The sequence below is a fragment of the Quercus lobata genome, chromosome 3 (assembly GCF_001633185.2).
Source record: "Quercus lobata isolate SW786 chromosome 3, ValleyOak3.0 Primary Assembly, whole genome shotgun sequence".
NCBI classification, from domain to species: domain Eukaryota; kingdom Viridiplantae; phylum Streptophyta; class Magnoliopsida; order Fagales; family Fagaceae; genus Quercus; species Quercus lobata.
Genome location: NC_044906.1, coordinates 17,726,474 through 17,798,562, shown reverse-complemented (window position 1 = coordinate 17,798,562; position 72,089 = coordinate 17,726,474). Strand labels below are relative to the sequence as shown.

General features: G+C 33.7%; 4 protein-coding genes, 3 non-coding genes and 1 pseudogene across 7 annotated transcripts in view; 3 read left to right on the top strand and 5 right to left on the bottom strand.

Moving 5' to 3' along the window:
* Positions 1 to 8,455, top strand: part of LOC115980468 (putative pentatricopeptide repeat-containing protein At1g12700, mitochondrial) — a 14,204-nt gene extending 5,749 nt beyond the window's left edge. The window contains exons 5-11 of the mRNA XM_031102711.1: positions 102 to 117; positions 245 to 425; positions 1,363 to 1,459; positions 5,988 to 6,161; positions 6,912 to 7,015; positions 7,119 to 7,415; positions 8,004 to 8,455. Coding sequence (XP_030958571.1) covers positions 102 to 117; positions 245 to 425; positions 1,363 to 1,459; positions 5,988 to 6,161; positions 6,912 to 7,015; positions 7,119 to 7,415; positions 8,004 to 8,318 — 1,184 coding nt within the window. The 3' untranslated portion in view covers positions 8,319 to 8,455. The remainder of the gene's footprint in view (positions 1 to 101; positions 118 to 244; positions 426 to 1,362; positions 1,460 to 5,987; positions 6,162 to 6,911; positions 7,016 to 7,118; positions 7,416 to 8,003) is intronic.
* Positions 8,456 to 22,127: 13,672 nt separating this feature from the next.
* Positions 22,128 to 26,949, bottom strand: LOC115982085 (ABC transporter I family member 20). Its single transcript, XM_031104592.1, has 7 exons — positions 26,641 to 26,949; positions 25,034 to 25,167; positions 24,256 to 24,375; positions 23,306 to 23,401; positions 22,986 to 23,138; positions 22,786 to 22,863; positions 22,128 to 22,639 (listed from the first exon to the last, which is right to left on the bottom strand). Exons 1-7 carry the CDS (start codon positions 26,813 to 26,815, stop codon positions 22,403 to 22,405), a joined length of 993 nt encoding a protein of 330 aa, XP_030960452.1. The 5' UTR covers positions 26,816 to 26,949; the 3' UTR covers positions 22,128 to 22,402.
* A 2,904-nt stretch (positions 26,950 to 29,853) lies between these two features.
* TRNAI-AAU lies at positions 29,854 to 29,927 on the bottom strand. Its single transcript has one exon. It is a non-coding gene; the product is annotated as a tRNA-Ile (tRNA).
* Positions 29,928 to 29,988: 61 nt separating this feature from the next.
* On the top strand, positions 29,989 to 32,771 carry LOC115979435 (trafficking protein particle complex subunit 4-like). Its single transcript, XM_031101479.1, has 3 exons — positions 29,989 to 30,251; positions 30,813 to 30,981; positions 32,335 to 32,771. Exons 1-3 carry the CDS (start codon positions 30,192 to 30,194, stop codon positions 32,529 to 32,531), a joined length of 426 nt encoding a protein of 141 aa, XP_030957339.1. The 5' UTR covers positions 29,989 to 30,191; the 3' UTR covers positions 32,532 to 32,771.
* Positions 32,772 to 48,177: 15,406 nt separating this feature from the next.
* Positions 48,178 to 48,253, bottom strand: LOC115983053. Its single transcript, XR_004089857.1, has one exon. It is a non-coding gene; the product is annotated as a small nucleolar RNA snoR31 (small nucleolar RNA).
* Positions 48,254 to 48,560: 307 nt separating this feature from the next.
* On the bottom strand, positions 48,561 to 48,667 carry LOC115983019. Its single transcript, XR_004089835.1, has one exon. It is a non-coding gene; the product is annotated as a small nucleolar RNA Z107/R87 (small nucleolar RNA).
* A 9,528-nt stretch (positions 48,668 to 58,195) lies between these two features.
* On the bottom strand, positions 58,196 to 59,889 carry LOC115980467 (annotated as a pseudogene).
* Positions 59,890 to 62,349: 2,460 nt separating this feature from the next.
* On the top strand, positions 62,350 to 63,163 carry LOC115979927 (nicotinamidase 2-like). The gene has a single exon (XM_031102045.1). It carries the CDS (start codon positions 62,415 to 62,417, stop codon positions 62,997 to 62,999), a length of 585 nt encoding a protein of 194 aa, XP_030957905.1. The 5' UTR covers positions 62,350 to 62,414; the 3' UTR covers positions 63,000 to 63,163.
* Positions 63,164 to 72,089: the final 8,926 nt, after the last annotated feature.

Sequence of the window (72,089 nt, the reverse complement as noted above, 5' to 3'; positions counted from 1 at the left end):
GCCAAAGGAAGATTCTTATGCACTAAAGAAGCAAAAAAATTATTTTGAAAAGTATATTAGCTCTCAGAAGTGATTAATTTCTGTTGTTTTACCTCTTGTAGGATTTGAGAAGGGATTGTTCAAAAGGATGAATTAGAAACGAGCTACAGAAAAAGAATCATATCTTTGGTCTGGCTCTGACATGTGACTTGAAGCGTATGGATTACGAAGATGGCAATATGCTTTTTATGTGTTTCTGGAAAAGACACCAAGGATTCTCAGCACCAACTGAAAATATGTTCCATAAATTAATTGGTCTCGGTGGTGTGCAGTTGAGCTTCCTTTACTGCTCAATAGCAGCAGCTGTTTCCTTTGCTATTGAAATTCTGTACTCATGGTGCTTAGTTGCAGAATTCCAACTCTGCAGAGATGCTGTAACAATCCAGGTAATTTTTGTTGCTTGGCTGCGGATTAAACCGCAATTTTATGGCATGTAGCCATAACGGTTTTATGCTTTGTGTGCTGGGATATCTCTTGTTACGTTGTTGTAAAGAAACAAAGTCGTGGCATGTGACCATAATGGTCTTTTAGAATGTCAGATGGCCTTATTGAAAGATCTGAAAACTTTTTTTTGGCTAAAAGGTCTTTAAAGTAATTGAATTTTTTTTTAATAGCTTTTTTATATTTTCCATGAAAGTGAAATTAAAACTTTCCTTTAATGGTTCATTAATAAATGTCCTAAGGACACATGTTAATTGGACTCTTGAACAAATATTTTCCATGATTTGTATCATTCTTGTAACTGAAAGGCATATAAAAATTTAGTTGAAAGTATAAAAAAGTATTTTCTCATTTTAACTTTGCTTTAGAGGAATTCTGAAAGGCAGAATATGAAGTTGTCATGAATTCTACGGACTCATAATTTGATTCATTTCCAACCAGGATGCCATATGGATTACTGTAGATCCATGAGGATTATAAAATTTTCAGTTGGCAAGCAGTTAAAGACTGACAAGTCCTCTCACTAATGAAGTCCAGATAGGTGAATTGCTTGATGTAGATACCAGCTGAACCTATTATGGGTGTGAAGTAAAGAATACTTTCCATTTTCCTTTGATCGCAGTGGTCAAACACTGTGTATCTACTCCAGTGAAGATCTCCTGCTTTTTTTTTTTTTTTTTTGAAATGGATCTTATGGCATTAAACCAAATAGAAAGGAGTACATCAGAAGGGAACAGCAAGCAGCTGGGACCATTACAGCAGATTAGATTAGATTAAAGATGACACAACTGGGGGTGTAATCCCTTTCCAAATAAAGGTGTTTTCATTTCTACGGGCAAAGTGAGCAAGCTCATGTGCAAGTTTATTATGGTCTCTGTTCAGGTGCTTGAAAGTGCAGTTCTGAAATGTGTCTCGAGCTTGCTGGATCTCTTGTATAATGTGGCCCAGGTCGTTTCTGCTTTATGCAAAATGAAGAGGGGTATGGCATGTGGGGGCTAATGGTGTGTACCTTAGCAAATGCAAAATCAGTGGCTAAGATCTCTGTCAAGCTTAAGCGAGAATGCTAGACACAAATTTCCTTGAATATAGTTCTCAAACATGAAGCTTACAACAATGGCAATCCTTTTTGGATGCTTGTTAAAAACCCGACCAAATAACTGAAAATTGTAACAAGACAAAATAGGATTGATTTCAGATTCGGTGGTCTGTCTTAATTGCTAGCTTACACCATGAAACTCGGTGTATTGGCAATTTGGAAAGCCCATGTTGGATCTTTGACTTATTATGCAAGAAAGTCATTATCCAAGAAAGGTCACCAAAAATGGATTATGTTTGCATTTTTCTAAAAGAAGTTATTCTCCAAGAAAGGATTTCCTAAAAAATTAAAGTTGAGAAACAAATTTCATCAAATCCAAAATGAGTTCATTATTTCAATAATAATAATAATAATAATAATAAAATAATCTTCTCTAAATAGGTTATGTTCCATACTAAGGATGCAAATAAATAAAGGATATGAATACAATGAACATGGCAAAGCCAAGTTAACAACACGCAACATGGTTCATTATCCACCCTTGCTAGGGTGCATGCGGTGTATTATTGGGATGCATTATTAGTCTGATAGGAAAATTAGTATCAGCCCTTGTATCTTATAACCCATATGAAGCTATTAGTTTAGAAAATGCAATATATGATTGAAAACGTAACTTAAATAGCTATGTCCCCACCTAGGGATGGAACCACAATTTGAAAAAAACACAAATTTTTGAATATATATTGGTATTGTTTCAAATGTGGATTTGAGGAAAATAGAACATGACACTCTCCAAATCAGAGGGTAATATTTTTGAGTTAGAACCTCATCATCTCCATTGATGCTTCTATCTTTTGTATTTACAGAAGAGAGAGTCAGAGGAAAAAGTTAAAACTGAGGAGGAGAAAAAGAGAATGGAGGCAAGTGACAGTTTTAGTTTCTAAGTTAGCCACCATTTTATTTTATGAAGCTTAGAGTGCCACGTTGATCTGAAAAACAAAAACAAAAAGCCACTACACCTTTTTATTTTATTTGATTCTATTTATAATAAGTCCATAGTTAAAATTTTTCTCTATTATTAAAAAAAAAAATTCTTTTTATCTTTTTTGTTTTTTTTTTGAGAAGCAAATTCTTTTTGTCTAATAGTTAAAGGTTGTGTATATATGATTTTTATTTATTTATGGTATTATAAATTTAAAGTATGAATTGTTACTCTTTTCAGATATATTGGTAATTTGGTATTTTCTAAATAATTTGTGATGAGAAATATAAAATAATTTGTAGTTATTAGAGATGTATATTATGTCAAATTTATTATTTTTCTTTAATCTTTAATAAGTTTAATGATTCTTTAACATACATCATATTATTAGTGACTTTTCATCTTATTAATAATTTTTCTACCTAAGCATTTACTTATATTTTTGGATAAATTGTGTTAAAAAATAGGTATATATATTTAGCAAACTTTGGTGTAGTGATGTATGATATACAAATTACATTATATTATTGAAAAAGTTGTTTTTATGGACAAATTCATAATCTTTGTGATTGAGAAAAAATAAATTTAGTTTTTTTGCATTGAAGTGTGGTACTGCTAGAACAAATAAATTTATAAATAGTAAATTTATAAAGGGAGAAAAGTATATAACGACAAAATCTGGAGATAACCCCCCCTCCCCCACCCCCCCCCCCCAATTGAAAAAGTTGGCTGTGTCCCTTCTATTTTAATTCAAATAATGGTTATCTTAAGTACTCACAATTTATTGTTTGTATTTCTATTGTATGACATGTTATGTGAGAGCTGGTGCTCCTGTTAATTATATTCACACTACTGTTTGAAACTAAGCAACAATATTCTAATCAACTTGAAGCAAGTCTAACTATATCTCAGAATTAGAAACATAAATGTATATCTGAAAGAAAGGAATATGTGAAAGAAAAAGTGAGGTTGAAATACAAGGGTTATTTTACTTTTACAATATTGCTCAAATATTCGATTTGTTTGTGAAATATAAGAAGTTGTTCATGAATGTTGAGGTGAACTTCCAGATATATGCTTACTCATTGGAATGCATTCTAGATATTGCTATTTAAGATTACCGATAAGAGTAGGTAATAGAAAATTTTGAACCTTGAAATATTCACTAAATAAGTCCTAGAAATCAAAAGAGTCTGCTCTCTAATTTTAGCACTCATTTAATAAGGAATCATGAATTTAAAAAATGCTTAGAACTGATGTGCAGATATTCTTATGCAATATTCTACGTGAAAATCTGCTTTGGTTAAACTAGAAAGGGAACACAAGAAGCAGCACAATTCCTCTCTCGAATAGCAATGACCTTTGGTCATTCAAATCCGTTTATTAAAGCAATGAACAACAGGAAAAAGGAAGCAGCACTATCAATCTATCATGCAGTGACAAACAAATGCACTCTTATATATATAATTTTTGGTGCTAGAGAGCAAACATATTCTGCATTCTACAATAGATTACTCTTGGACTCGTCACCTATACTAATGATTTTCAGTTGTTTCTCAAGTTGTTCTCAAGTGCCCTACGATTTAGCAAGTGCATGTTTGTAGTCGGTCTTTTCTGTTGACTTGAATGATTACTATAGCTCTTAAATAAAGCTCATTCTTCATACTCTCTCTCCTATTTTCGTATGTCTCTGTAAATTCTTATATTGGAAAGGATGAGGGAAAGTATAAGAGGCAAGAAGAGGGGGTGGGAAGAGAAATACAACACATTACATATCTCCTTTTCTCCTCTTACTCCAATACAAAAATAAAAAGAGGATCAGCATTATTGTCACGGCAGTAAAAAGATCGGTCAATATTAAGATTTTGTGTTTTTATTACAATGAAAAACCTATCAAATAAATAATCCAGGTTCCCACTTTACATTACAAAAAGTGCTTATATATTCATTTACCTTTTTTTCTTCTTTTAATTAAAAAAACACCACTATAGTGCTTTAACAAAAAATAAGAAGGGATTAGATCCTCTCCTATTGAATCATCCAATTTCTTCCAACTTTTATTTAGGTTTAAGACTTGTGGTATTTTAAAATTATATAAACTAGCCTCTAAACACGTGCTCATACGCGTGTTCAAAGGCTTTTTTTTTTTTTTTTTTTTTCTCTAAGGGTGGTTAAAATAAATTTTCATTCATCATAATTCGAAGTTGTTATTTTTTTAAATTATAAAAATATTCAAGGTTGTGATGAGATTTATGTGTTTTCTAGGGAAATAAATTTTTTGTCTAAATCTTAGAATTGCCAAAACATGTAATAATTATGGAATACTAGCTTCTGAGCATGCTCTCATGCACGTGCTCAAAAGCTCTTATTTTTTATTTTAAAGTTAATAGTTGTCATTCATCATAATTCAAAGTTGCTATATTTTTTAATCACAAAAATACCTAGGGGTTTGATAAGTGTTTTGCGTTTGCGGGTAAATTAAGTTTTTCATATAAACACTCATCACACCCTTAGGTATTTTTATGATTGGAAAATCTAGTAACTTTGAATTATAATGAATGTAAGCTATTAACCTTTAAAAAAAAAAATAGAAAAGCCTCTGAGCATGCACTCTAGTTTATTTAAACTCAAAAAAATTAACCCTAACACATTTGAATTCCACTCCCCACATTTTACTCCTAACAAATTGCTTGAATTCCACTCCCCCATGTTTTACTCCTAACAAACTCCTTTACTATCAAATTTAAAATTTAAACTTCTCTTTAACTTCTTTTTCTTATCCGGTTTTTATTTATTTATTTAAGTTTCACGCTATATCCTTCTTCTTTTTTAGGAAATACCAAAAAAAAAAAAAAAATTCCAGATAGTATATTACAGCACTAGAATAACAAAATACTTGATTAGCTGACTTCCAAGATTATCCGAACAAGGATATAAGCAAATATTTTCCTTTTACTTTTCCTATTTTTTAGTTTTCTTATTTCTTACATTCAATTGCCGTTTTAAAATATTGCATTTGTTTGTCTCTTGCCACATGGCAATTTCTATTTATTTGTTACTTATTTCTCTTCTTTGATGTCAAACTGTTCTTTCTTTTTTTAATTCAATAATTTCACATGTAATTTTTTGAGAAAAATATGACAAATGAGACCCTTCTTTTGGTTCCCTTCATTTATACTTTGTCATTTTGATTTTTGTTAATGCTTGTCTAGAAATTTCTTTCATTCTTTTATTTTTTCAATTTTTTATTATTTATTTATTTTGCATCCTTTCTATTTAGAATGATGTTGTTTCAAAGTGTCTCACAAAATTAACACAAAGTTTTTGTTTAAATTTGTCTGATGGTAGGTGACCAAATTATTGAATCTTTAAAAAGTTTTTAAAAAATATGCCCACTACATTGAATATTTTCTTGCCAAATCACATATTAAAAACTAAATCATTAATATGTCAAATTCTAGACTTTTATGTCTTTCATTTGCTATGCAGACATGAACTCTATGAAACTTGGAGAGGAGAACGATCAACTGGTGGTGATCGGGATAGTTGATCTTGCCAAATTGATTAAAGCTCTGAGGAATAAGGTTGGGAAGGCAGACAAAATCACTTTAGAACAAACAACAAATTACCATATCCTTATTTTGTTTGTTTACTATGAGATTGGTTTGTGCTTTCTCAAGAAAAAATTAAAGAAAAAAAAAAGAAAGAAAAGATTGGTTTGTGGGTGCTGAATTCGGTTTATTTATATATATATATATATATATATATTTTTTTTTCTAGTTCAAAGCAACATGATTTTGGTATTTGTTGGAGGTTTAGTGTCATAATCCAAAAATTGGGATAATGAAAAATCATGATACTAAACCAAAATAAAAAAAAAGAGCATCGTCCCATGCGTGAAGCATGTGTGATGAGGCTAGTATATCTGCTTATATGTGTATGTATATATGTGTTTGTATATATTTATAACTTAAATCTAGCTTTATGTTTACTTGAATTCCAATTATTGAGATGTACAAAGACTTAGATGATTTGGTCCTTTGAAATGCCATTATTAAGTTATTGGTTCATTGGATATTTTTATTGAGTTAGGATACTAGAATGTTATGCCTTTCAATCAAAATGTGTTAATTAAAAAAGTAATAATAACTATCTCGCATTCATAATGTATCAAATGTACGATGAACAATGTTATCAAAAAAAAAAAAAAAAAAATGTACGATGAACAAGTGTCAGTGTCACTAAAATTTTCGATTATGCCATCATATCTTTAAAGATATATATCACTACTTTGGGGGAACCCTTTTAAAGTTATTGACTAATTTCAAGTATTTGAAATAGCATTAATAAATAATTTGCTAGTATTTGTTAATAAGTTGACCAGATCATTTTATTTTTTATTTTTGGCTAAAGATAAAGTTTTTAGAAAGGATCTTAGCTTAGCTACTAAACTGGCAAACATCTGTCCGGCTGTCAAGGAAGCTCTCAAGGCAACAAAAACCACAGGATTTATGAAGGTTATTACTCTTCTAGCTAATGTTGAAGCAGTGGCCTTACGTCAGAATTCAAGGATTCCTAGATGGCAAATGCAAGCATTCATGAAGGATGTATGAAACAAAGGTCTTCAAATGGAAGGGATATGGTTTAGAAATTAGAATGTTGGAAAACTACAAGATAGTTGGGCATATTTTGGGAGTGGTTATCCGTGATAGTGGGTGTCATTGTATTGGGGCTACGTGTGCAAGAATAGAAGTAGGCAATGATTGGATTGAAGAACAGGCTCTAGGATTATGCAGTGCAGTGCAATTTGCAGTGGAGCTGGGGCTTCAGGATTTAGTAGTGGAGTATGAGATTAAAGGCTTTGTGGATGAACTATGTGCAAAGGGTCCCATTAATTTACGAATGGCCACTTCTCATGTACTCATGGCTTTACTTGTACAAACCGACCAGCATAGAGGCTAGCAACTGAAGCCAAAAACAGAAAAACTTCACTAATTTTATGATCTAAGGTATTGGGTGGAGGATATGTGTTTACTGGATAAATATGTACCTGGAATTCTTTAATTCATTAGTTTAATAAAAAAAATACAATATAGTTTATTCAAAAAAAGAATGGCTGGCAAGAGAGAGCTTCAAAAAAAGAAAGGCAATGCGTCTCTCTCATGAAATGTCCAACAAAGGAATGATTCCTAATGTTGTGACTTACAACACTCTTATAGGTGGCTTTTGCCAAGTAAAGAGACCCCAAGCTGCACTTGAGCTATTCCATAACATGCAGCTTTTGGCCAACATCCAAATTACCTGACCTATGCCATCTTGTTAGATGGCCTTCTTAGGAATAAACGAATCGTAGAGGCATTGGCATTGTTTCAAGAGATTGAAGACAAAGGGCTGAAGCATAATACTTTGATTTATTACAACATCTTGATTGATGGTTTTTGTAATGTCAGGAAGCTTACAACTGCAAGATAACTCTTTTATAGTCTCCCTACCAAAGGATTGCAGCCTAATGTTCCAACTTACAATATTATGATCAAGGGGCTGTGCCAAGAGGAACTAATAGATGAAGCATGTGAGTTGCTTGAGAAAATGGATGGGAATGGTTGCTTACCTAACGATCGCACATATAACAAAATTATCCAAGGGTTACTGCAACATAGTGAGACATCAAAGGCGACAAAATATCTCCAAATAATGGTTGACAAGGGATTTTCAGCAAATGTGACCACTGCAAGCATGTTAGTTGACATGGTGTCATCTAATCAAGTGGATAAGAACATTCTAGAATTTCTTCATGCCTCCCTCCCTCCCAATAGATAAAACCATCTCTATAATGGAGTTAGTTTATTGTTTTACTTTGTATTGTAATTATATTGACATATTGATAATGATTAAGAACCGACTGGGTATATTTGTTTCAAGTTTTTCTTTTATATGGTGATATTTCTTTTCTTGTATTGGCGCTAGGTTGTTGTTTTCTAAACCAGTTTTTTTTTTACTTTTTATCTTGCCTTGAAAATATGTTGAGCACTAGTGTTGTTAATTTTGGGATAATTATCTTGAGCTTTAGTTGATGCAACATAGCAAACATGGAATTAGTTTTATTTATTTATGAAATGACATAATAGTTTGTTTGCAGTTGGTGATGCTCATGTGGCAATTTAGGTGCTTGTGATAGGTCAACTGAATATCTACCAAAGACCATTGATACTAGTAGATTTTCCTTACTTACTTAGGTTATACATTCAACCTATATCGTTCTTTGTTAAACATAGATGATTTCTACCCTTGCCCCCAATTCCTCATTGACCCTTCAAACTTACATGTTGTAACAGTGTAGTGCTTGTTGTCTACATTTAAAGGATCCCGTTTTTTATGTAAATCTAAATTCTCATCCATCAATCTCTGTTGCTATTATATTTGTTTTCTAGAAAGAGTGGTCGGTTGATTTTGCAGCTTTGAACAATTGCTATTTATGGATTTTGGATTCTTTCATTGTCAAGTAATTCTGCCGTTAGTTGTGTTTTAGATTTTGGAGTTTGCTATTCTTTATCTAAATACTGTTGGAAGGCTTCAGGGAATAAGACAATAAGTCCTCAAATTTTTTTTGTGATGATGCAGACAGAGAATATAACCTGAAACTTGGAAATTCCTTTAACATTCTTTCAATAAGGCACTTCACATATTGCCTTTTGTTTTTAGTTGTTATGCTTGGACTTCTAAAATAGTAATCATTCAATATTTTCTTATTCTTTTTCCTACTTGATCAATAACATGAAACATCAAGATTTGATATCCTTGGAAGCTTTCATTCACCTCATTATCCATTTATAAGTGATTACATGATATGAAACTTGCATTCTTGACTCTATGGAAATGAAGCAGGGTTTCTGATTATGTTAAATCAGATTACTCCGGATATTGTATCCGAGGCATTTAGTGATGTTAAAATTTGCAATTTCCGGATGTTAAAATGAGGGTTTTCGTACCTCATTTTTTCTCTCACGTTCGAGGTACGCACATTGTAGTTACTCCGGATATTGTATCCGAGGTATCCGATTTTAACATCACTAAATGCCTTGGATACAATATCCGGAGTAATTTGAGGTATCCGAAGTATCCGAGAATGAAGCAAGATTTCTGATTACTTCGGATATTGTATCTGAGGCATTTAGTGATGTTAAAATTCAAGGAAGAGTAGTTGCTTAGCCAGTAGCTTATTACTGTAGCAGGTTACTTAGCCTTTTATGTAACCTCCTATGATTGTCTATAGCTTAATATTTATGGTTATGGAATTTTTTAGAAGAATTACAGGCAGACTAGCCTTAAGGTGTGTTTATAGTTTATACAGTCCTTGTGGGTTTGATACTTAATAATCCTAGTTTGTACCAGGTTCGTATATCTTCTTATTTCTCACTCTTGTTACCTTTATTATGTTCTAATCCTTATTCAAAGCTTAGCTGTCACAGAAAGCTAGTTTGCCAATTCAGTTGTGACCATTCATAGGCCACAATTGTTTGTTAATAATGGGGCATATGGCCCAATCCACATGTGACTATTTAGCTTGGTCCTTATATGCTAAAGACCCAATATTTGTTTGTCAAATGGGCAATTGCCATGTGGCACAAAAATAAAAAATCCCTGAACAGCTATTATGTGAATGTAGCTTAAAATGGAAATAGTTTGATGTATTTATGAAATGAAAGATTAGTTTGCATGTAATTGGCGATACTTACAGCAGTGGAGGATAAAACCGATAAATGGGGGTTAATGATAATCTTAAGAAATATCTTGATTTTTCATTAATTTTTGCAGGGGAAGTTGTAAAACCTGTGGTATTTCAGGAACAAATCTGTTTTTTAGTGAATGCTCATCAATGTTGAGTCTGTCCCATCTTCTGCATGAGTTTTTTTTGCACTTGCTGGGAAACCTTTGATAGGGAACAAGTTTCTTCACAATAATCTATATAGGTGAAGCTAAATCAAGGCTTTGTCATTTGTGGAATGTATGAGCTGACAAGGTATTCTGTTAGTGTCAGATTGTAGATCAAAGAGTTAAAGATAAGCACGGTTAGGTTTTGATTGCTGAGATCAAGAAGACAAAAGGATCTTAGCTTAGCTACCAAGGTGGCGATCATCTGTCTAGCTGTCATAGGTTATTACTCTTCCAGCTAATGTTGAAGAAGTGGCCTTAGGTTAGAATTCAAGGCTTCCTAGATGGCAAATGCAAGCAGTCATGAAGGATGTATGAAACATAGGCCTTCAAATGGAAGGAATATGGTTTAGAAATTAGAATGTTCAAAAACTACAAGATATGTGTTTTGGGAGTGGTTATCTGTGATAGTGGGTGTCATTGTATTGGGACTATGTGTGCAAGAATAGAAGCAGACAATGATTGGATTGAAGAGCAGGCTCTAGAATTATGGAGTGCAGTGCACTTTGCAGTGGAGCTGGGGCTTCAGGATTTAGTACTGGAGTACGAGGTTAAAGGCTTGGTGGATGATTATGGCCACATATCATTTACTCATGGCTCTACTTGTACAAACCAACCAGCATAGCAACTGAAGCCAGAAACTTCAATGATGTAAAGATTTAATGTATTGGGTGGAGGATATGTGTTCACTGGACAAAGAACTACCTAGAATTCTTTAATTCATTAGTTTAATAAAAAAATAAAATATAGTTTATTCAAAAAAAGAATGGCTGACAAGAAAGGGCTTCAGAAAGCTGATAATCTTGCTGCAACTGCTAAGGACTTTTACGTTTCTTAGTTGGGATTTTTGTGTACTACCACTATTATTATTATTATTATTATTTTTTGTTTACTGTTGTTGTACTCTTGACTGTAAATATTATTAAAAAAAGGGGGGGGGGGATTGTTGTAGTATACTGGCAAAATTTGCCAAACAATGAAAATTCTGAAAAATTTTAGCCGGACAGCACGCATTCAAACTTATTTAGTTAGTTAGACTGTTTTTGAAAGTCGAGTTTGGCAAACTCGACTTTGGGCTAGAATACAGAAACAATAGTGGCATTTTTTTTAGTGGCGTTTTCTATAAACGCTGCTATAGCCACTATAAAAACGCCACTGTTTGTTTTCCAGTCCAAAGTAGAGTTTGCCAAACTCGACTTTCAAAAACAGTCTTATCTTACTAAATAACTTTGAACACGTGCCACACGCCTAATTTTTTCCCAGAAATAGTCTGTTTGGCAATTTTTTCCATACTGGCAAATTTGAAAGTTGCTTCTGGATTGGAAAAACTTAGTGCAATGGACATTGAAGTATTGGCTGTTACAGCTTGGAGCCTCTGGAATAACAGAAATGCAGTCCACCATGAAGATCCTGGAAAGCAGGCAGCAACTACTGTCACTGAAGCTTCTCGACACATGGAGGAATATTGCCTTGCTCAGGCCCCCTCCCCCCCTTGGCCAGTACATCATCCCACCTCCTGGAGCCTTCCTCCACCGAATATCTTCAAAGTCAACACCGATGGAGCTGTATTAGGACAACTGGACAAGGGACGTTGTGGGATTGGTGTGGTGATTCCTTACCCACTTGATGCTATGGAGATAGAAGCAAAAGCGTTGGATTGCGTGGCCATCTTCGCCTGGGTTTTTGGATTGCACAAAATCGTCCTGGAAAGCATTGGATTCATGCTATGGCTGGAACCCATTTTGCCTCGGTTCAACCGGTTATCACTGGCACTGAGTCTATCAGGAATTGTAATTCTGCTGCTCACCTCTTAGCTGGATTTGCTGATGTAATTTCCGACTGTACGAATTGGGTGGAGGATACTCTACCTACTGTTGCCTCTCAAATCGAGTTTGATGTACTAAATTTGGGTTCTGCACCTGTCTAATGAAATCATCAAATTTTCTTATTAAATAAAAAAAAGAGTTGCTTCTGGATTAGGAAACAGGGAAAAGTTAAATAGACTAAACAAAATGCAGTCAGTCGTATACAGTACACACACCAATTTACATCTATGTATAATTTGTTTATAAATATAATTCGAAATATATACACACAAATATATGTGTGTGTATTGTTCAAAATGAAGCTCATGATAAAGTCAGTGCATATGAGGCCGTAAGCACTCATAACCCATACAATTTCTTTCCTCAGTTCTTTCCAAACTAGTTTATTAATGTCGGTATGGTTTCTCTAATAATTTTTTTTTAGAATTTCTCTAATAAATGATTGGCTTAAACTTTAAAGTTGACAATCTTTGCTTGCATACTTTATAACTTAAAAGGCTTTTCAGCAAAATTCCCTAGAAATATTCCCCTTAAAGAAGGTTAATGGGGTGGATAATCCTATTTAATAGGACTAAATGTGAAATACTCATGGCTAAAATCACCAAGAAGGAAGCACAGGTATACATATAAGACATTGGTTGGTACAACATGATACACGATGATATGTTGAAACTTTGGTACACATGCACAGCTGAGATGATATAAAACTCTTGTATGCATGAACGGGGAGAATTCCTATTGATACAACCTCTCTCTCTCTCAATTACAAGTCAAGTGAAGTTACAAAACAATAAACCTGATTACACCAAAAAATTTCCAACCAAAAAATAGATTAACACACTACAAAAAAACTTGTTCTACAATAGCATTTTTTAGGAAGACTTATAGCAGCCCATTTTGGGGCTATCCCGACAGTTTGAAAATGCCGGGAGAGCCCTAGTTTTTTGTAGTGACACCCATATATTGGCCCAGTACTCAAACACCACAGGAGGTGTTGCAATTACTGGAACACATTTAAGAAAATTTTATTTTTGTTCCTAATTTTCTATGCAAGTTCAGGCAAGAATTGGATTAGTACCACAGGCAAAAATAGTACAAATGACCTTACAACCTAAATATACTTTCACTTTGTTCTATTTATGATAGTAAATTTAATGATTCCTTCATCTCTCCAATAAAACACTTTTTTTTGTTGTTGAGGAAAAATAAAATATATTAATTGGCCCATTCTGTTCTCTCCGATAAAATACTAAATACATATTTTAGGTGATACTATACTAAAAGGAAAATGGCCTTTAATTCAAACAGGGGAAAAAAATAGCCTTCCCAATATTTAAATTTTGATAAATTGAACAAAATTCCAATAACTTGTTTATCATGTGAGCCAATCTAACTGAAATTTAAGTTAAATTTCATCATTTGAAGAGTGGTTCATTGGGGACAGGCACACATAACTCCATCATCAATCACCCAAAATTTTACAAACATTCAACATATATATCACAAAATAAATTGCAACAAATTTGAAGTAAACCAAGCTGAACAAATATCGAAACTCAGAAATACATAAAAGAGGGTAAATTTTGGTTGTGCAAAAACTTTAATTCATTATCAAGGACCAATGAAAACCGGCAAAGAAATTATCATTTTTTATTTTTATTTTTTATTTTTTTGTCACTTGAATTATAATGCCTTGCTAGGCTTGACTAGTGCCTGTTTGCATCCAGCTTATTCGACAAAATTTTAACTCTCAGCTTTTTAAAATTTATTTATTTTTCTCACCTTTTCAAAATATAAACATATTTCAATACACTTTTAACATAATGCAATTTGCAAAAATCTAAATGAAAAACAATAGCTTGTAGAAAACTGGCTGGCTATTGTAATGTGTTTTTTTAAGGCTAAATAACCTAAATAGTTACTCTAATGCGAGGGCCCTAATACTTTACATTCTTAAACTATATGTTTTTCTTAATATGTCATGGCCGCTTCTCATGGATTTTCATAAACTTGCTATGTAAAAATGGGATATATATTTGAAATAAGTGCCCCAGTATATATATATATATATATATATATCATGAGCGATAGAAAAATTAATTAACCTATTCCTTTATAGAAAAAAGGGGTATTTTAAAGTTTTCATGGTCCAATAATTTTTGTTTTTTGTTTTTTTTTTTTTTTTTTTTTTTTTTTTTTTTTTTTACGCTTAAAGTGATAAGATTTCATAACATTACATTAACCAAGGCTATGTGGAAAGTATTTAAAACTGAAGAAAGAAGGGTTGAGAACTTGAAATTTGAGATAGAAAATAAATATCTATATCATCCTATTCCAATATATCATTTCATTAGCTTTTTAACATAATTAAAATTTTTGAGTGTTTTTTTATCAGTCTTTATTTAATTTGATAATTCATTAGTTACAATGGAGGAGAGAAGATTTAAATTTTAAATGTCTCCATTTGAAAAATTAAGAGTTGTTAGTTTAATTACAAGGCTCTTGGCTTTCTTATAAGGTTTTTTTTCCCCTTAATTATTTTATTTTATTTTTTGAAGGAGGCTTTCTTATAAGTTAGTAGACTCAGCTCATTTTCTGTTCATTGTCACAACAAAAAATATTAAAAAAGTAAAAAAATAAAATAAAAGAAGAAAAAGTACTAATTTTCATAATAATTTTTATTTTGAGAAAACATAATGATTTTATTTTTAGTTCATTTATTAGAGAAAAAAAAAAAAACCTTGATAAATAAGTATGTTTAATTTGTAGAAGAAATAAATTAAAAAAAGAAACAAACCAGCTTGTGTGACAGTCACACTCACAGAGGAGCTCATTTACTCAAGGGGCCATGACTTCTTCTCCTTTCCTTTGAAGTTCCGGAGCCCCAGCAAATCTAAATTCGATCTGAAATGGTACTACTGTCAGATTTGCTTTCTTCTTCAGGAAATGGGTACTTAAGGCTTCTGCTGAATCAACTAATGGTCTGTTTGGATTGAGGGAGAAGGAGGGAGAGTAGAGTAGAGTAGAGTAGAGTAAATTTAGCCCAAAATTAGCCTATTTTCAGCCAACTCTACTCTACTCCCCCTCCTTCTCCCCTCCATCCAAACAAACCCTAACTCTCTTCTTGTTTTTATATTTAATCTAGACTATAATAGATCGTTTATGTAAGGACAAATTGGTAAATGAGGTTTTGAACCTTTTTATCTCAAATGATGAGTAAAGGCATTCAACCAAACCTTGTCACTTACAACTGTTTAATTCAAGGCCTATGCAATGAAGATCATGCCAAATGAGATGACACAAAGGAAGATCATTCAGGGCCTATGCAAAGAAGGGATGTTGAGACTTGAGAGAGGCAAAAGAAGTTTTTGATGTGATCATTCAAAGATATATTGAGCTTGACATAGTCACTTATAGCTCTTTGATTGATGGTTACTGTTTGCAAAATAAAATGGATGATGCTATTAAACATTTAATACAATGGTTGAGACTTGAGAGAGGTTTGTTTGATTAATGTGTTTAGCTATAACATGTCGATCAATAGATATTGTAAAAATAAAAAAATAAAAATTGATGAGGCAGTGGGGCTCTTTCATGAAATTTCAAATAAAAGAATAATTCCTAATGTTTTGACTTACAAATCCACAAACCTATGCCATCTTGTTAGATGGCTTTTGCAAGAACTAACATATTGGTGAAGCAATGACATTATTTCAGGAGATGGAAGACAAAAGCTTGGGCTACAATATTGTGATCTATATTGTCTTGAATAACAAATTGGGACTAAGACTTTTGTTGTAGTAGTAAAATTAATACTAAATATTTTTGTACTAAAATCTAGCATTTTTTGTGGTTATACGTCCATTTCAAGCGGAATTATATAGCCAAAGCTTAGAAAAATCCAATTAGATTTTAATTAGATTCTCAATTTCGCACCACGTGTCTTATTTAATTTTTAATTTTGTACCAAGTGAATTATTAAGTGTAAAAATCGAAGTGGGTTCCTGTAATGACCTAAGGAAAAGCACTAGCCACATCTACGCTATACCTCAAAAGGACTAGTCACAATTGAAATTCCTTGTAATTGTTAATAAAGCCCAGATCTATCCAGTAAATACCTGATGTGAGACTCATCACACACCCACACACATCACATAATCAATCAAATTGAGGTATCACAATCTCCTCCACTTAAATTCCTAACGTTCTCGTTAGGGCCCACTTTGTGGGGTAGTGTTTCTAAGCTCACATGGGATTACCGGGCCGGCTCTGATATCATATGTAACGACCCAAAGGAAAAGCGCTAGCCATATCTGCACTATACTTCAAAAGAACTAGTTACAATTGAAACTCCTTGTAGTTACTAATAAAGCCCAGATCTACTTAGTGAATACCTGATATAGGACTCATCACACATTCACACATATCACATAATCAGTCATATTGGGGTATCACAGTTCCAGTCAGCTCAACTAGTAAAATTTTTAATAGTTAAATAAGAGATTTGAGATTTAATTCCTGCCTACATCAAAAACTAATTAGTGTCTTGGTCTAATGATAAAGAGTTATCATTAGGAGCAGACGCTAGAAGTTGAAACTCTCTTAAAAAAAAAAAAAAGTGTAAAAATCGAAGAGTCCAAATCAAATTATATTCTAAATTGGATTATAATTGAAACCTAATTTTTTGTCATGTGTAAAGTTTTTAATTTTTGTGGCAAGTAAAAACTGAAGAGTCTAAAACCAATTAAATTATAAAGTATGTGTGTGTGTGTGTGTGTGTATTTATATATTTATAATGAGAAATCATTACATATTTTAGAAATGTATGGTTTAAAAAAAGTGTAAGTTAATACTACGTATCATTTGAACATCTTTTGAAAAAATATGTATAATTTGAACTGTACAGTTGTAATTGTTTTTAATTGTATCCGTGTATATGCATAGGCTACACACTAGTTAGCACTTGGATATTTCGTGAGATACTAGTGTATTCTATTAGTTTTAATGTGAAACTAACTAGAGTATTAATTTAGCAAATGTGTACAGTTTAAGAAGAAAATTGGTTAATAAAAAAGTTTAGGAGATGTCTTGGGCTCTTGGGCACTAGTTCAAAGTTCAGGAGATGTATGGACATTTTTCCCTAATTATATAAATATATATATATATATATATATATTTTTTTTTTTTCCCCCCTAATGTTTAATTTGTAAAAAGAAAAGTATGTTTATGAGTATAATAATATTTTTCTTCTTTATGTTTATGTTTATAAATTGGGTATTCATTTCATGATGTTGAGCATTTGCTTGGTTTGTTCTATATATGAACACGTGCCCTTTATTATGAGGAATGGTACATAATGCAAAGAATTAGGAGTCAATGCCTTGTGCTATGTTGTTTCATAGGGCCAAATTTGAATTTACGAAAAATATTGGCAAGAAAAATACTTAATATACAATTTAGAAATGGGGTAATTGATATCCCAACTTTGATAATTGAGATCGAACAAAGTGCACATTTCAAAATCTAATTATATATGGGAAATATTGCCATGATGAACATCTCAAGTATGTCACTAAAAATGTGATCTTCATGGAACGTCTTTGATAAAATTCTCCTACTAATTAAGCAGGTAATGATAGATTTTTGGTTAACTTTGAGGGTAACCAAGCCTACTAAGAAGGGTGAAGAAGATTAGGAATGGAAAAGATAATAACTGTAGTCTTCGGTTAATTCTTCAATACCTTTTTCAATAATTTTACAATCCCGATATACTAATTCACTGCTTTATAGTTACAACACATGCTTAATACAACCCTTTTATCACTTATCTAGATTACAGTACTTATCACCCCCCCCCCCCCCCCCCCCCCCCAATCCAATTATAAATACAAAGTTACTAGTATATCAGAATACATCACTCTGGTAACCTCATCAAATCTCCAATGGATGTTGTACTGCTACGTTTGAAAGGATTTTTGCGAAATTGGAAAGACAGTGCTTATTCATTCTCCTCAATATTCAATAAACTTGGTCACTTCATCATCCCATTAGATGAATCACTCTAAAATCTTCAACAAAGTCAATATGCATTGCAGTAGCTATTGGAATATATGGATTGCAAAACTAAAGTACAATTATTTCATTTGTCCCTAGGCATTGATTTAATTACTTGCATTTGCAATGTTGCTTCCCCATGCTCCATATATATATATATATATATATATATATATGGTTGATTGATGGATCTATGGTTGATCGGCAAACAATGGTTGAAATAGAGGATCTATGTGTTGGCTAATCTGTGCGTAGTCGGCGAATTTGTAGTTATGTGTGTTTGAGTTTGAAGAGGATCATGTTTGTAAAAAGCTTGATAAAGTCACTGAAAGATATAATTATTATTATTGTTTTCTAAAGTTTGTATTTGTAGAAAGAAAAATATGTTTATGAGTACAATAATATTTTCTTGTTAATGTATATGTTATTGCTACGTTTATTAAATCCAATTTGTATGACAATTTTAATTAATAAAAGTGTTCTATTTTATTTTTTAAGGATGAATCTCCATTTAGATCATTTTGGAAAACTCTCATATCAAGTCATCAACAAAGGAAGGCTAGTAGTGTGGGAGTACTTGTGTATTGTATTTCACAGGCAGTGGGAGCTTCAGAAGCCTGTTGTATGTGTATATATATATTCAATAAAGTAATTTGAAAAAATCCAAATAAATTCACATATAGATAGATGTGGGGGGTAAAAGACCAGTAGGCCTATGTCGATGTCTACATTGGGCCAAAGGTCCAGTCCAAGGAAAAATCCCTCCTCGGTGATGGGGAGGAAAAGCCCCTCCTCAACCATGGAAAGAATCCTCCTCAGCATGGATGTAGCCGAGGATAAAGGAGGCAATCTGTCACTGGTAGTGACGCTCCATATTGTCCCATGGAGCAGGAAAAGTACTAAAGCAGAAAAAGACAACGGAGAAAACGGAAGTGTTTAAGGGAAAGACTGCCATTATTGCACTTAGTGCCTGGTGCCTGACACAACCATACTTCTCTGTCCTTACAACCACTCCCTACAACTGGAAGAAAGGGTTGATGAGATAAGTATCTACCCTAGGAATCCCATTCGGAAGGAAGAAAACTACTATAAAAAAAGAGTAAAGAGAGATAGGGAGGGGGAGGGGGAGGGGGGGAGGGGCGGAGACCCCCAACACACCAAGGGCCCCAAAAAAGGGCCCCTTAGGCCGGGCCGAGGACCAATTCTCTCATAATGAACCCAGCCCGTCTCAACGTATGGTAAAGAAGAGAGATTGTTGTAGTATACTAGCAAATTTTTGCTTTTTGTGTACTACCACTGTTATTTTTTGCTTTTCGTTTACTGTTGTTGTACTCTTGACTGTAAATATTATTAAAAAAGAAGAAGAGAGATTGTTGTAGTATACTAGCAAATTTGAAAGTTGCTTCTGGATTGGAAAAACTTAGTGCAATGGACATTGAAGTATTGGCTGTCACAGCTTGGAGCCTCTTAATTAACAGAAATGCAGTCCACCGTGGAGATCCTGGAAAACAGGCAGCAACTATTGTCACTGAAGCTTCTCGACACATGGAGGAATATTGCCTTGCTTGGGCCCCCTCCTCCCCTTGGCCAGTACGTCATCCCACCTCCTGGAGCCTTCCTCTACCGAATATCTTCAAAGTCAACACCGATGGAGCTGTATTAGGACGACTGGACAAGGGCCGTTGTGGCATTGGTGTGGTGATTCACAATGATAAAGGGCAGATCATGGGAGCCCTTTCTAAAAGAATTACTTACCCACTTGGTGCTATGGAGATAGAAGCAAAAGCATTGGATTGCATGGCCATCTTCACCTGGGTCTTGGGATTGCATGAAATCATCCTGGAAAGCGACACTCAGGTGGTGATTCATGCTATAGCTGGAACTCACCCTGCCTCAGTTCGACCGGTTATCACTGGCACAAAGACTAAGATATCAAAATTTCGTAGCTGGACAGCAATGATCACTAGCAGGAATTGTAATTCTGCTGCTCACCTCTTAGCTAGATTTGCTGATGTAATTTCCGACTGTACAAATTGGGTGGAGGATACTCCACCTATTATTGCCTCTCAAGTCGAGTTTGATGTACTTAATTTGGGTTCTGCCCCTGTCTAGTGAAATCAGCAAATTTTCTTATAAAAAGAAAAATTGTAGGCTACATCTACTAGCTACTTACTGATTCAGTTTTTACTAGGCTATTTAAGGAAAAGACATTTTCAGTTTGTGGCAATTATTTCAAACAAGTATCTAAGCATCACATGTTTTACCCTATGAATGGTTAATTCGGTATCCACTAACTGGGGCCATTTTTGTAGGTTTTATTTTAGTTATATCAAGAGCACACATGCCAAGGAAAGGCTGTTCGAGGGCTAGATTGGCTTTCCAACAAGATTGCTAACTAGGTTAAGCTTTGTTCGATGTCTAACCTGATAAGCTTCTATACAATTATGGGCTTGTTATTAAATATTGTCTCTAATTCTTGGTTCTTGCAGGCTTAGGAGATCAGTAAATCTTCTGTAACTTTTTGGGATGCACTCTCTGTCAAAGGGGATGCTACTGTTATTTGGTTATTATGCCTTTTCCATTGATACTATCCTGAGAGTGTATCTGCTTGTTTAGATCGTTGTCACTATATGATAGAAATTGACATTTGGCCTTTTAGATTCTAAATAACTCATGATTCACAGTTTATAAGATCCCCTTATTTGGCTCACTTTCAATGGATATGGTTGAAATATCTTGTCTCTTCCCTTAATTCCTTTCATGATTATGTGTTGAATGCTATTGAGTACTGGAAGATACATTGGTGTCTATCTTTTCTAAGTAGCCAATAATTTTGGCTGGAATGGTAATAGTGATAGATCATTTTTTTAGTGCTTGGTGCAGTTGATCTAATTTCTCTCTCTTTTTTTTTTTTTTTTTTTTTTTTTTTTTCCCATTTTGGATCATCTTTCTATGCATAAATAAAAAGCTTTCCATGTTAGTTCAATAAAGACAATAATTTTTAAGCTTTGTGCAAGCTACTCTTTCTCTTCCACTCAATCATTCTTGTACTAAACCTATCAAGATTTTGATGAATGCTCAAGATATTGGCGAGCTAGCCTTAATAGACTAATCTGTAGTTGGTTATATCTCAAATGGTTAGAGACCTTCATGCAATTTCAGATAACAAGAAGTATTTGCCAAATGTGGTGAGAGTATGCTTTATATGGCACCAACATCGTGTTAATACTTGCACTTGCTTTTAGGACTTAGCCTCTCAATGGTTCTCAGATGTATCATATCTAATGCATTACCCCAGATGCATTAGCTGTTGGTTGGCCTTCTCCTTGATAATGCACTGTTGAGCAGAGTTTTTGTTGAAGAGGTGGATCATTATGTCCTTGTGAAACACTATGCAAGCTTAAAGAAAATGGTGCCGAGGGTGATCATCCATTTAGAGCTCAGATAGGATAAATTGCATCACTTTAGTCTCTTATGACTAGAGTTTCATTCCTCTTCATTGTAGCTTGTAGTTACTACATAAATTTGACAAATATCTAAGGAACGAACATGTGACCATATGAAATTGATGACTCGCATTGTTGAAAATGTGATATCGATACCATTGATGGCTCACACTGTTTAACTTATCTGAGACAGTTATCATATATACTGTTTTAAGTTTATGAACATTTTTATCTAAATTGAATGGATTGACACCACTGGATCAGAATGATATTTATTATTTAGAGGATTGATCACCTAATAAGTATCTATCTTGCATATGGTGGATCCTTTTTTTTTTGAGGAACTTCCATATGGTGGATCTTGAGCATAATTTAGTGTTGACTGTTGACAGAATCGAATAATATACCCACAATTTTTATTTTTTTAAAAGGAAGCAAGCCATTTCCATAGCATGCTTCCACAAAAGTAACACAAGAAATTATTACACAACTGTAAATGATAATCTGAATGTCATGTACTAGTGGCAACATATTCTGCGGTCATCCCAATTCACAAGGACCTGCCGCAGATTATCCCAACTAATTGTTGTATGATCAAGGCGCAAAGCTTGGGGCCTTTCCTTTGTGTTGAATAACTTGAATTCATCTATCTCAGAACTCTATTTGAGCTTAAAACAAAGTTCTCTTCTCCAGCAATGGTGGAATGCAACCGGCCTGCTGCCCAACCATTGTTAAGCGCTCGAGTGGCAACACGGGCTGGATCACCAGTCACACGACTTCCTTCAATTTGTTTCTCAAATTCTGGAAGTCCACATGCTTTTCTCTGTTTCCTTCTCTCCCTCTCCTCATCTCGTTCTTTCCTCAGCCAACTTTCAACTGTTCTCTGCAAATACAATTCCAGAAGCAAAAACAGAAACAAGGGCTCAGGAAAAGCACTACTCTCGCTCTCTCTCTCTCATAATTTAATATTTGAAAGAAATTCATATTGGATATCTACAAGTAATGTGAAGGTTAAAATAAAAAAATTACCATTAGTGACAGTTTGCTGATTTCCTTGACTTTATCCATAGGCATTGCTAATTGCAACTTCCCATGAGCCACATAAACCTGAAAAATACAACAGTTTTATCCTTGAGGAGACGTAGAAACTCATCCAAATTTTAGAAAAAAATTTCTTTTCATGGGTAAGAGTTTAGACAAGAAGTTCGGAAAAATAAACCAAGACATACTATATGAGATGGCCAGTTCTCTAGGCCATCAAATATATGTGTTGCATAGATGATTGTGGCACCTCGCTCTTCACACTCCTTTCTTAGAAACTTCAGAAGGTCAGCCCTTGCTAGAACATCAAGGTCAACTGTTATCTCATCAAGAAGAAGGACCTAGGAAACAATGGAGCCAAACTATATTACATTTTGGAATATGAGAATGGGGGAAAAAAAGGAAAGAAAAGGAAAGAAGGAAAGAAAGAAAAAGGAAAAAGCTTAAGATACATGATACTGAAGAATTTACACTTGGTGAGATGGTGAGTGCTTAAAGATGGAAATACCTTGAATGGCTTGAGAAGACCCATACAGATTTGCACTCGTCTTCTCTGACCGTCAGATACCTTGTGCATCCTCCATGATAGATTGATATCCAGTACCTACATAACCAAGGAAACCATTTACGTAATGACAGTCCCAACAATGGTGCAACTGCACATGGTTTGTGGACTATGCATTTGTCTTCTCTTAATATTAGCTACCTTGCGCATCCTTCAGGACATTGATATCTCAAATGCCTATGATTTACATGCAATTACCAATGCCCGAGAAACTGTTCCATTTCCATTCAAAATTTAATTATTCTTCTGCATATTATAAGAAGCCTCACAATCATACTTTTATAGTTGAATTCTTCATATAAATGAAAGAGGAATGTTCAATAATTACTTATGTATATTGAATCATATGACAATCATGCAATGTAAAATTACTCTCTACGTTAATCATCTAGGTTACTTCCAAAAAATGGAATTGACTGAAGCTAATGACTTTTACACCCTAGCCAATGACATAAGAAACATTAATGACTAAAATCAAAACACAGAAATTGCTTCTGCTCTATCAGTAGAATATGAGAAAGAATCTTGTCCCACCTTCTCAGCTATTATTAGGGTGTGATAATGTCGAAACCTTGTGAAACTTGAGGCTTGTATAAAGATAGCTTTTTGAATATTTGGGCAATTAGTCCCTACTTCTGAGTTAGACCTCAACACTTCCTTTTCATAACATCCATTTACATAGACATGACATATGAGCCAATAAGCTCTAGTTCAAATAGCACCTCAACCTAATCCCCTTGTAAAAGCAATGTGGAGGGCTAGGTTGTAGGTTCAAACCCCATAGGGATGTAATTACCAATATATAAATAAAGACACAACATCTTGCAGGACAATTAGTTCAAGCTCACATCAATGAAGATTGTATCTCAAGAAAAGAACACACTGGTTCTTACCTTAATTAACTCATCTCTTCTTTGAGGATCAATACCCGCAACTCCATATATCATTTTTTCTGCAGAAACATCCATTTGTATTGCAACCTCAAATCCGGCAAAAGCAACTTCTCGCTTCCACTGCAAGTAAATAATCCCCCCACCCCCACCCCAAAAAAAAAATTAAAAAAAAAAAAAAAAAAAGCCTGATTACAACTATCAAAGCCTTCAAATTTTATTAGAACATGTTTTACAACATACTCAAGCAACTGCAAAGTGAAATTGCTGAGAAAATTTGGGATTAAATGGATTTATACTGAAACAAAATTTTGAAAGAAAAAAGAAAGAGGAATATATCTGGTTAACATTCAGAAACTAAGGAAATATTGGGAAAAATGTAATTCAAGGAATTGCAAAATTTTGTGATTTTATAACAGTGTCTGAATTTTTGCTTGCATTTCATGTTAAATTTTGTATGTCATATATTTAAATTTTCCAAGGAAAAGATAATGGCAAAACATATTGATTATTTGGCCATATTTGATCCCAACTGGATTTATAAATTGCGTACATGCCAGCAAAGTTGAAATTTATGCCAAATTTATTTATTGAAATTCTCATGTACAATCAAATCAGTTGTAACTTTCTTTGAAAAAAAAAGCATATATTTTATTCATCCTTGAAAAAAAGCACATATTTTATTCAGTTGTACAATCAGATCCTTGAAACAAAAGCATATATTTTATTCAGTATAACTCATAAAAATTGTTCAAGTCAAAGAACAAAGAAAAGCATGAACCTCGCCACCAAGATAGCTGAGATCACCAGAAGAAGTCAATGTGGTGTCATGAAATGCCGATCTTCCAAGTATGCGGACCATATGGGGTTCAACCATGTGCTTCCCTCCCAATATCTTCAGAATTGTCGTTTTCCCTACAATAACAATCAATTAATACGCACACTAACACACCATGAGAATTTTTGTTCTGAATTGTTTGTTAGATTTGCTAAGAAATTGAAATAAAGGAAAAAAAAAACAATTAAAAAAAAACTTGGAGCTTCACTATGGGCAAAACTTAGATACAATTTCTTAGGTATTGTACCATAGGTTCTCGAATTAAATTCAATCACATGACTGTATTGACCAATGCAACATAACCATTATTATATTCATCTAAGAAAAATTAAATTCAATTATTGGTTAATGCAACTGCATGGTTGCTTTTAATTGAGAAATAGGGATTGTACCTAAAATTTTCCCCTTCACTATTTCTTCTTTTTCCCTTTATCAATAACCAAACAGATGCTAAATGAAATCATTCTTTCCATGTTACAATACAATCATTCAACAAACAAACATAACATTGTGGGTTCCATTTACTCCCATCTCAAAAAACTAATCATAGATTAACTGAATAAAAATTTAACGAGAGCTAATATCATGCAAATTTCCTTCATTTTCTGATCAACCAAACAGCAAATCCAAGAAAATTCCCAGCTAAGAATCAAGCACACCAGAACAATGGTCCCCATCATTTCCATTTTGTTACTGATCTCTGGTCTAAATTTGTTCTTTTCATGAAAGTTCTCAGCAATCAAGTTCAACCAGAGCAATGGGTTCAACTTGTTAGAATGGTGGGTTTCAATTATCCGCATTTCATAATAAAGAAAAACTATCACAAATTAACTAGAGAAACTATTAAAAAAATCTCTGTTTCCAACTTTTATTTTCATTTTTCTTCACTTTTTCATAAACCAAATTAAGACCATTATTAAGGTGACAAACTTATACAAATTGAAAAAAGTCATTACAATTTAACCACAAAAGCAACACCAAAATCTCTGGTTCCAAGTTTTTTTTTTTTTTTTTTTTTTTCTTCATTTTCTCGGAAACCAAATGGAGCATTAAACAGATTAGAGTATCAAAGACAATTCTGAAGATGAAAGGCACTATAGATAGAACAAAAACATTACAATATAAGTATGTAACAAACAATAAAGTTTCTGGTTCCACTTTGACTCTTTTTTCCCCACCATTTTCTCAGCAACCAAACAAAGCATTAAAGTAAGCAGAGCATCAAGGAAACTCTGAAGGTGAAAAAGAATACAAATTGAATGAGGCCCATTATAATTTAACCCAAGAAAAACACCATCAAAATCTCTGTTTCCAATTTTATATTTTCCTTTCCTCCATTTTCTCGGCAAGTAAACAGAGATTCAAGGAAACTCTGAATGTGAAAAAGAACAAAAATTGAACGAACCCCATTATAATTGAACCCAAAAATCAACAAATTAATATCTCAATTTCCAATTTTGATTTTTATTTCCCTCCATTTTCTGGGAAACCAAACAAAGAGTAGTATTAACGAAAAAACAGAGTATGAAAGAAGAAACAGTAGAACGAACCAGCGCCATTGGATCCAACAAGGAGGCAGCGATCACCGGAGTGAAGAGAGAGAGAGAAATCTTCGATCAAAGGAGTGGAACCCGGCGGAGGATGACCGTCGATTCCCGGGTACGTGAATTTCAGACCGTTGATCTCTATCATTGGCTCTGACTTTTCACTTTGCTTCAAACCCATGTTTTCAGAAACAGAGAGCTTCAGAAAGAGAGAGAGGCAGAGGCAGAGTTTTTATGGAGGTCAAGTTGGTGAGTTAGGTGAGTCGGCGGTGAGAGAGAGACCGAGTTGGGAGGCGTGGCAGAGTGACAGTGACAGTCACATGCTTTTAAAGAAGAGTATTTCAATTTTATTATTATTTTTTAGAATATTAAGTATTTTAACACAAAGACAGTGGAATTAATGGAAACATTTTTAAGGTTCAATTTTTGCTCTCTTGTTGTTACTATCAAATTGTAAAAGAAAAAAAAAAAAAAAAAAATTCTACAATCATAGATTTGTTAATTAGCATGATCATGAGATCCATATCCAAAGTGTGGAAGTGAGTCCAAAAATATATGATCAAATTAAGCTACAAGATTTGGAATAAGTTAAAGAACAAACTTTGTGATGAAATGAGGTTGGCAAACTTGATTAAACTAATTAAAACACTATTTTTTTTTTTTTTTAAAAAACATCAACCCATCACTGTTCCGATTAAATTAGGTTTATTATTCAATAAACAATTCTAATATACTAGATACATTATTTATACAAATTATATATAATTTGACACTTAATTTATTAATTAAATATGTAATCATGATAAAATAGTTTATTCTACCAACGCAATGAAACTTGTGTACAATTTTTTTTTTTTTTTTTTTTTTTGTTACAACAAATGGGTGTATTGGGAATTTCTCAATCCAATAAGATCATGTTGGGTTGAAAAAATCGTTTAATCTAACTCAACCTGACACATGCACACCCTTAACTCTCACCCATTCTCTAATCATTCACATTCTCTTCCTTTTACTTGTTTGTTTGTTTGTTTGTTTATTTTATTTTATTTATTTTATTTATCACATTCTCTCTCAATCATCCCTACTATTCCCTTCTCTCGGTCAAAACAACTTCCTATACTCTCCTCTCACCCCCCCCCCCCCCCATTTCTCATCCCATAATTTATTATCTTAATTTATATTATTTTATAATAGTTGGCGTATGAAAGCTCAATAGTGCAAAACACTATAACTTGTTTAGACTCCCAATTTTAAAATTATGGGTAAATTGCTTTTACTCTACTTAACTAAGTGTGGAATAAGAGTAAATGAAACGCAAAAAACCGGAACTACACTCTAGTGCATAAACATAAACAAGAAACAATAAATGTAAAGCACTAGATAACACTGAGACGTGTTATCGAAGAGGAAACCAAAGTAAAGCACACTAAAACAGGTTGGCAGTGCATCTCACGAGTTGGCCTAGTCACAAGATGAGTCACGAGATGTCTTTTGACACTTGACTCTTCAACTTCCAACACGTACTTCTCACATGGCCTTTTGTAGGTTGTTCATTTGCGAGCCAGTCGCGAGCAAGTTGTGAACTTTATGGTTTTTCACAAATCTTCACCAAAATCTCACACTCAACCCTTACATTAAATCCCACAATCATATAGGGAAATGATTGACTAAAATACAATAAAATTTGACACGAAATTAATGCCAACAAAACATAGTTGGAAATCATAACTTTACAGCGTACAATAAAAATAGTGCTAATGGTGAACTCAACGTAATAAGATCCTCTCTATTTCACTAGAAAGATACACTTAAAGTTGGTGTACAATAAAAGTTGTGTGTTCTTAATTAAGAAATACATTCATTTCAAATGAAGATAATCATTTCCCGACTTTGAATATGGAAGAACAAATCACCTTAACATTTCATGAAAAAAGTTGGAAGCGATATCACCCCAATCACAACTAGCCACCTTAACAATTTTTGGGAATTTTTTTTTTCAATCTCATATTATTTCTTAATCATCACCATCAATTCCACACTCTCATTCAAAACAACTTCCTACTCTCTCTCTCTCTCTCTCCTTTTCCCCTCCTCTCTCATGCCATCATTTATTTTCTTAATTTATTTTATTTCACAATAGTTGGCATGTAATAAAAATAGTGCCAATGATGAACGGAATAGGATCCTCTTCCTTTCACTAGAAAGTTACACTCATTCTCTTCCTTTTGTTTTTATTTTTTTTTATTTTTATTTTTATAAATCTCACATTCTTTCTCAATCATCACAATTTCTTCCACTCTTTGGGTCAAAAAAACTTCCTACACTCTTCTTTTTTTCCCGCCTCCTCTCTCACCCCATCATTTATTATCTCTATTTATTTTAATTCATAATAGTTGGTGCACAATTAAAATAGTGCTAATGGTGAACTCAATGGAATAAGATCCTCTCCATTTCACTAGAAATTTACGTTCAAAGTGATATACAATAAAAGTTGTGTATTCTCAATCAAGAAATGGAGAGAATGGAGAGATGATCATTTCCTTGAGTATGGAAGAACTAACCTCCTTAACATTTTTTGAAAAAATTTGGACGCAATTTGTGAAAAAATAGTTACACTAAAAGTTGTTTATTGTCAATAAAGAAATAGATTCATTTCAAATGGAGAGAGGACTATTTCCCGTCTTTGAGTATAGAAGATCTAATCACCTTAAAATTTTTTAAAGAAAAAAGTTGGAAGCAATTTGTGGAAAAATAGTTTTAAAATATAATTTGTAAGGACAGATTTAAAATTGAAAAAAAATGTTCTAAAAAAATGTGAAAAAAGTAGTTGGAAGTAATTTGAGGAAAAATAGTTTTAAAATTGGAAGGACAGATTTAAAATTGAAAAAAATGTTTTAAAATAATGTCAAAAAAAGTAGTTGGAAGCAATTTGTGGAAAAATAGTTTTAAAATATAATTTGCAAGGACAGCTTTAAAATTGGAAGAAAGAAAAAAGTTGGAAGCAATTTGTGGAAAAATAGTTTTAAAATATAATTTGCAAGAAAAGCTTTAAAATTGGAAGAAAGAAAAAAATTGGAAGAAATTTGTGGAAAAATAGTTTTAAAATTGGATAAAATATAATTTGTAAGGGCAGATTTAAAATTGAAAAAAAAAATGTGAAAAAAGTAGTTGGAGGCAATTTGTGGAAAAATTGTTTTAAAATTCGGAAAAAAAGGTTAATGGCCCATGCAGGTCTCGAACCTGCGACCTTCGCGTTATTAGCACGACGCTCTAACCAGCTGAGCTAATAGGCCGGATATGGCTAAACACATGATATACATTTTGAAAATAATCAATATTCATCATTGAAACTATGCAACAACATTCGAATCGGATCTTCGGATCTCACCCCCACAAAGTTTTTTATTTTTATTTTTATTTTATTTTATTTTATTTTTTTTAAAGAATAAACGGCAGACCCTGCGAATTAATCCATTTATATGCTTCATCATCAGTCTTTCTTAACTCATCTTTGATCTATCTCAAAAGTTTATCAGATTCCGAAATTGCCCTTTGGAATGGCAGCTATTTACAGCCTCTACATCATTAACAAATCAGGTGGTTTGATCTTCTACAAGGTAAATATCTACATATTTTATATATATACTTCTCTGTTTGTTTCCTGAGAAAGTTTCATTTTTTGTTTTTATGATAAATTTTTCTCGAGAAAATTGGTAGTGGGTATGCTAGCAAACTGTTTGAATGGGGTGTATAATTATTATATGCTATGTTTGGTGGCTGAGACAATGTGGGAAAGCAAAACAAGAGAAATGGAATTTTGGGGTTTGAGAAAGATTTGACCTTTTCACTTGTAGGAATCTTAAATAAAACGGATGGGTATTTTGTATATTTCATGTTTTTCCCCGTAAAAGTTTCAATTTTCCATGGAAACAAGCATTGTGTTAGTGATTTGCATATTGGGTATGTTTAATTTTTCTTTTTGAATTATCTTTTAGACATTTTGGATCATGCGTTCCCAGAAAATTTTGACCTCTGAATGAAATAGGATTCTGGGTCTGTGGTTATAGTGGAGATTTCCTGCAAAAGTGTTATTTTTCATAGAGAAAAGTAGATTTTTTTTTTCAATGGAAATAGAGCTTGTTTGATGATATCTCTGTGTGTTTGTGTTGGACAATCAGGATTATGGGTCTGCTGGACGAATGGACACAAATGATAGCTTGAGGGTAGCGAGTTTATGGCACTCGATGCACGCAATCTCTCAGCAGTTATCGCCGGTTGCAGGTTGTTCGGGCATTGAGCTTCTTGAAGCTGATACATTTGATCTCCATTGCTTCCAATCACTTACTGGTATGTTTCAATGTTAACTGATCACCCTTGAGCATAGGAAAAATAGTTGATGACTGTTGCATATAAGAAGCTAAGCATAGTTATTGGTAATCCATATCTTGCTAATCTAATGAGCCTCATCCAGTTTTTGTTATACAGTTTTGTCTCAAGCATTGCAGTTTTAAGATTGTATTATTCCCTTGGGGCCAAAACTTATCAAATAATCTTGCAAGTGTGAAGATGTGAAAAAATATTTGATAATTGTGCATACAAGAGTTAGAGAGGCTTTTTTGCACCTAGATGTTGCATATCTAATAAGCCTCATTGGAATGCAGACTGGTACTCTTTGACTTTATTTAGTCATGCTGTTATGTCAAGCATTGCCACTTTTGTGGTTTAATGAAGTGAAACACAGTTGTATGGAGAAATTTATGCTGTGACATGCTAGAATCGAAAGATTTTAGTTAGCAACATGTATATTGCTAGTTGATATTAGATGTTTATGACAATAGGTTGGCTCTTGTTTACTTCTTCCATGGTCTGGAAAAGTGAACCAGTTTGTGACATCAGTTTCCTTTTCACTAATGGGATGTCTCTTATGATGTTGGTGTCTTAAGAGCCACTTTTGAACATAAGATAACTGTTGGGGGTTGCTCTCTATCTAATTATTTATGTTATTGATTTCCATTGGAGTTTTTGAACTCTCTACCTAAACGATATGTACAAAAGTTAGAGGGGGGGGGGGGGGGGTGGGGGGGCTTTTCACCCCCATGTAAAATGATGCTTCTCCACTGTCTTTTTGTAGTTATGCAATTTATCACAAATAGTTAGATACTGGTCAGTTCCTTTTTCTGGAATCGTTTTTTGTTTTATTACGTTTTTTAACAACTATGAGATGCATGACGTGAGGTTCACCTAACTATTGAATTTTAAATGTGGTTACATTTTGATACAATAGCATTCAAATTCCATAAAACAAATAAATTTTCAATTTTAACAATCTATACCTCAGACATGTATCCACATTATTTGAAAATTAACCAATAATAATATTTAATCAATTAAAGATGAATCATCTGTTTCAATGTTGGTAATTTTTTTTTTGGGTCAAGAGCCTAGTAGTCCAACTAGCCCCCCTTGGTATGTTTTTCTCTTGCATCTATATGGGCCCCTTGTATCTGCTATTTGACCTTCGCAATATTACCATTAAGTTGAAATTCTCCCTCATGAGTGAAGGAGTATTCTTGGGTTTTACTACACTCTACTATACACTTTGGAAGTGAAATTTAACATGAGTTTATCTTAAATAATGAGCTTGTAATCGATGTTCTTTCGGGAAAAATTAGACTTACAGATTAATTGCTTTTTTGGCAGGGACAAAGTTCTTTGTGGTCTGTGAGCCTGGGACACAGCACATGGAAGCTCTCTTGAAAGTCATCTACGAATTGTATACAGATTATGTCTTGAAGAATCCCTTCTATGAGATGGAGATGCCGATTAGGTGTGAGCTTTTTGATATCAACCTTTCGCTTACAGTACAGAAGGAGCGTGTTGCCTTGTTGGGCCGATGATCTGCACTGGAACTTGGATCTGATTTGATCTTTTTTGATCCGTTACCTTCGCATGTACATTTTCAAGCAATCTTATCTTTTAATTTGTAGAAGATACTTTATATTTGATTTATGTCACACTATGACGTTAGTTTTTGAAAATCACTAAGCAAGTGAGGTAATGAGATATTCAACAATGGAGAGGAATTCTTTGTACTGGAGATCATCTTGTTAAAATATATTAAACTTGTAGACTCTGTATGTGTCATGGCTTCTCGGTTAGGTTATTGACTCTGCTCTGTTAGTCAAACTCAACCTTTTCACATTAATGTTTTCCTGAAATGAGTCTAATGAGTGAATTTGGATTTTTTTAAAGTTTCAAATATTACTGCAGTATATACATCCATCTAAATCTTTGCTCACACCCACTGAATAAACTTCCAATGGCTTAAGTTCATATCAAATATCAATTTCATGAAAACAATGATTTTCGTAACATAATCTATTCATAATTTATTCCCCCATTTATATATTCATGTCACTTAAAGGGTTCACTTCACATTGTCAAACCCAAATAGATGGTTAACTTCCAAAATCAAGCTCCAATAGACTCTATCTTAGGCCAAAAATCTGGAGAAGCTACGATCACTCTCTTTGCGAGGAGAGTGCTGTAGCTTCTCCAAATAAATATTTGAAAATAAAAAATTGAGGGCACAAGGAAAGAGAAAGGAAAGAGAGGGAAATAAATGGAAAAAGAAATAATATTTAAATAAGAAAAAAAAAAAGAAAAAGAAAAAAAAAGATCCATTGAAAAATGTATTTAAAAAGGTAAGTAGACAAAAAACAAAAATTACTTTTTACTTGTATGACTAAGCTGCTGGAAATGTAAGTACCTAATCATTATATGTGTTTGTAATATCAAAGTACCTAGATGCCTCAATGAAAGACGCCATGACCATGTAACAATCATCTATGCACTCTGTAAGATACTGTTTCAATGCCGGGTCAGTTGTGTTGCCAAAGAAGCCTCCTAATTAACTAAAAGATACGTGTAGGTTGCATTATTTGTACCTTGCCCAAGTGACTGAGCCAGGCCAAAACTGTCTGTTTCTGGGGCCTTCATATTTTGGTTTAAAACTTTGTTACAATATCCATAATCCTCGATCCACCTGACTACGTATTTTATTGATTAATTCTTGGGTTCTTGGGACCACCCAAAGTAGGGCAGATGAAAAGGGAGATGACTAGTATAGAAAGTATTTGAAGACATCTTGCCTTTTGGTTGGAAGAAGTGAAGAGAGGTTCAGATTAGCATTTATGGGACTGATAATTCAGTGCTGATTAGTTTTAACTTTTAATCGTTTATGTTCACATATCTACTATGTGTATGATTCTTATAATAGAATGAAAAATGAAAATTCATATATATATATATATACACACACACACACACACCAGTGTATCAGTTGCATGGTTGTCAGGTCAATAGTAAGTTCATTCATATAAAAAATGTTTTCCTCTGTATTTTTCAGATTTGCATAGAGAATTTTCAGTAAAATAACATTGCCACTAATAAGGGTAGGGAATAAACAAGAATGGAAGCCATCTTCTTGTTTGATTTAGATGGGAAGATATGAGGGGGGTACTTATATTAATTACAGTGACTCTATGCATTAATTGCTGATGGGCTGTAGCATTTATCATGTTAGCTGAAAATGTTTCTTATTCTGGTTATCAATACTTGATATTAAAAGTTTGCAGAATATTGAGGATAACTGCATCAATAAATGTTGGCAACTTGGCATAACTACGAATAAGTTTGGTATCGTATACATTTGTTCTCACTCACTAAACCTCAAATGTGACAACTGGATTTTCTAAGAGTGTTATTGAATTCTCCGCCTTCTGAAAAAGGAGTTATTGGGTTTAAGGGTCCGTTTGGTTGGAGGAGTGGAAAAGTGGGAGGATGGAAAATTATGGGAGGATAGAAAAGTGGAAGGATAGAAAATATTTAGTTTTCCCTCTTGTGTGTTTGGTTGGAGGGGTGGAAAAGTAAGAGGGTGGAAAACTCTTTTGTTTGGTTTGAGAGAAAAAGAAAAGGATGGAAAATATAATTTATATAAATTGACTATTATACCCTTATTACATAATAGGTAAAAAATAGATTTATTTGTACTCATTAAATAAAATAAAATTTACCATATTATATATATAAATTTATGTTATTATTTTTATTATTATAATGTAAAAATTACAATAATGTACAACTTGATCAGGTCACGTTGAAAAAAAAAATTACTACGTTTTTACATTTTACAATATTTTCACAATAAATCATATGTGGTAAGTTATTACTGATTTTAATTTGAACACATCACTTAAATATTTTTTTTATCAGTATTAGTTAGTAACAACCCATCACTTAAAATTTATTATGAAAATATTGTGAAAATATTATAATGACATTTCTCAATTTTAATTTCTTCTTCTTTATTTTTTTTTCCCTTTTTTTTTATCCACACGTTTCTTTTTTTCTCCTCCACACCTTTCCCTTATCTCTATCTTCCCTTTTCTTTTTTCTTTTGTTCTCTGGCACTTGTCTAAGCTCTCTTCACTTTGCTCATTCTTTTCTTCTCTTCGTCTACTCCACTGGTGCTCTCCACTTTTTTTTTTTTCGTCTACTCCACTGGTGCTCTCTTTACTTTTTTTTTTTTTTTTCTTTTCTTCTCTACTCCACTGGTGCTCTCTTCACTTTTCTTTTTTCTTTTTTCTTTTCTTCTCTTCGTCTACTCCAGAGCAGAAGATCTCTCTTTCTTTCTCTCTCTCACACAAACAAATTCTCTCTCATACACACATAGATCACCGGCAGAGAAGTGGAGATCGGCGTTCTACACAGATCGGCTTACATGTTTTTTTTTTTTTGTTCTGGTTTGATTAGTTTTATTTTATTGTTCAGATTTCATTAGACTTATGAGAAAGATTATTTTTGTGTTTCAAATCTTTTGATTGGGTTTTGTGTTTTTGTTTTGATTGTGGTATGTTTTAGTTTTCTGTGCTAAGTTTCGATGTTTGGTGGTGGTGCTGGGTTTGGTGGTTATTTTCTGCTTCCTTCTTATTTTGCCGCGTTGGGTTGTTGTAGACGTTGGGAGTATTTGGGTAAAAGTGCTTTCACAGCACTTTCCTCTCCAGATTTTCCTCCCGATTTGGAAGATGAAAATTGTGGGCCCGAGAGAGAAAACTTTCTCCCGGTTTTCCTTTCTTCTCATTTTCTCTCTTTTGCCAAACAGTAAAAAATACTGTTTTCCACCCTATTTTCCTCCCTATGTTTTCCATCTTCTCTATTTTCACTCCAACCAAACACAGCCTAAAGTTTGAACTACTAGAGGAAAGGCTACTCATTGTCTAATAGCTATTGATATTGTTTGATTAAAGAAGATGAAGAAATAGTAATAGCTCCTAAGTATTTTGAAATCTTATATACATAAGAGATATTATGGTCACTCAGTTTAATGTGTTCTTAATATAACTATTTGGAAAATAAATCCAAAAGTTATTTCCACTCATGCATGAAGATAGATTTTGCATTTCGTCAGTTCAAACATTGATTTGCAACCATATATCCTTCAACTGAAACAGGTTAAACTTGGTATATATGTTAAGGTTTCCCATCTAAAACATATGATTCATGAGGTTCAAGTGAGATCGATTTCTCTGGTATAGTGACACCATATTTAGTGTTTAATGTTTGTAATTCGAACCCCACCTCCTAATCCTCAACTATCTATATACTACAACAACAAAAATTTAGTGCCAAATTTTTTGAGATCGACTATAGATCTTCAATAGATTAGTCAAGATCAACCATATGTATTCTTTTCCTATCTATCTATAAAAAAATAAATAAAAAATAAATGTATGTTTCAACAAAGTCAAAGCAATGAATCAAAGCAGATATATAAGACTGGGTTTTATAACTGCAATTTCTTAATACTCACATTGCCATTACCCATCACTACCGAGAAATGGATAACAAATATGTGATATCAAACAACTGATTTATTGTTATCCAGTATGTTTATCTATTCAATGCTTATCCTAATATATCTAGCTTTTAGTTCTTTTTACACGTTATGCGTATATAAGAAAAGAAAAGAAAAAGAAAAAGAAAAAGAAGAGTTCTTTATTAGTTAGTTTTTAGCTTACCCAACATGTATTGTACAAAAACAAGATAATTTTTTTATTTAGTCAGCTAAATTTCTAAGTTTCTATCTTTTACACGTTGTGTTACCTGTGTACTAATCTTTATAGCAAAATTAGATATGTTTCTAGGCCGGATGCGATTAGAGTAAAATGTAGAAGATCTCTTTTCATTTATCATATAAACTTAATTATTAATTTTACATCTCAAAAGATGCAGAAAAATAAATATTTAATTAATAATAATAATATTAAAAATTAAAATAAATATTATCTAGTTAATATTTAAATATAAAAAAGGCTTATATCTAGTTGTCTCCTTATGCCCCGAAATATATTGAGCGGGCCTTGAGTGGCTTGCTTCTATCAATTAAAATGAGAATGGGTTCACCGGTGAAGGAGGTCCAGAGTTGAAACCACTTTCACAACTAGATATTGCTTTAGGAGTTGAGGACTCAAGATCAAGCATTGGCTTGTAGTCCCATTGGTTATTGGCCCTTAGATCTAATTCCTTGAAAGACTCCACCACTAAACAATAAAATTTTTCACACTCACAAAGTAATTTTTTTACTTTGGACATTCTGAAGAAGTGACTTGAGTATAAGCATGTGTATCAGTTGCATTTCTAGTTGTCAGGTCAATAGTAAGTTCATTCATATAAAAATGTTTGCATCAGTATTTTTCAGGTTGGCAAAGAGAATTTTCAGCAAAATAACATGGCCACTGATAAGGATTGGGAATAAGCAAGAGTGTAAGACATCTTCTTGTTTGATTTAGATGTGAAGATATGAGGAGGGTATTTATATTAATTATAAATTTAGATTGACTCTATGCATTGTTGATGGGCTGTAGCACTTATCATGTCAACTTAAAATGTTTCTTATTCTTGTCATAAATACAATGATATTAAAAGTTTGCAGAATATCAAGGATAACTGCATCATTACATGTTGGAAACTTGGCATAATCATGAATGGTTTGGTATCATATTCATTTTTCTCACTCACGAAACCCCAAATGTGGCAACTGGATCTTGTAAGTGTGTTATTGAATTCTCCGCCTTCTGGAAAAATGAGTCTTTGGGTTTAAAGTTTGAGACACTAGAGGAAAGGCTACTCATTGTGTAAGAGCAATTGATATTGTTTGATTAAAAGAAGAAGAAATAGTAACAGCTCCTTAGTATTTTGAAATCTTATATACATGAGAGATAATATATTACGGTCACTTAATATAACTATTTGAAAAATAAATCCAAAAGTTATTTCCACTCATGAAGATGGATTTTGCATTTCGTCAGTTCAAACGTTGATTTGCAACTATATATCCTTACTGAAACAGGTTAAACTTGGTATGTTAAGGTTTTCTATCTAAAACATATGATTAATGAGGTTCAAGTGAGAGTTCTCTGGAGTGACACAATATTTGGTGTTTAATTTCGAACCCCACCTCCCCAATTCCCCAATGTCTATACTACAAAAATAACAACAACAAAAACTTAGTTGCAAATTTTTTGGAGTTGGTTATGAATCCTCAACATATTAGTTATAGTTTGTCATATGTGTTTTTGTCCAATCTATCTATCGAGAAAAAAAAAAAAAATAAAAATAAATGTATGTTTCAGCGATGTCAAAGCAATGAATTTAAGCAGACAAGACTGGTTTTTATCACTGCTATTTCTTAGTACTCACATTGCCATTACCCATCACTACTAAGAAATGGATTACACTTATCACCTATGTGATATCAAACAACTAGCAAAGACAAAATCATGTCCTATTAATCATTTGAGTAATATATTTGTTTACACCGTTTGCAGCATCTAAGGTTAAGAACATAGGGGGGGAAATTTTATTGATTAAAATTGAGTTAATGCTGGTACAGGTGTTAGATAGAACCCAAGCCTTGGCCAATTGAGTAATTTTCTTGTACTTCTTTTGTTGTGACAACTGATAAGCCCTTTCAATCTTGCGTTGAATATTCTTGTATTCTGTCACACACCTGTGGAGAGATCTCTTTAGAGAAGGATCGGTGTGATTCTTGCTAAACTCTATGAAAGTCTACAGAGTTGCTTGAGCCCGGTTTTTTGTTAGCTCAATAGAGATTAGTAAGAGTTTAGGTAAGTCTGCTGAATGAGTACGCGGATCACTCTCTAAAAGTCTCAAACAAAAATCTCTGTCTTCAACTTTGGAGCAAACTTTTCCCAAGATTTCATGATAAATTTGTAAAGAAGGATGTATGATAAGGGCAGCCACTGACAGAAATAGAGCAAGGACTGTGAGAGCGTAGGAACCCATTTTGGCTCTTCACAGGGGTTGTTCTTTAGGTAATGAAAGCTAAGGAAATAGTAGTGACTAGGATGATGTTAAGAAGTTACCCGTAGGACATGGACGACAGGTAGGAATAAGCATATTAATTAATCGTTAATATATATATATATATATATATATATATTTATACTTTTAACTATTATTAAGCATTATTTTTTATTTGATTTTAAACATGGAGTATTAATTTAAGAGTAATTATGGATAATAAATTGAATTTATGACTAATAAATGATATTTAAAAATCAGAATACAAAATAAGAATAAGATCTAAAAGAGTGATTAAAATATAGAAAAAATTAAAGAATGCTCTAAGGGCATTGGTTTAGAAACTTTTTTAAGGGGAAAAAAAAAAAAGAACTAACTTTTTTAAACAACTTTTTATATTTCTCATGAAAATGGTATCAAATTTTTCTTAAAATGGCACTCTTTAACATAATTCATAATTGATTTTATGACAAATTAGTGGTAGACTTACACGATGCATGAGAATATATAATCATTTTGAGATGTGGTATAATCAATAATGTATAATTTATTCTCTAAATTTTTTGTAGATAATTTATTTTCCCTAAAAATTAAACAATTTCTAAAAGTAATTTTCATCTCTCTATTTTTACAAACTTTCAAAAAAAAAAAAAAAAAAATCTCTCTATTTTTACAAATATATAATTTTATCATTTTTAGTGTTTTTGATTGATATTATTATTATTATTTTTTTGGAATGGTCTGTATTCTTCTAAATTCTAAATATTGTCATTGTGCATTTTTAAAGACTAAATTGGACGAAAATGGACCAATGTGGACCAAATGCTGGATAGAAATTAGTAAACATAACTCAAAAAAATTATAAAAATATAGTGATGTAAAACCATAATCTGTGATAAATAATGTATTCTAATGTGATGGAAGTGGTTTGTTGTTAAAGTAACATTAATATGATTTATTATTACATTAATATTTTAAACTAAATTATTATATATGTGTATGTGATTCTATGTGCTTGTTGAATTGGTAACATGTAGAGAAAGTTGGTACACCACAAAAAAGCATAATAGGAAAATCAATTGCATGTAATATTTTATATAAAAATAAATCTAAATGGAAAAAAAAAAAAAAAAAAAACCTTTGCTAAGAGCTTTATTATCTCTATCTCTTGAAGTAAATTTAAATGAGATATTGTTCGAGCATCCGTAGCAGATGGTGTAAATTTTATGCCATTTTACCACATCAAATACCTACTTTATTATTTTACCACATTATTTTACAATATCTCATTTATCAGATGTTCTATAATCCAATTCTATATATTAAAATAATATTTACTACACATTAAAATAATATATTATTCACTTCCAAAAAAAAAAAAAAAAAACAATAGCAACAACAGCAACAGCAACCCACACTGCAGATCAACCACCACAACCCACAACCACCGGCCACCCCCACAGATCAACCACCGACCACCAATATCAGCCACTGCTACCAAACAAAAAAAAAAAAAAAAAAAACAAAACAAAACTCAGACAAAAACCAAAACCAGCCAACCCGATCAACCCAAACTCAAACACCAATATCAACCCAAATCACACAACCACAACCTGATCAACCTATCACCATCAACCAAAATCAAAACAACCAACCACCAAACGAGAGAGAGAGAGATCGGCGAGATCGGAGCGACGATGACGACGGCGATGACGATGTGGATGATCGGAGTGGACGGCGATGACGATATGGATGATCGGAGTGGCCTAGCCCATGCCGCTTGCGCCTCCGATGGCGATGACGATGGCGATGATCCGATCAGAGTGGCGATGTGGATGATCGGAGTGGCCTCGCCCATTCCGCTTGCGCCTCCAACGGCGATGACGATGGCGATGATCCGATCGGAGTGGCCTCGCCCATGCCGCTCGCGACTCCGACGGTGATGACGATGGTGATGATGACGGCGGAGTGGCCTCGCCCATGAAGATGATCTGCTTCTTCTTGGATCTGATCGGAGTGTCATTTGTTCTTCTCTGTTGAGCTGTTGAGGGAAGCTTGGGTCTGATGGGAGAAGAGAGAGAGAAGAAATCAAGAGTTCAGACCGGAGTGAGAGGAGAGAGAAGCAAATATAAAACATTATCCAGTTTTACCACATCTGTCCATACCGTTGCAAATTTGCAACGGTACGGACATAAGTGGTATAATTTTAGCACATATACCATGTCTGATGGGAGGTGATTTTTGTGTTTGGTGTGGGATATGTGCTAAATTTTTAGCATTTAGCACATATCCCACATCTACTGTGGGTGCTCTAAGTAGGAGATGAACTCAGAGATGGACAAAATTTTGAGTTAAGGGGGGCGGCTTTACTATTAGCTGTATGCAGCGGTTTCAACCTTTGATTTTGCTGCTACTTAGCTGCTGAGTTCTTTTTTTTTTTTTTTTTTTTTGTGTGTGTTGGTAAGAACAAAATTATTTTTGTTTAGAATTTTTTAAAGGGTTTAACTATTTGTAATTTTTGTTGTTGAGCTTTTTTTTGTACTTGTATATTTTGTTTTAGATTTTAGATCTATAAATTTTTTTATAGTCACTAAAATGAGGAAAATATTAGCGCTATAAGCTTTTTTTTATAAATTATTGATGTGATAAGTGGTTACTAGTAAGTAAAAAAATGATGTCAGTAGTGGGCCCATGTGCGAACCAATAAGAATTTGCTACCAAAATAGTTTGTAAAAATGTTGTAAAAAAGTTTGTGAGTATTGTGGGGCCCAATAGTTTATGGACCAGGCCCGTTTACTCGTAGGGAGTCCAGAGGTCCAAGCTGAAGAGGGCTGTGGCCCAAGCCCAATAACGTAAAGTATAGGATAGCCTTGAGGTATTGCCGAGGACCGCTCAGTCCTCGGCAAATCGAAGGTCCCACCGAGGAGAGGGGCAAAAGGGGTATAGGACTAAGTTTGAAAGAAAATCTAAAATATCCGGGGAAAGCTGCCTTTACTGCCATTCAATGCTCTGTACCTGACAGAGCCGCATTCTTTGGCTTTTACAACCACCCCCGACGACTTTGAGTACGGGTTGATGGGACAAGTATCAATCTTGAAAAGCTTGACTCTACACGTGGACGAAGGACAGCGAACACAGGCCAGTATAAAAGGGAAAATGAGTGACCTAGGGAGGGGGCGGGGAAAAAGGGCCAAAAACCAGAGCCTCCTAACCCACCTCCAGGAGAAAGATTCCAGGGGTGAAGAAAACTTAACCATGCATGAACACCACGAAAAACCCACCACCTAGTGACTAAGGCCTAGCCTTCCAAATCCACGCTCTACAAATGATATTGTTAGGGCCTTTTTACGTGCGAACCCAACACTGCTACGGTTAGTTACGAATCGTGTCCTTACAATTGGCGCCGTCTGTGGGAAGGGCTTGTGTGTTGGCATAGGCGGTGGGTCGAGAGAGTTCCCTTGTCATTTCTGACAACTGGCTATAGAGTTTTAGAGTAAAATTCCGCTAGGGGCTATGCTTCTTGACTAGGGGCTACGCTTGGTAGCGTTAATCGCGCGGATAATCCTAGGGGGCTTGGCCGAGGAGCTAACTCCCCTAAAGCCAAGGTCCAGCGCCAAAGGAAAACTAGGTTTTGGACAGAACCAAGGCATTGCATGGTCCTCAGACTTAAGCCTATGGGGAAACCAACTACCTGGATGAGTAAAACTAGGTTTTGGACAGAACCAATGCATTGCATAGTCCTCGGACTCAAGCCTATGGGGAAACCAACTACCTGGATGAGGAAAACTAGGTTTTGGATAGAACCAAGGCATTGCATGGTCCTCGGACTCAAGCCTATGGGGAAACCAACTACCTGGATGATTAAAACTGGATTTGGACAGAACCAAGGCATTACATGGTCCTCGGACTCAAGCCTATGGGAAAACCAACTACTTGGATGAGGAAAATTGGGTTTTGGACAGAACCAAGGCATTGCATAGTCCTCGGACTCAAGCCTATGGGGAAACCAACTACCTGGATGAGGAAAACTAGGTTTTGGACAGAACCAAGGCATTGCATGGTCCTCGGACTCAAGCCTATGGGAAAACCAACTACCTAGATGAGGAAAACTGGGTTTTGGACAGAACCAAGGCATTGCATGGTCCTCGGACTCAAGCCTATGGGGAAACCAACTACTTGGATGAGGAAAACTGGGTTTTGGACAGAACCAAGGCATTGCATGGTCCTCGGACTCAAGCCTATGGGAAAACCAACTACCTGGATGAGGAAAACTGGGTTTTGGATAGAACCAAGGCATTGCATGGTCTTCGGACTCAAGCCTATGGGGAAACCAACTACCTGGATGAGGAAAACTGGGTTTTGGACAGAACCAAGGCATTGCATGGTCCTCGGACTCAAGCCTATGGGGAAACCAACTACCTGGATGAGGAAAACTCGGTTTTGGACAGAACCAAGACATTGCATGGTCCTCGGACTCAAGCTTATGGGAAAACCAACTACCTGGATGAGGAAAACTGGGTTTTGGTCAGAACCAAGGCATTGCATGGTCCTCGGACTCAAGCCTATGGGAAAACCAACTACCTGGATGAGGAAAACTAGGTTTTGGACAGAATCAAGGTATTGCATGGTCCTCGGACTCAAGCCTATGGGGAAACCAACTACCTGGGCAGCCAATTTCTTGGATGAGAAGAAGATTGAGTTTTTGTAAGGTTGGCTACTTAATAACAATTCTAAGTTGCTCAGTCCTCGGCTCAAAAACTGTAAAGGGCTAATGCCAATAGGAGTGGTAAGAAAATGTTGAAACGCGTCACTATTAAGTAGCCTAGGGGGCTGTTCATTTCGTGGGTGATATGTCCTCGGACGGTTACTTCCTACACTGCATCGTGTATTGAGCTATCATCTCGGCCAATTTTGGGGTAAGTATCGTTTTTTACAGGTCGGCATTGTTGTGCCAAACACCTCTGTTAAGGTTATAGTGATATCTTTTTCTTAGCAAGCATTTTTGGCCCTAAGTGTCATTGATTCAAATGCTATATTACTATGCTGAACAGCACTTATCAATACATAATAGCCCCAAGTATGGTACTCTAAGTTCGGCGGTATGGTGCCAGAGCGATTCAGTAGACCCATCATAATGTCCTTTCTTTTCCTGCCTGATGGGAGTGTCAGCCCTAAGTATCTTTTGTATGATTCAATATTATTAAGCCGTATTGTTTTTATAAGCGCAGAGCAAGATCTTTCTATTAACTGGGACTTTGTTCCTAGGCGTCGGCCACAGTTTAAAAAAAAATCTTTTCATTCACAAGATTGTATGTCTATTCATTGTTTTATCATTCCGAAAATATAGAGATAGAGTATGTGAAATAAAGTGATAACAATTTTCATTAATACAAAGATGTATTACAACGTACAAAGAGGGGCTTAAACAAGCCTATACAAAATATAGATTGCTGAAATCATAAAAAAAAAATACATTGGGTAAACAGTCAGATCTCTTTTTAAACTCGTTTCCGAAGTCTTTCCAAACTCTGCCTCAGTAGCGCCCATATCGAGAGAAGGACCTTCCTCAGAAGAAGATGGAGGAGATGAACGAAGAAGATGGAGGAGATGAATGAAAAGAAGGAGGAGAAGAAGAGGGAAGAGATGAAAAGAAAAAAAAAAAGGAGCAAAAGAGGGAGAAGGAAAAGTCCCAGGATGGATCTGGTGCTGGGAAGACTAAGAAAGAGAGGCGAAAGGAGGCGCCAGTGAACGAAGAGAGGAAGAAGCAGGGGCATTTAGTCCCTGCCTCGGTCTTGACTCCTAACACACTGGGGCCATATTAGGTATGCTCATAAGAGAGCGGTTGGTACTGATAACGGGTGTTCTCGACTCAGTCACGCCGAAAGTTTGACGTGATGAGTCCCTGCTTCGGATTTTGGCTAAAAGGAAGGTGAGACAAATCTTAAGTCTCCGCCATCCTTGCCCTGACTGAGCCATTTCGAGCTTTATTGGAACATGATACTTTGAGGAGGGGTATGGTTCCTTCATCACTCGTTATGGTAAACGTGTTATGATTTGGTGTATAACTATGGGGTTAAGTAAACGCTAAGGAAGGCCAAGGGTTTCAGATCTCAGAAAGATAAAAGGGTCTCTGTACGAAAGCGATGGCCACCTGCTTGTCTTCTTATAAGAAGGGCAGAATGGAAGGCATTAAATTTGTTCAGGTTTCCAAAGGAATCTGAAAACAAAGATGTGTCTGTTCCACTTCCCCACCTCATCAGACGAACCGTCGAATGTAAATGAATCTCGTAAAGGGAAGTCATTAAAAGCGCGTCTTGGACAACCAAACGGCGGGAGCGTGTCATGAGTAAATTAAGGGGAACACCTTGTAAACCGATATATTTACTAGGCAGGTGGAGAACCGCCAGCATCAATGAAGGGCTAAATTAAATGAGCCATAATAACGGTCCGGCATTACCAAAACCCACCTTTCCAACTCAAAGGTCGGACAGCAGGGTTTTGAGGGGCTATTGTGGGGCCCAATAGTTTATGGACCAGGCCCGTTTACTCGTAGGGAGTCCAGAGGTCCAAGCTGAAGAGGGCTATGGCCCAAGCCCAATAACGTAAAGCATAGGATAGCCTTGAGGTACTGCCGAGGACCGCTCAGTCCTCGGCAAACCCAAGGTCCCACCGAGGAGAGGGGCAAAAGGGGTATAGGACTAAGTTTGAAAGAAAATCTAAAATATCCGGGGAAAACTGCCCTTACTGCCATTCAATGCTCTGCACCTGACAGAGCCGCATTCTTTAACTTTTACAACCACCCCCGACGACTTTGAGTGCGGGTTGATGGGACAAGTATCAGTCTTGGAAAACTTGACCCTACACGTGGACGAAGGACAGCGAACACAGGCCAGTATAAAAGGGAAAATGAGTGACCTAGGGAGGGGGCGGGGAAAAAGGGCCAAAAACCAGAGCCTCCCAGCCCACCTCCAGGAGAAAGATTCCAGGGGTGAAGAAAACTTAACCATGCATGAACACCACGAAAAACCCACCACCTAGTGACTAAGGCCTAGCCTTCCAAATCCACGCTCTACAAATGATATTGTTTGGGTTTTTTTACGTGCGAACCCAACACTGCTACGGTTCGTTACGAATCGTGTCCTTACAAGTATAAAATTACTTTTAAAAGAATCAATAATATTGTTTTAGGGGGAAAAATGTAATTTTATAGAACAAATATACTAAAATTAGTACACATATATATATAATAATATATATATTTTTTAAATTGGCCTTGAATACAACATTAGGATATGAATACAAATACAATGGTGGAATGAGATATTTTTTGAGCAAATATAAACTAAAAATAAACAAATAGTGTCTCCGCCCAAGATGTCTGTATTACATGTATTTTCTATTATAAGTTACATTTAGGTTCAAGAATGTGCAAAGTCATGGTTTTGAAAAGTGATGGTCATATCATGATTGATAAATTATAATTAGATTTAAAAATGGGTGAAGGCATAATACATTGTTGATTATTGCATACATCAAATATGACTACTAAGATGTTAAAAAGTTACTATACAAGAACTTATGTAACCACCACACACCCTTGATGCGATGGTCATTCCACAATTACAAGTGCTCTTGGGGTGTGAAGGTAAGGCCGGGGTTCAAGTTTTCAAGAAGGAGCTTGATGTTAAGAAGTTACTATATAAGAGCTTATGCACATCAAAATTGCATCTTATTGGATTAATAAGATGTTAAGAAGTAGCTTATGCTGACTACGATTTTATAGGTTCTGAAACTCAAGATGTACTTCCAAAGATTTGACTTGAATCTTATTGGACTAATAAGATGATAAGATAGAAGTTACTGTATAAGAGCTTATCCACATAAAAATTGCATCTTATGGGGCTAATAAGATGTTAAGAAGTTACTATATAAGGGCTTACGCTGACTAAGATTTTATCTTATAGGTTCTGAAATTCAAGATTCACTTCCAAAGATTTGACTTTTCAGAAAATGAAAATAAGTCCTAGAATCAGAGTATAATAAGGTGGCCCTGGTTTTATAATATAGGTGCACCTTCTGATGTAATTCATCGCTTTCCATTACAGTGTTCTTCAGTTTTCTCCTCTCCCCCCACCTTTGTTTTTACATCCTTTCCAGCCATGCTTGTCTTGGAACCAAATATTTCATATCCATACCTTACAGCCTAATTTAATTTATACTCATGGACTGTTGAGCAACCAACTTAATTTGTTATAGACTACATAAGATTAAGGTTATATCCTACAGTGACCTAGTGCAAAGTTAGTCTTGAAAAATTATTTTTCTACCATAGATTCTAAGCATGCCCCTCGAAGAGAGCATATTACTTTTTCAAAGAGAGCATATTACTTTAATAAATAGTACTATTAACAAAAATTAATATTTTCTTGAACATATCTACTTACAATATTTACAAATTTGAAAATTAAAATTAAAAAAAAAAAAAAAAATCGCGTGCAGCACGAGTTAATATCTAATATACATCTAAAAGTTGAAACATAGAATTTATTATTACTATACTACCGTTAAGTCATATCAGCGGTTATATCATAATTTTCTTTCCACCATTTATTAAAACAATATGTATATAAATATTAATGTATGCAATAATGCATTATGCCTTTACTTATTCTCAAAATTAATTATAACTTATCAATCATGATATAACTATCACTTTTCTAACCACCGTGCACCTTTGGTGTGATGGTTGCTCTACAAGTATAGGTACTTGTAGGGTGTGGGGGGTAAGGACTGGAGTTCAAGTCCATAGGAGGGAGTTTTACACACATATACACTTAGATTAGGTTAAAGTAGAAATTCTATCACTTTTCTAATTAGTGAAGCAACTAATTTTAGAATTTCCCCCATACTGTGGTTTGAATAATTTTAGAATTTGCTCTATTCTTAGTAGTAAAACAAGTAATGCTATAATATAAATGAGAGAAAATTTATAAGAATAGACCTAACTTGGCAAGAAAACCTTTGCAACATTCTTAACAGTTATTGCAAGTCATGATCTTTTTCTACTAGATGATTGTTTTTTTATAGAGCTTTTTTGTTGATTTTTTTTGTCAAGCATTACTAGGCTCATATTTACCTGGTGAGGACTCAACAACGTTAATAGATTCATAAGCAAGTTGTTAAACATCACTTAGATTAAGTGTTGGATTAATTTATTTCGCTTCATCCCAATCTATAAAAGAGAATTAAATAAACAAATAAAACAATTAACTAAATAATCAAAATAAATAAATAAATAAATAAAACCAGCTAACTTGGAGGAAAAAATGAGATGGATAACTCAGTGTTGGGTTTAAAGTCATAGGTTTGATTCTGCCAGCAAACTTACAACTCAGAAGAGGGAGTTAAGAATCGTCAATTGTAACCATCAAATTTTCCCACAAACAAATACAATATAGAGGGGAAAAAATCCAACACACCTAATGCCCTATTTGGATTATAAGAAAAATGTAGAAAAACTTTCTGAGAAAGAGAGAGATAGAGATCGCTCAGGTTAGCGGGGTTGTCAACATGCAAAGTTCTCTAGAGTGTAGAGGAGTCTGCTTTCCGGACTGTTGAGCTTGAATTTCTTGTGGACATCACTGTGATCTTTCAACTCAAAAACCAAAAACAATAACACACAAAAACAGAGAGACACATAAGCATACAAGTACAAAAGAAAGATAAGAGAGGATGAAACCCAAGGAAAAGTAGTGATCACTACTTTTCCAACCAATATGCTTGACCCAAATGCCATAACCGGGTAAAGCATTTTTTGTATTCTATTTAGGTTAAATTACAAAGTATATTCTCTAATTTTGTCTAAAATGTAATTAGTCATATAACTTTTGATTTATTCCATTACTATCCCATCAAAATAATTGCCTTGGTCTCTAAAAATAAGCATTTTAATTTTGATTTATCATCAATTTTTGATATAGTAAATCATTAAAATATATATATATATATATATATAATTGATTAAGAAATCAAATAAAAGAAACAACCCTTTACACAACGTCATTTCCTGACATCTTCCAATTTCTTGTAATAAATATGTTAAACTGTTTTTCTATCTTAGAAAAATAGAAATTCATACCCTATTTTAGTTTTTTTTTTTGTTTTTTTTTATAAATTATTTTTCTTATGTATTGTTATTCTTTTTTTTTTTTTTGAATTATTCCATTTTTAGGATATTTAAGCTGGTATTTGTTGTTTTGAATTTTTTTGGTGTGTATGTGTGTTTTTGTTTGGTTACCAAGAAATTGGATGAAAGTTAAAAGAAAAAAAATGAAAAAAATAAAAAATAAAAACGCAAATGCCACATAAGTTGTAGATGTGAATTTTTCTAAAACCAGTTAAATATTTCCCTAATTGTGATTAAGTGACATGTAAGCAATTTATTTGCCATATCAACATTTTTCATGAGTTAGATGATGACAAGAAGCACACTGAAGTGGGTATATAAAATGTATAGATTAAATTGACATAGAAGTTTTTCTAATGACCAAAATGAAACTATCCCTGAAAGTCAACAACTAAAAGGAGAAATACTAATTATTTATCTTATTTCTATTGACATGAAACAAAATATTGTTTTCATGTTTGATAAAATAAGTTATTATTCTATTTTTACAAAATTAATGAATAATTTATAATTGGAAAGGTTTTATTATGCAAAACATTAATCTACAGGTACAAATCAATAATAATAAATCATTCTTAACAATTATTGCAGGTCATGATCTTTTTCTGCTGGATGATTGTTTTTATATCGAGTTTTTTTGTTGATCCTTTTTGTCAAGCTTTACCAGGCTCATTTTGCTGCAAACAAATACTAACAAATTAAATCCTTTTGTTTTTTGTTTTTGTTTTTTTTTTTTTTTGAGGAAAAATATTAAGCATTTTTATTCAAGTAATAGGAACATCAGACTTTACAAAACGATAAATATATATCTAATAGGACAAATTTCATCTAGACTAACAATAGAAAAGACAACTTAGTCGTCTTAACTAAAGCATGAGCCATAGAGTTGCTCTGCCTCCTAGTAAGAGGAGGAATGAGCTCTAAGAAAGCTTGCCATAGATGTAATTTCTTTAACAATATGACCAAAACCAATAGAGAAGAATTTTCTGTAAAGAGAGAGTTGCAAAACACTACCAAATCTCCTTCAAAAATTGACTGGGATATGCCCAATTCAGAGATAAATTGGATTGCCCTTCATGTAGCAATAGCTTCCAGCGCTACAACTGAATGGGGAAAGGGGAATTTTTTTTTCTTGATAACGCCGCAAGCACCTCACTTGTCTCGTTCTGGACTACCACCCCAATCCCAACTTCCCTCATTTCTTCAAAAACCGCCCCATCATAAACAAATTAATAATCTTGATTGTTCTCAAATGATGAGCTAAATACAAAGTATATGCCCTTCGGGTCAAAACATACGTTTGACCGATTACTTATGGAGCATTCACATGGCCCTTAAGTAATTTCTTGACAAACTAGGTGCAGAAAAATGTACATATTTATCGCCTTTTTTTATTTTTAAGAAATTTTTCTAAAATCCTTAAATATAAATTTAAATTATAAAAAGACAACCGAATACATTTTTATTTTAATGCTTGAAATGAAAAAATATTGTAATAAATTAAGATGAAGAAATTTTTGCAATAAATTGATACCAATTATTTTTGAAATTTATTGCAATAAAAATTTCAGACTAATAGCTAATTGCAACAAAGTTATTATTACAATAAATTGATATTAATTATTTTACCATCTATTGTAATGACAAATGCGAAATTGCAACGAATATATCGTTGCAATAATTTGATATCAATTATTTTATAATTTATTGCAATGAGAAAATGAAGTAATTATCTATTACAATAAAGATATTATTGCAATAATTTAATCCAACTTATTTTAGTAAATATTTGCAATATATTGCAAAAAAAAATATGAAGTAATAGCCCATATAGATATTTGAAACAATAAATTTTTTATTGCATCAAAGTCATTATTAAAATATTTATAGTTTATTGCAACAAAAGTTTTTGTTGCACAAACTTATAACCTCAAATTTAATTACAACACTTCATATCAATTGTTGCAATGACTCTAATGTTATTGCAACAATTTTCTTCTTGTCCCAAGAAGAATGAGCTCAAGCTAGATAACAATCCAAACAAAAAATGTTATATATGCAATGGATGCAAGGAATATGCATGGCAGCAATGGACTGAGATACAGATGTAAAGATTGCAACTATAGTTTTCACAAAGATTGCATGTTTAGCAAGCCCACCACAACCCATGAGATCTTCAAAGACTTCATTTTCAAATTCTATGAGCAACCAACCCCTTCGGAACTCTACGGCAAAAGAACCAAGAGATATTGTAATGCTTGTGGGAAACACATCAAAGGTTTCATCTACCATTGCCCTAAAAAGGACTTGGATTTGCACTCTTGTTTTCTCAACCTCAAGAAGGAATTCCAAATTGGTCAAGTGAAATTTCACCTTCGTGAGAGTAAGGTAAAGTGCAAATTTTGCAATTGAATTGATTTGTTAGAAATTGAGATGTGGTCATACATTCCTGAGTGTGGTGAGTATAATTTCATGTTTCTTGCATAACGGAAATAATAGTTGAGTAATTGGAGAATGGAACAACTAATATTTTGGTTTTGAAGAATTTGGGTTTGTCTATTCAACGGGGATTGAAAAGATCATATAATTTTTGATTTATTCCATTACTATTTATCAAAATTGCCTTGATCTCAAAAAAAAACCTCGTAATGTTGATTTATCATCAATGTTTGAGATAGTAAATTATCTAAAAAAATTATTGATTAAGAAATCAAATAATAGAAACAACATCCCACGGCATACTCTCTTGATGATGCTCTTTGATCAACTGAATACATTTTTGTTTTAATGCCTGAAATGAAAAATTGTTGTAATAAATTAAAATGAAAAAATTTGGAAATAAATTGATACCAATTATTTTTTAAATTTATTGCAACAAAAATTTTGAACTAATAGCTTATTGTAACGAAGTTATCATTACAATAATTTGATATTAATTCTTTTACCATCTATTGCAATGACAAATATGAAATTGCAATGAATATATCATTGCAATAATCTGATATAAATTATTTTATAATCTATTATAATGAGAAAATGAAGTAATTATCTATTACAATGAAGATATAATTACAATAATTTAATCCAACTTATTTTGGTAAATTATTTGTAATAAAATTTCTGAAGAAATGGCCTATATAGATATTTGAAACAGTAAATTGTTTATTGCAACAATATATATATATATCATTGTATCAAAGTTGTCATTAAAATATTTGGAGCTTATCGCAACAAAAGTTTTTGTTGCACAAACTTATCACCTCAAATTTTATTACATCACCTCATATCAACTGTTGTAATGTCTCTAATGTTATTGCAACGATTTTATTCTTGTCCCAAGAAGAATGAGCTCAAGCTAAATAACAATCTAAACCTAAAACGTTACATATGCGATGGATGCAAGGAATATGGCAACAATGGAATGAGATATAGATGTGAAGATTGCAACTATAATCTTCACAAAGATTGCATGTTTAGCAAGCCCACCACAACCCACGAGATCTTCAAAAACTTCATTTTCAAATTCTATGAGCAACAACCTCCTTCGAAACTCTACGGCAAAAGAACCAAGAGATATTGTAATGCTTGTGGGAAACATGTCAAAGGTTTCATCTACCATTGCCTTGAAGAGGACTTGGTTTTGCACCCTTGTTGTCTCAACCTCAAGAAAGAATTCCAAATTGGCCATGTGAAATTTCACTTTTGTGAGACTAAGTCAATGTGCAAATTTTGCAATTGAATTGGATTGTCAGAAATTGAGGTGTGGTCGTACGTTTCTGAGTGTGGTAAGTATAATTTTCATGTTTCTTGCATAACGAAAATAATAGTTGAGGAAATGGAGAATGGAACAACTAATATTTTGGCTTTGAAGAATTTAGGGTTGCCTATTCATCGGGGATTGAAAAGATCATATTACTTTTGATTTATTCCATTATTATTTGTCAAAATTGCCTTGATCTCTACAAATAAAACCTCGTAATATTGATTTATCATCGATGTTTGATATAGTAAATCATCTAAAAAAATTATTTATAATTGATTAAGAAATCAAATAATTGAAACAACCCCTCATGACGTCTGCTCTTAATGATGCTCTTAGATCAACCAAATGCATTTCTGTTTTAATGCTTGAAATGAAAAATTGTTGTAATAAATTAAAATGAAGAAATTTTTGCAATAAATTGATACCAATTATTTTTGAAATTTATTGCAACGAAAATTTTAAACTAATAGCGTATTGCAACGAAGTTATCATTATAATAATTTGATATAAATTCTTTTACCATCTATTACAATGACAAACATGAAATTGCAACGAATATATCATTGCAATAATCTGATATCAATTATTCATAATCTATCGCAATGAGAAAATGAAGTAATTATCTATTATAATGAAGATATTATTGCAATAATTTAATTCAACTTATTTTTGGTAAATTATTTGTAATGTATTGCAATAATATTTATGAAGTAATAGCCTATATAGATATTTGAAACAATAAATTATTTATTGCAACAATATATATATATATATATATATACACATCTCATTGCATCAATTGTTGCAATGACTCTAATGTAATTGCAACGATTTTCTTCTTATCCCTAGAGGAATGAGCTCAAGCTAGATAAAAATCCAAACCTAAAATGTTACATATACAATGGATGCAAGGAATATGGCAACAATGGAATTAGATACAAATGTGAAGATTGCAACTATAGTCTTCACAAAGATTGCATATTTAGCAAGCCCACCACAACCCACGAGATCTTCAAAGACTTCATTTTCAAATTCTATGAGCAACCACCCACTTCAGAACTTTACGGCAAAAGAACCAAGCGATATTGTAATGCTTGTGGGAAACATGTCAAAGGTTTCATCTACCATTGCCTTGAAGAGGACTTGGATTTGCATCCTTGTTGTCTCAACCTTACGAAAGAATTCCAAATTGGTCATATGAAATTTCACCTTTGTGAGACTAAGTCAATGTGCAAATTCTGCAGTTGAATTGAATTGTCAGAAATTGAGGTGTGGTCATACGTTTCTAAGATTGGTGAGTATAATTTTCATGTTTATTGCATAATGAAAATAATAGTTGAGGAATTGGAGAATGGAACAACTAATATTTTGGCTTTGAAGAATCTAGGGTTGCCCAACGGGGATTAAAAAGATCATATTACTTTTGATTTATTCCATTACTATTTGTCAAAATTGCCTTGATCTTCAAAAATAAAACCTCGTAATATTGATTTATCATTGATGTTTGATATAGTAAATCATCTAAAAAAATGATTTATAATTGATTAAGAAATCAAATAATAGAAACAACCCCTCCTAGCGTTCACTCTTGATGATGCTCTTAGATCAACCGAATACATTTTTGTTTTAATGCTTGAAATGAAAAATTGTTGTAATAAATTAAAATGAAGAAATTTTTGCAATAAATTGATACCAATTATTTTTGAAATTTATTGCAACGAAAATTTTGAACTAATAATTTATTGCAACGAAGTTATCATTACAATAATTTGATATTAATTCTTTTACCATCTATTGCAATGACAAACACGAAATTGCAACGAATATATCATTGCAATAATCTGATATCAATTATTTCATAATCTATCGCAATGAGAAAATGAAGTAATTATCTATTACAATGAAGATATTATTGAAATAATTTAATCCAACTTATTTTTGGTAAATTATTTGCAATGTATTGCAATAATATTTATGAAGTAATAGCCTATATAGATATTTGAAATAGTAAATTGTTTATTGTAACAATATATATATATATATATATATATATATCATTGCATCAATTGTTGCAATGACTCTAATGTTATTGCAACGATTTTCTTCTTGTCTCAAGAAGAATGGGCTCAAGCTAGATAACAATACAAACCTAAAACGTTACATATGCAATGGATGCAAGGAATATGACAACAATGGAATGAGATATAGATGTGAAGATTGCAACTATAGTCTTCACAAAGATTGCATGTTTAGCAAGCCCACCACAACCCACAAGATCTTCAAAGACTTCATTTTCAAATTCTATAAGCAACCACACCCTTCGCAACTCAACGGCAAAAGAACCAAGAGATATTTTAATGCGGAAACACATCAAAGGTTTCATCTACCATTGCCCTAAAAAGGACTTGGATTTGCACTCTTGTTTTCTCAACCTCAAGAAAGAATTCCAAATTGGTCATGTGAAATTTCACCTTCATGAGACTAAGTCAAAGTGCAATTTTTTCAATTGAATTGATTTGTCAGAAATTGAGGTGTGGTCGTATGTTTCTGAGTGTAGTGAGTATAGTTTTCATGTTTCTTGCATAATGGAAATAATAGTTGAGGAATTGAAGAATGGAACAACTAATATTTTGGCTTTGAAGAATTTAGGACTGCCTATTCAACAGGGATTGAAAAGATTATATAACTTTTGATTTATTCCATCACTATCTGTCAAAATTGTCTTGATCTCGAAAAATAAAACCTTGTAATATTTATTTTAATATCAATGTTTGATATTGTAAATCATCTAAAAAAATTATTTATAATCGATTAGGAAATCAAATAATAGAAACAACCCCTCATGGTTTCTGCTCCTGATGATGCTCTTTATCATTAGATCAAGACACTAATCAGTTTTTGGTGTAGGCAGTGATTAAACCCCAGATCTCTCATTCAACTATCAGAAAGTTTACTAGTTGAGCTAACTAGAACTCACTGTTTTCTTATGTATTGTTATTCATTTTGTTTTGCTTAAATTGTTCCATTTTGAGGATTTTTGAGGTAGTATTCGTAATTTGATTTGTCATTTTGAAATTTTTTGGTGTGTGTGTGTGTTTTCGTTTGGTTACCAAGAAATTGGCATGAAAGTTAAAAGAAAAAAGGAAAATAAAACATAAAACACAAATGCCACATAAGTTGTTGATGTGAATTTTTCTATAACCAGTTTAATATTTTCTTAATTGTGATTAAGTGACATGTGATCAATTTATTAGCCATATCAACATTTTTCGTTAGTTAGATGATGACAAGGAGCACATTAAAGTGGGTATATAAAGAGTATGGATTAAATTGACATTGAAGTTTTTCTAATGACCAAATGAAACAATCCCTAAAAGTCAAGAACTAAGAGGAGAAATACTAATGATTTATCATATTTCTATTGACATGAAACAAAATATTTTTTGTATGTTTGATAAAATAAGTTATTATTCTATTTTTACAAAATTAATGAATAATTTATAATTAGAAAGGTTGTGTATCCAAACCATTAATCTACCAGTACAAATCAACAATAATGAATCATTAATTTATGGCATGAGAAATATTTTTACATCAAATGTTGAGACATGCGATATTCTATCATTACTAGTGAAGAGTTAAGAGATACATTATATATAAAAAGAAAACCTCCATCCTCTATTTGTGATTAGAAAAGCAGAAGGGGGGGGGGGGGAATTGGCTATAGTATGGAAAAGATAAATGAACGAGTTCTTCAAATCAAAAAGAATTTAGAAGATCATTTGGAACAACAAAGATCCGAGATCGTGTCTCAATGTAATAAGGCAAAAAGCATAAGAATATAGCACAAATCCAAAAATCTTGGAAAGTATATCAACTAAGTCAACAAAGAGACAGCTTCTCTTGACAAAGAGAAGGAGACACTACTCGAGAAAAAGGAGACTCTCATTGTATAAGGTATTATATATCAAATTCGATACTAATAGTGAAAGAATGAGTGTTTTTGGCCAGCTTATTTTTGCTACTATTCATGAGTCTTAATGCACTTTTTTGTACTATTTATGGACTTTACTTTACTATTTTAGCTAACTTTTACCTCTATCTACAGTACTTTCAGTAAAAAGTTTATAATTTCAGAAAATAAGCTGATTTAAAACAGACCCTGAGTGTTTATATTTATGCTTAGGCTTCATATTCATTGCTACCAATTCCCATATTTGAATAATCATTTGTGTTTTTATTTATTTATTAATAATTTGTGTTATTGGAAAAAATAACTTTCAAGTGTAGAGCAATAGAACCTAAAGTATATAATAAAGTATTATTGTAGTTTCATCGAACAATAACACCTATATAAAATAAAGACTTACTCATTATATTACCTATAACTAAAATATGCATATATAAAAATGCAAGATTAAAAAAAAAAAAACCAAGCCCAGCCCAGCCAAAATAGAATTTCAAGTGTCCAAGCCCGGCCAGACAAGAATAAACCAAGCCTAGCCGAAACAGACCCTATTACGGAAGTTTCACCTACAACCAAAAAAAAAAAAAAAAAAAAAAATCTACTTCAAGTCTTCAAGGCTCAACAGCCAGCCAGAATAGAATGTAGTAGGCCCAGCGGCCCCTAGCCAGCAACGGATAAGAAATAGAACAAAAGGAAAAAGAGCAAAAAGTCAAAAACGCATCTGCATGATCAAAAGAAAAAGAACAAAACTATATCTCAGTTGGTCAGTCCTCAATTCAGATCAGAGTCTTTAGATATGATTGGATGATTATTGATTCAGATCGGAGGAAGCCAGTAGAGAGAGAGAATGAGAGAGGGGGAGAGCAAGAGCTGAGACTAGAGAGAAAGAGGCAGAGAGCAAGAATGAGATATAGATACGGTAATAATTTTAGAGAATTGATATTTTTTATTTGTTGTGATTTGTGATTGTTTTGTGGTTAATTTCCTTGACCAAATTTTGTAGTTTATTTTGTTAAATTTTGGTTTATTTAGAGGATAATGATGTTATTTTTGAGACAATTTATTTATTTTAGATCGAAAAATTTTATGTGATACCAATATTTAACAAGATATACCAGAATTTTTATTCTTTAATTACAAGGATGTGTCAATTTTTTTAAAAATTCATCTTAAACTAATTTTTTTTCCTACCTACCCTTACTTATTCAAAATTATGGGGCCTCCCTTCCATTTGGAGGCCTTAAGCAATGGCCTAATTGGCTTAGTGGAAGGGCCGACCTTGGTGAATGATTTTGACTTTTTTAAACTTAATGTTCTCGGGGTAGCGCCATAACATGGTAAGTACATGATTGTAAACTGAGGAGATTGGCTTGTAAATATCCTTGAAGAATATGTTCAACAAGTCCTGCAAGAATCATAAAATTTTTGAGTATGCTATAAGTTGCTAGTATTATTCACCACAAATTAAAAAAACAAAGTCAGAGATTTACGTGCTCATTTATGTAAGACAATGATCCACATCCACAACCTATTACTCCAATGGCTAGAAAGTAGCTTGATATGAATCTATCAAAGCAATCCACATGTCCCAAAATGGGTCATACACAAGTTTTTCTAGTAGTCACAAAATTTTGAGATCCATTATGGATCTTGCGAAGACAATCAAATTGGCCACAGAGATTTTTTATGTGGTATTTTTTTCTAATGACCAAAACAACCATGGGAAATAATATATAACTGCTCAGCAAAAGTGGTAGGATTGGTAACTTGGAGGGTATCAAGGAGATCATGGTACGTGGATAGATGATGCTCATACACAAAGAAGCCAGCATTGAAGTAGAGGGGAGGCTTGGGGCCAAGCTTAGCAGGCCAGTTGACTTTGTAAGGGCACTGCTGACAATAGCCAATCTTGTGTTGTGGAGTGTTGCTCCAAGTTTTCTCACAAAAGCAGTCCATAACAGCATGGAACTGGTTGTCTGGTAAGTCGACGTGATCAATGTTTTCAAACACTTTGAATGTCTCCATCAAACATAAGTACAATTTACAAAACTGTTGAAATCATGCAATTGGGTAACAAAACATGTTAATAAATCATATAATTGAATCAAAAATGGATTATATTTTATATCTTTAAAAAAATTAGAAGTATATATTGTACCAATTATGTACAAACATTTAATAGGAATAGGATAGATTACTAAAATTTCTTTAAAGATAAAGAATAACCTTAGACAGTTAGACTAGACCAGGGAAATTTATAAAATATAAGAGCTTTGTTTGGTTACAGATATAGACAAGTTTAAGGCTCCATTTTAAAAGGAAAATCAGGATTCGAGGGACCGAGTGTAATTGTTTTTTTTTTTTGGAAGAAAGACACTTTTTGGAGAAATTATATTATCCTCGGACCATGTCGTTTGTCCATCGTTCTACTAAAAAACTTCAACTTGTTTAAAATTATTGACTCAGAAAAAAAAAAATAAACAAAAACTAACTACTAACTTAGCAATTTTAAATAAGCGAAAATCTTTTAGTAGAATTTCTTTACTATTTCATAACAACAGTCAATTTAGGTGTAATCTACCACCAAACAGACTCTTAATTCAAAATTAAGGAAACACCCTCATATGCAACTTTTTGAGATAACATGTGTCAGAAGCCCACAAACACAGTTAAAAAAAAAAAAAAAAAAAAACTCTTGTCACTCACAGAAAGCAAACTACGTGTAAAATCGGGTTTGATTCTCAGATGGATACACAGGCTTTTAATCTCTCTAACTATGCACCCTTGTGAAACCAATATCTCACCGTAGACATTAGGCAAAATTGCAACCACAAGAGGGTACTTGGTCTTGACCTTCCTCAAGCCCTTGGCTAAGCCAACCATACCTTTCACGTAGTTCCCGTTACCAGCCAAAAAAGTGACACAGGCCTTTCTAGTGGTGATGTTAGGAGCCATTTGCAAATTTTTTGAAGTCGGTTTTTGGAGAAAATGTGAATTGAACAAAGGTCGTAGACTTTGGATAATCCCATCTCGGTGTGGATAAAAATTGGGCAATGTAGGATCACACTATTTCACACAAATCAAAAAAAACTTTTGCCACAACTCGCAAGGGGCAAATGTGTATTAGTGGGTCCACATAAGACTATACTTTTACCACTCATAACTCACTATATGGTGAATTGTGGTCAAAGTTGTATAAAATGGTGTACTTCTAGCATTTCTCATAAAAGTTTAATCTAGATGGTTTGGCTGGTTGTGGGGGAGTGGTAAGGAATGAGAATGGGCAGTGGGTAGCGGGGTTTAGCAAGCGCATTGGGATCACTAGTAGTTTTGCCGCTGAGATGTGGGGGCTGCGTGAGGGACTCAAGCTGTGCTGCAACTTAAATTTCCGTAGTCTTGAAGTTGAGATGAATGCCAAGTCCATTGTTGATGTGCTTCAGAGTGCAGGTTATGTTAAAAATGTTATATCCCCTATTTTAGATGATTGTAGGCATCTGATCTCTCTCTTCCAAAATGTCCGTATTAAGCATTGTTTCCGGCAAGCAAATTAATGTGTTGATGGCTTAGTTAGGATGAGTTTTAGTTTAAATGTTGATTTTCTTATTTTTGATAGTCCACCTGTGGACATTGTAGTTGTATTTGAGGGGGATCTCAGTGGGAGGTCTTTCATCAGGTCTTGTAGTAAGTGCCCGTTTGTTTCCACATTTTGAGCCCAAAAAGGGCTTTTTGAAAAAAGCCAACCCAAAATATGCGTTTGGTTAAGCCCAAAATGCAACTTTTTGATAAAAGTTAAATTTTGGGCATAGACCAAAAATAAGGAGAAACGCGGAAATTTTTATGGACCCTCAGGGGTCCATAAATGAAAACGCGCAATGAGCGTTTGGGTGGGTTATCGTTGCAAAATTAGAATTACGGAAATACCCATCAATTATTTAGTTCTCTCAGGCCCCTCATCTCTCATCTCTGCTCTCCCTTTGCACGATGCCTGCATCTCTTCTCTCTACTTTGCTCTGCCCTCTCCGTAAGTCTCTCTGCTCTGCCCTTTCCGTGAGAAATCAACCCAAAGAACAGAGAAATCATAACCAAACCATATCCATGAGAAATCAACCCAAAGAACACATAAAAAAATCATTATCCAAAACACAAACCACAATTCAAAAATACAGAAATCAAATAGCACAAACCCACGGCCAAACCCACGGCCAAACAACCATAAACACATAGAAAGACAGAAAGAAAGAAGAAGAAGAGGAAGACGAAGAAAGATCGAACCCACAGTGTTCAGTTCAGGTCGTGAGGCTTCTCAATTTTCAATTCAGGTCCGCGAGCAATTTGCTTCATATAAGTCAAGAAGCGGAAGTGGAGATCCTCTAGAAATCAAGTGGAAAAAGAAAAAAGAAAAAAAAAAAAGAGAGAGAAGAAATTGAGAGAGCCGAAGAGCTTTGGAATTGAGAGAGCCTTCTGGAAACAAACGAAAAAGGAAAAAGGAAAGAGGAAAGAATGAGAGCCTTCTGGAAAGTGGAGGTGTGGGAAAAAGGAGAGGATGTGGACAAAATAATGTACACGTGTGTGGTGGATAAAATATAAGAGAAAAAAAAAGGAAAAGGTAACGTATGGAGGAAAAAAAAGGAAAAGTATTAGAAATCACAATTTCAAAATATTACCACAATATTTTTACAATAAATTTTAAGTAATTAGTTAATATTGATGAGTAAAAATATAATTTCAGTAATGAGTTCAAATTAGAACTAGTAACAACTTTTCATATAAGATTTTGTTATGATTCTTGTGAAAGTATTGCAAAAAATATTGTAGATGTAACACTTTTTGTTGAAAAATATAATTGTTGAGAATGAATAAAAAAGAAAAATAAATATTAAAAAAGAATAAATTTGATTACAAAATAAAAATTAAAAAAGTGGATAGGCAAAAGATAAATGTCACTATTGATTGTCCAAACAACACAAAAATTTGTCTAACCTGCTGGAGATGCTCTTATATATACATTGTCATTTTTGATAATTTATCTCTCAAATTGTCACTTTTATAAGTGCTAGCCAAACACTCCACTTTTTCAAAAAGTACTTTTTAATAATTTTTACCAAACACTCAACCTTTTGAAAATGCACTTTTTCAATTATACACTTTTTAAAAACTTCACTTTTTCATTATACACTTTTACAAAAAACTGAACTAAACTCACCCTAAACCTTACTTTGGTTTTTAGTCATGAAATATTATCGTCTTTCATCCTAAAAAATAAAAATTCTAGATGGTCCGATTGGTCCCACTTTTTTCCAAGACAATCCCAAAGAAACCAGACTCTTACATGTGGCAGCATTCTGATCTGACGGTTATAAAGAGACTTAATGAATTGGACGGTCCACGACATTTAAAAACAGAAGTAACATATGAAAAACCTCAAACTCAAAGGCTCAAACCTCAAATAATACCAATATTTCCAGAAACAAAAAACAATAATGGGGTCGTACAAGAAATACGAGAAGAGAAAGAGAAACCCAGACCCCAAAACCTCAGCGCTCTTGGTCATTGACGTGCAGAACTACTTTTCCTCCATGGCCCACCCAATCCTCCCCAACCTGCTCCAAACCATTCAGCTCTGCCGACGCGCCTCCATCCCCGTCATCTTCACGCGCCACTCCCACACTGACGCCGACGGCGGCATGCTTGCGGAGTGGTGGAACGGCGACCTCATCATGGACGGGACAGCGGAGGCGGAGCTCATGCCGGAGCTGGAGAAGCTGCCGGAGGACATGGTGGTGCGGAAGAACACGTACAGTGCGTTCAGGAACACGCGCCTAGAGGAGCAGCTGCGCGAGATGGGTGTGGAGGAGGTGATCGTCACGGGTGTCATGACTAACCTCTGCTGCGAGACGACGGCGCGTGAGGCTTTCGTCAGGGGGTTTAGGGTCTTCTTCTCCACCGACGCGACTGCCACGTCGGATTTGGAGCTGCACGAGGCCACGCTCAAGAACCTGGCATATGGTTTCGCTTACTTTGTTGATTGCAAGAGGCTTCAAGAGGGCCTCTTTGGGAATCAATAATTGAAGATTGAGGTACATCAACGAGTGCATATGTAGTGTTTGTGAAAATGTCTGAATAAGTTTTTATTCTCTATTGTATGTATTTTTGTTCTATGTTAGATAGCTCTTGTATAGTTGTGAAAAGATGAAAGAAAATAATTTAAGGCTTCGATCTTCTAGATTAATTCAGTAGTGGCTGGGATTATTTATGTTTTCCTAGCAAGGTATGAATTAGATCCATGATATCAAGCAAGAGTGAGGGACTGAGAAACAAAAGTTTTCTACATAAAGATTTTCTCCTTGTCTTGGAAAAACTGATACTTCAAAATTTTATAACATAAAATGGCACACAACTGACACAAGACAACTTGTGCAACAATAGAGCCAGAGCAATCACCTTCATAAACACAAAATTGATGGTTGGAACTCTCTGATGTACAATCTTACCTCTTTCTGTTTAAGGAATCATTAAGGACCCTAATATTCAATATAATGGAATTCATATGGAATCTGTACCAACATTCTTTCCCTCTTCTACAGTTTTACTTTTACCTCTCCTTGTACTAGAAGTGTCTCCTTGTGTTTGCTTTTCTTTTTTCCTTTTGATTATAACCCCTTGCCCCATTGCAGCTTCAATGGACTGTTGTGTGGTACATTGTCCATCAGTGTGTTCATGATCCTCTAACTTAGGAATGATCGATGAAGGCTCACCAAGTTCCCAAATGCCCACTGCAATATCACAGTCACCATCTAAGTACATCACCTAGTTATACTCAATAAACTGCAATAGTCTCACGTGTCATTATAGGGCATACCAATTGTATAAAAATCAAAATAGTCTCACGTCCTTCGAATTAAATTGGTTCTTCCATTTAGCATTCTACATCCCAAAGCGCTTAAATCAACATTCTCTGTAAAAAAAGAAAAAGAAAAAAAAGAAAGGAACAGCAGGCTATAAGAGAGAACAAAATTTAAATTGATAACTGTTCTGCAAGGTTAACAATATTGTTTGGCAAAACCCAATAACACAATTAAACTTTTAGACAAACCAGTACCTATCAGATGTCAATTTGTGCCATTATTATACAATTTTTAGATTGTCTTAAGTATCAATTTTGGAACCTGATTGATTGTGTGGACAAATGCAAAGTAGACCATATTTTGTGCCATTATTACTCAATAAATGCATATTTTTTTTTAAATTATTAATGGTCAATATAACAATTAAATGATCAATTAATCATATAAAATTACAAAAAACATTTTATAAAATTTATATAATCCTCTTGTGCTTTACAAAATATATGCAAACATGATATTTGATGGCCATGATTACAAAAAATCATAGAATCAAAATAGAAGTATATAACCAAAAAGAAAAAGGCTAAAAAGTACTAGAAGTTAAGTAATGTTATCTTTGCCTAACAAAAACAATGCAAATATGCAATGCTAATCTACATAATCATCATCCTCATTAAGCAAGGGACCATCGTAATTGTTTGACTTGAGTGTTTGTTTGTGTGGTCGTGGCCTGAAATGTCTAAAATATCTAAAGAGGTAGGCTTAGGTTTATGGTAACACACCACACTATTAGTTTTTATATATTAAATCAATAGCTTATATCAAACATATTTAGATCCATTTCTTTTAACTTACCTAGACAAAGAATTTGAATTTTGCATCCCTCAAATCCAAATCCATAGCCAAATTCATGAAATCCAAACAGACCATTAGCATATTGGACTAAGATATGAGAGCATCTCCAATGGTATACCTAAACCCAAAATTCTCTCTATAATAAAGAATGAAACCATAATTCATTACTCCAACAGCTTTTCTACTTACTCAAAAAGTTTTTTGCTCATGAACAGTAACTCATCAAGTTTGATGAGTTACTGTAGATTAGCAAAAGAATTTATCTCATTAAAAAATTCTAGAGCTAACTTTTTTGTGCCTGCATGAGTACAAGAAGAATTTAAAAAATATTAAAGAAATAAGAAAGAAATAATATTTTAATGGAATAGAGAAAATATAGTGAATCTGTTGGAAAGTGTACTTTATAAAGTAGGTAGATAAAAGGTAAAAATCATTGTCTACTCACCAAATAATACAAAAATTTGAAAAATTTGCTAAAGATGTTATGAAGGGGTCAATTTTATTTGTCGCTTGATATGCCAAAGGCACGCTCAAGCAACCTCGGAGCATGAAGGTTTGGGCCTCAAAGCACAAAAATGGGCCCAACAAATATAAACAGAAAACGAACGTGTTCAAAAATAAAAAATAAAAAAAGAAGCAACCCCGAATCTCTTTGAGCTTGTCTCTGTTTTTCAACTCTTCCGTTGAAAAATGTCACAAACGACAGGACCACCGATCCTCCTCCGACGAAGGAAGAATGATCTCCCATACGACATCGTACGCAACATCCTGACAAGGCTGCATGCCAAATCAGTCATAAGATTCAGGTGCGTTGGCAAACCCTGGAACTCCTCAATCACCAGCTCCTATTTCATCTCAACTCACCTTAATAATAACTTCGCACATGCTCATGATACTGATAATGATAATGGTGATGGTTATATCATACACATGCCGCTTCTACACACGCCATGAATTCTTCTAACAGACCCGTCTGTACGGTCGCATTGGACCGCACCTTTGATAGGATCTTCGAGATTGAAATTCCCTTTGATTAACCTTCTGGGTTGTACAAAATAGTCGGTTCCTGCAATGGGTTGTTGTGTCTCGCCACTTCGACTAATGTTATATATTTGTGGAACCCCAGCGCTAGAAAATTCAAGAGGTTGCCTGATTCTTGCTTAGGAAATTTGGGTGTTGTTACACTCGGATTTGCTTATCATTCGGAGAACAATGACTCCAAGGTTTTGAGGGTTTCGTGACGCCCTTGGATAAGACGAATGTGCCTGATGACATTGAGGTGTACTCATTAAGTTCGGATTCTTGGAGAAGGGTTGGAATGTCATTGAGAGCCAATGTTAAGGCATTTGATAATAGTTTTCTTTTGCCAACTCCATTGGTTAGTGGAGCTTTGCACTGGATCTCACGTGTCGTAGAAGGAGAAGAGGAGTGTAAGGTTGAAGCGATTATGTCATTTGATGTCAATAGTGAGGAATTTAGAATGTTAAGAATGCCTGATGGTGCTATGTCAATAGTGAGATTTCAGACGTGTCTTGCATTATTCAAGGGCAATCTGGCTTTCCTTACATTTGGACAAAGTGAACAACGTGGTGGCTACCAATACTCCATCTGGGTGATGAGGGAGTATGGCGTGCTTGAGTCTTGGAATAAACTCTTTGTTGTACCACTTGAGAGATTAGCTGTTTGCATTGCCTTCACTATGTGTGGTTCACTTTTGACTCTCTGCCTCAGGACCAACAATCAGGAACAGAAGTTTGTTTTATTTGACACCGAAACTCTACTTGGGAAGGATTTTGATATCCAACAACCTTTATGTGTAGCTACCTTCATGGAGAGCCTTGCTTTACTTGATGGAGCAAACATGGTGTCTTACTAAGTGGATGGTGGCATGCATATTATAAGTGAAGTCCCTAGTGGTATGGACTATGGATGAAGTTTCCTTTAGTAGTAGGCACAATAGTATTGTGAAAAGCTTAATTTCTGTCCCAGATTTACAATATCCTTTTGTGGCTATTATCATATTATATATTAGTATATGATATTTCTCTGCGGATGTTTGTCGTGCACAAATCTAGATTTGGCAATGTAAGTAGAAAACAATACTTGGCCAACATAATCCTTATTTGCTTACATGTCCCTTTGGTAGTGTTAAAAAGATCTAGATTATGGCTCTCTTGAGTACACTTTAAAAGAAGAAATGACCAAAAAAGAGAGGAGAGAATAAAGACAGGTCTAAAACTGAGAATTATGAAAAGAAGTAGCCAAGTATTTTTTTGGTGAGCATGTTACCATTCCAAGGTCTTGTTCTTACTTCCCTGTTTCAAGCTACAAGGTCTTTTGTTTGTTTCAGTAGTACATTTAACCATAATATTGGCTGGCTCAGGCAGCATTGTCTTTTGTTTGTTTCTACAGTATATTTACCCTTAATATTGACAATAAGAAGCTAATTTATATGACAGAGAGTCTATCTGTCCCAAGATATGTGATCTTGCTATTTTATTATATCTTTAGAGTCTTAGAGATTTATATATATAAGGAATGCTATTATCTCATGCTTAGATGGGTTCAATCACATGTTTTTTGTTCATTGGATGTTGATCAACTAGTTTAGCTGCCTAAATGTTGTGTTTCTGTTAGTACTTTTGTGTTAATTTTCCTAAAGAAATATGCTATGGTTTCACTAAACTTGTTTGGTTGGAGCAGAAGAATTTAAAGGCAAATATAGCTGTTAGGTTGTGAGCTACATCAAATGTGTTTCCTGAACTTTCGTTTGGTTGGACAAGAAGAATTTAGGGGTGTTTACAGTTGTTAGCTTGTCAAATACATTGGCATTGAGACAGGCATCAGTGGGAGTTTAAATTAATTTACAAGTATTTTAAATGATGCATGCAAACATCTCTGTTTTAAGTTAACAATCCATGAAATAGAATGCTTATGGTTATATATTTGACCTCTTGCATGGAAATCCAATAGTCATCCTTGTTCTTGCACACACTTTAAAATTGGTTCTATCTACATGTTCTTGCTTTCACCATCTTGATTTTTTGAACTTGATACAGTACTTCCGATTCTTAAACTCTCCATCTCTAATCTCTATCGGATACTGCTATCAACTGTTGCACTTTTCCCAATTGTTTCGATAGAATATATATCTGGATCTATTCAAATGTGCATTTCACCAAAACTGAGTTTACATTGTCTGCTTTATGGCCAACTAAAGCAGAAAAGTGTACTTTTGAGTGAACAATTCTATATCGGCTCCTATTTATGTTATTGGTTATATTTTATTTCCTACTAGATTAAAATTGGACTTTCTGTAATCCCCATAACAATGTGGCAGATTGTACTAATTGGTGGAGTTCTTGAACACAGGATGCTACTTTTATAAACTTATTCTCTCAAAAAATTGACTAATCCCATCCTCACCATTTATTTTGATTTTCAAGTATCAATTGGACAACTATGATATTAAAAACAATAGAGGTGGGTTGTTTTTTGAATTGTTTATGGCAAGCCAAAGCATGAAATAGTGCCTGGGAAGTGGTAACTAGGTTCTATGTAGGCATTTTTGAGTAAGTACTTTGATATGATATGAAACTCAAAATATTTGTTCTTGACATTTTATCCTTTTGTAATCCCCTTGATAGAGTGGTGCTTTAGTCTAGTTGATGGTGTTTAAGTTACTTTAGGAACAAAATCAACTTACTTGCCTAGAATGATGTCATTTGATGCCAATGGAGAGAAATTCGGAGAGATAGCACTCCCTGCAGAAATTATTCAGTCATCCCATTGGATCACACTACCTCTTGCTGTTGTAGATGACTTGAAAGTGGAACATCTTGAATTGTACAAGGAAAATTTTGCTTTGATTGTTTGGTTGAGCTATGCATTGTTTGGGAGATGAGATAGTTTGGTCTGCATGAATCATAATCATAGTGTAAGCATCTTTTTTTGTGCAATTGGAAAATGTTCTAGACTTTTTCCGTTTGCACCAGGCTTGGTGTACTTTTGGTTCAAAGAGCAGGTCCCTGCTTAGGTTGACAAGAAAAATTTAAATTTATCACTCTCTCATGCATTTTTCTGATTAATTGGGCTGATCATAACACAAATGAAAAGGAGAATTTGCGAAAAATTGGAAAATTATTCTGTGTATGAACTTATTAGATCCTGAAACTCTACATGAGAATGGTATTCTAGGCTTCTAGCTTTTCCAGCTTTGCCCACTACTTTTGTGGAGAGGATTGCGTTACTTGATGTAGAAAATATGCTATTTGGATAAGAAGTGTCATTATTTGCAACTCAAGCTGTGATGGAGGAATACTAAATGCTCATTTTCTTTTGCAGAAGGCATGGAAGTAATGGTCTAATGTGGAAGGGAAAAATTATCCATGGCTTAATATGAGATTTAAGAATTGTGATCTTGCATGTCAATGTGCTACTTATATAAATTTGTTTTAAAAATGTTCTTAATCTAGATTAAAATACATTTTTTTACAAGTATGAATAATTTAATTTAGATTTAAATACTTTCTACTTGAAGGATCACTAAACTCAACATTTTGTTTATGCTTGTTTATGTACTATTATTTTCTTTTGAACTTATTAAAATCATGAAAATTCTTGAGAAAATTGGTCAAATTTCTTTAGATATTAGCAAACATTTTACCTTGGGTGTATGCAGTTGCCTTGGAGAATAGGAAAATTATTTAATTTCAATTGAGTTCATGAATTTTTGTAGACAATAAATCATCGAAATATTTCAAGAATCAAAGACACCTCAATAAGATGCTTACATGGTGTGCTTCTTATATGGAATAGACCTGCTGTGTTGTTAAACATAACTCTGGTGCTTCTAATCGAGTTGCTAATTCTCTATTTCGTAGGACTATTTTACTAGTTACCGTAAGTAATGAAGTTGTTGGCATTAAATGTTTGTAGAAATTAAATGAAGCTAACAAATCTGGTGCTTCTAATCAAGTTACTAATGGCAACTAGTGGTGTTGAAGATCGAGTTTGGATTGGGTTTACTAGGATGAAGATTGAAACAACCAAATGGGATGAATAAAGAATTTTGAAGATACCACCGTTGTCGAATTAATACTTTTAGAATATCACAATGATGTAACTAGGAAAATAAGCAATGTAAGGTCTGTTTGGTATGCAAACTCAAATAACAGTTTTTAGTGTTTAAACACTAAAAACTATGTTTTCCAAAAAGAAAAGTATGTTTGGTAGAAGTTTTTTATTAAAAGTGTTTGAGTTACAGTTTTCAATTTAGGATGTTTAAAATATGTATTTTGAAAACTCATTCATAATAGTTTTTAGTTTTAAAGTAACATTGCTGAATAGTTATTTTGTAAATAAGTTGAAAGTAATGGAGTCCATTGACAAGACAAAACTCTTTTTTTTTTGTCTCCCATGGGTCCACCACTTTGTCATTCTCTCTTCTTTCTTTTCTCCCTCCTAAAATAAAATAGTATTATTTTCATCTTTAAAAGAGAAGAAGTAATAATTATAAATACACAAAAGGAAAAAACCTCCCTCACCCACCGACCCAAACTCACAAAATCAACCACCGATCCAGGAGAGAAGCTGAACCCATCCCTACCACCATGGACCTGCAGATTCACCGACACCCACATACAAAAATCAAAGCAAAACCCACCTCACCCATGCCCACCCATCACCGAAACACACCAGCCACATACCCAACAACCACCGTGACCCACACCCACTGCCTCCATGGCTCCACCACAAACACCGATGTCCACTGCTCCAAACCCTCCTCCATGCCGATCTCCACAATCCCACACCCTCTACCACGCTGATCCCCACAAACCCACACCCTCCACCACGTCGATCCAGACCCACCACCACACCGATCCCCACAAGCCTAGACCCACCACCACGTCGATCTCCACAAACCCCACACCCTCCACGCCGATCTGAGTGAGATGGACCGGCCGGTCTGACTAGTTGAACCGAGAATCGAAGGCCAATCCGGTTTGAAAAAAGGCCAAAAACTAGGTAAAAACCAGAAAAACCGGTCAAACCTGAGAAAAACCAATTAAAAATTGGTAAAAACAGAGAACCAGAGACAAATTCGTTTTTGCCCCCGATCCAATTTTTAAAACCATGCATTGAACACGATTAGATGATTCAAATCTACCTTCTTCTAAAATAAATTAAAAAAAAAAAACCTAATAATAAAAAATCTACTGGAATTATTCCATATCTATATTGTAAAATATAGATATCATAGTTTTGGCATATTATAAAATTTTGGCATTGCGCAGTGTTTAAGCCTAAAAATTAATTTTATATCGGGGTCAAATTATGATAGCAATAAACCACTAAAAAAATAAAAATTAATAAAAAACCCTCAGAGAGAGAGAGAGAGAAAATAATTTTATTTTTTTAATAATACAGTAAATTATAACTCATAATATATTGTGTATAGAAAATTATTAACTTTGATACAAAAATACACACAAGATGAAAGATAATTAATTATACTCCTTAACTCTAATATAAGAAATTTGTCTAGTTCGCTATAGACATGTATAAAAAATATTTATAAAAGAATTTAATATCTCCCAATATACGAAATTTATCTAGTTCGCTTGGGGATGATCATATTTTATAGAATAAAGTTCATCTTATCATTTCTAAAGTGAAATTCTTAGCCATTTGAATGAAATTTAATTAACTCATTCAACTCAGTTAATAGGAGAAGGTTGTCCTCTTATGCTGTGCTTTTTATTCGAATATGGATTGGATGGGCCACAGAAACTAATATTTTTAGACCCCTCTTTTTTCAACTAGTAGGGAAAAAAAAAAAAACACTTAAACTGAATTGAGCTTATTGTGAAACTGAAAACTGAGCTTATTGAGTTTATTGTTGCTGAAACTGAAAATTAAAAACTGAAAACTGAAAACACTGTAGCAAAATAATTTTTAAATACGTGAATAGTATCGTGGGATCCATTTTTAATATTTTTTAATATGTAAACAGTGTATGTACCATGTATGAACAGTATATACACTGTTCATAACAGTGTATTTTGTTCCCTAATGTCAACATATGCGGGCAAAAAAAAAAAAAAACAAAAAAAAAAAAAAACAAAGAAAACGCAACAGCAAAACGTGGATGCAGGAAAACTTTGAATCCAAACGCCCTCAAAATAGCTAATGGATGGCCCAAATTTTGAATTATCCTGTTGCTGAATAATTAATAGGTGGAAACCATTACATGATCGTTGGGCGTTTGTGAAAATCAACATCATGTGATCTTTATTGGCGAAAGGATCCACCACCTACATATTTAGTTAAGTGCTAAAAGGGTTTCGGTGCATGCATTAGAAATATTATAAAATATTATGATAGGGTAGAGTACGTATTCCATCATAGTTAATGGACACACTTTTGTAGGTATGTTGCCAACTTAGCCATCTT

Coding starts and splice junctions, on each gene's coding strand:
- LOC115982085 (XM_031104592.1), bottom strand. CDS start 26,815: ATGGGTTTGAAGCAAAGTGAAAAGTCAGAGCCAATGATAGAGATCAAC. Junction 24,376..25,033: donor TCAGCTATCTTGGTGGCGAG/GTTCATGCTTTT, acceptor ATTTACTTGCAG/TGGAAGCGAGAAGTTGCTTT. Junction 22,640..22,785: donor TCAGCAAACTGTCACTAATG/GTAATTTTTTTA, acceptor TTGTATTTGCAG/AGAACAGTTGAAAGTTGGCT.
- LOC115979435 (XM_031101479.1), top strand. CDS start 30,192: ATGGCAGCTATTTACAGCCTCTACATCATTAACAAATCAGGTGGTTTG. Junction 30,252..30,812: donor GTGGTTTGATCTTCTACAAG/GTAAATATCTAC, acceptor TTGGACAATCAG/GATTATGGGTCTGCTGGACG. Junction 30,982..32,334: donor TTGCTTCCAATCACTTACTG/GTATGTTTCAAT, acceptor CTTTTTTGGCAG/GGACAAAGTTCTTTGTGGTC.
- LOC115979927 (XM_031102045.1), top strand. CDS start 62,415: ATGGGGTCGTACAAGAAATACGAGAAGAGAAAGAGAAACCCAGACCCC.